General features: G+C 37.8%; 2 long non-coding RNA genes across 2 annotated transcripts; both read right to left on the bottom strand.

Annotated features, from left to right (window-relative positions):
- Positions 1 to 16,390: 16,390 nt before the first annotated feature.
- Positions 16,391 to 24,581, bottom strand: LOC125620011. Its single transcript, XR_007351594.1, has 2 exons — positions 24,436 to 24,581; positions 16,391 to 16,549 (listed from the first exon to the last, which is right to left on the bottom strand). It is a non-coding gene; the product is annotated as an uncharacterized LOC125620011 (long non-coding RNA).
- A 28,551-nt stretch (positions 24,582 to 53,132) lies between these two features.
- On the bottom strand, positions 53,133 to 68,487 carry LOC125619990. Its single transcript, XR_007351568.1, has 3 exons — positions 68,477 to 68,487; positions 62,025 to 62,028; positions 53,133 to 53,356 (listed from the first exon to the last, which is right to left on the bottom strand). It is a non-coding gene; the product is annotated as an uncharacterized LOC125619990 (long non-coding RNA).
- Between the last annotated feature and the right edge of the window lie 3,602 nt (positions 68,488 to 72,089).

Genomic DNA, 72,089 nt, shown 5'->3' with positions numbered 1-72,089 from the left:
TAGTTTGGCTCATTGTCCTGATTGACCATCTTAACACCTGGTTCCTCAATAATCAGGGACAGAAAAATTAATGGTTTTCAGACTAAAATGCAATAAATTTAAGCTCCATATGTAGCTTATAATTACAAATGTTCTGGTAGTGTCAGTGAAGAAATTCCATGTTTTCCTAGTACTAAGCTTCATACAGGAAGACTTTTTCCTGTGAATTTCTGCAAAATGGAAAAAAGGCTAGAAAACTAGTTAGTATGGTTAATCATTGCATTCCTAATAATGAGTACATAATGTCACAATTGTATCAATTAAAAAAAAAAAACCTGATGTCTATTACTTAAAGACACCATGATGGGATGTGTCACTGATATTGAAACTATTCTTTGAGGAGCATTTAATAATTTTATATTATTTACAGCATTGAATTCTGTGTGTTAACAATAGCAGACACAGTACTCATATGTGATTTTCAATTAAATTAAACATTGAAACTGGCATATTACTTTGTTTTAAATTTGTTCTCTCTCATTCATACATCATTTACTGTTTCATGCATTTTATTATGTCTCTGCAGCATATCACCCCCTTTACTAAGCTATGAAATAAAAAAAAGAAAAAGAATGGAAATACACACTTTCTTACTTCAGTGAAATGTTAAGTGTATACCATACCAGAAGTCCCCCAAAAGAACATGATTCAGTGTTGATAAGAATACTTTTAATGATACTCTTCTGAAACTTTACAAGGAAAACAAGAGACTTTTAAGCATTAAATACAATGAAGGGAGATGACATTAAATGTACTATTACCGGGTGTGGTGGTGCATTCCTATAATCCCACAGGTTCAGGAAGCAGAGGGAGGAGGATCACGAATTCAAAGCCTGTCTCAGCAAAAGTGAGGTGCTAAGCAACTCAGTGAGATCCTGTCCCTAAATAAAATAGGGCTGGGGATGTGGCTCAGTGGTTGAGTGCTCCTGGGTTCAATTCCTGGTATCTAAATAAATAAATAAATGTTGTACTGTAGTTCCCTCTTTATTGGTAGGAGTTGAGTTCCAAATGTGCCAATGGGCACCTAAAACCACAAATACATCACATCTAAATACAAAAGTGGCATTTGGCCATGAGAAGATTCATTTAATAATTTAAGAAAATAGTATTGCAAATAGTGTTAGTAAGGATAGAGAACTATTATTGTGCATGAGAAGAAGGTAGACTAGAGAAGAGGTTAATATATTTTACCTATATGTAGTTCTACTATAAAGTTTCATTTATAAATTGGACTCAGTACAAAATTAATAATATCTAAAAATGTAATACTTATAATGTATTGTAATGAAATATATTTTACATTCATGAATTATTTGTTTCTGGAATGTCCCATTTGATATTCTTAGAGCATAGTTGACCACAGGTAACTGAAATTACAGAAAGCAAAACTGAGCATGAGGAGAACTACTGCAAAATAAAGAAAAATAACAATAAAAGGGCCATTCCTTAGTGTTTCCGAGAACATGGCAGGAGAGTAAATATTCTTCTTAGCTCTTATATGTTTGTACAAGATTTTCTCTACTCTTTTGAGTATTTTCCTCCCAGCATTGAAGGCTTGGAATCAAAACATTACCTTTTCTTTAGATATGGTAATCTAAAGAAAATATTCCTTCTTTCCTGTTCTCTCTCTCTCTCTCTCTCTCTCTCTCTCTCTCTCTCTCTCCTTCCTCCCTCTTCCTTTCTTCTCTATCTTTTAAAATTTCATAACTATAAGAATATAGCAGCTACCTAAGGGGACAAGATAAATGTTAAGTTTTCACTCCCACACTACCCATAGGGAAAAAGAAAAAGAAAAACAAGAGAAAGAAATACAGAAAAAGAAAAAAAAAGTTATCAAGAAATTGGTCAGGCAAATACTTGACCTACAAATGCCTTTTTATGTTTGGTGCACTGGTTTAACATTGGGAAAAGTGAACTAAAAATATAAGCTATTCAAATTCACATAGGATGTCCTCTTAGGAGTGCTTAATGATTTGCTTGATTCTAATTTCCGTACAAGGATAAGATGAGTGCCCACATCTCAAATCAAAGGCAAAATTGTCTAGATATTTAAAAAAATGAATTACTCTTTTCTTTTGGTATTTTAGAATGAAACACAAACACGATTCCTTAGGCAAAAGAAAAACTGATTAAAACCTTTGAGATTGCCATTTTTATATGTTTGGTATTTCCTATAGAAAGTAACTACTTAAGAAAAATTCTGTTAAAAAAATTATCTTTTAGCCCAAAGAAAAATCTGCAGTCAAAATGAATGCTAAAGAGGAAATAAACAGGGGCTGGGGTTGTGGCTCAGCAGTAGAGCGCTCGCGTTGTGCAAGGCCCTGGGTTTCATCCTCAGCACCACATAAATAAATAAATAAATAAATAAATAAATAAATAATTAAACAAAGGTGTTGTGTCCAACTACAACTAAAAATAAATATTTTTTTAAAAAAGAAGAAATTGACAATTTGAATTATGCTTTATATTTTCATAATTGGTCAGAATTTCAAGTTGATTTCATGTACAATGTTTTCTTTAAGTCACAAAGCAAACCCATAAGGCAAAGAAGGAAAATATTAACATTTCCATTTGAACAGTTGAGGAAAACTGCTGCTCTAAGAGCCTAAATCAGTTCTGAAAGGTCAATGTCTCTCCTCAGTACCAGTTCCAGGGCTTTCAAAATCTTTTGATCTTCATAGTCAAACTGAAGCATTTTGCGGGGAGTTTGCTTTCACTCATGAGTTAAAAAAAGAGTGAGTGTAGAAATCAAGGTTTCTGAGTTTGATTCTCATTTCTGCCGTTCATTCTCTTCATGGCAAAGACACGAGGTCCTTTTTCTTTCTAATAGAGACCGGAATATCACAATCGGAAAATATTTATGGAGGTCTGATGTGTTTGGTGTTGTGTCCTTTCCCACCCCCTTCCCCTCTCTCTCCCTCTTCCTCTCTCTCCTCCCTCCCCTCCCTCCTTTCCTTCCTTCCTTCCTGCCTGCCTGCCTACCTTCCCCTCCTTCTCTTCACCTTCTCTTTCCTTCCTTCCTTCCTTCCTTCCTTCCTTCCTTCCTTCCTTCCTTCCTTCCTTCCTTCCTTCCTTCCCCCATTTCTTCCCTTTCTTCAGCCATGTTGTAATTCAGAAGCATAATCAGAGCCCAAAATAATACACATCTTTATATACAGCATATACTATCCAAATCTGCCTCATCTCCACTTTCAAAGTGCCCAAAGTATGGTGATTTAGATAGTGACTTTGTAAATGAAAAGGAAGCAAAACCTATAGTTTAAAAATGTACATCACAGTAGTGTCATGGAACAAAACCACAGGCACATTCAGCTCTTGTGTTTGATGAAAAAATGCATTCAAAGCACAGTTTAATATATGTTTAACCCATTTGTTTCTTTTTAAAATTTTGTCTTTTCATATAAATCTCATCTCTATCACTTATGTCCCATCTTTAAAATAGCATGGACTTCCAGGGTGGTGATGATCCTTATCTCTGTATCTCCAGTAGTACATAACAGAACACATGGATTAGAAGTGTAATGACTGGGACAGAAGCATGGCAGAAGCAAAGTAGGTCAAACGATGGTCCTCAAGAGCAAAAGATACAGCTGTCCAGTGTTGACAACCAAGGTCTTTCTGTAGCAATCCACATTTTTTTTTCCATGTTGGTTATAGTTCCTGCACTGTTAATGTTCCTTGAACTTGAACTTCGTACTTTGGAGCTTAGATTTATTCTAAAGGAAAATAGTATCTCTTGTTCTGATTAGAATGAAATCCCAAAATACAATGACAAAACTCATTGTATTAAAGTGTAATAATATTGTTGTGTGCCTCAAGCTCTTAGACTGATGTATCTCCTTTACACAAAATACAAGATATAGGTGAGTATTAAGGAAGAGCTTAAGATATAGAGACATCAAACTCAAATATTCTGTTTGATGATAGTTGAAAGGTTTAGAAGGGAATTGAAAAGAGCTTGTCCATGTCATGATACAGTGTCTCTTAATACCGTCTCCACATACTACCTGAAACCATATCTAAACCATAGCTCACTCTTGGGAAGCACTAACATAGTAATTTTAATTTCTAATCCATGTACACAGTATATAGCAAATGCTTAATACATGTATGTTAAATATATGTGAAATCAAACCTGGGCTGAGTATCTCTTTAGTAACTTTAGCCAAATTACCTTTAGAATCTTAATTGATGGCATGAGACTTCAGCACACATGTGAAGTAAAAAGTAAATACTTACAAATGACTTCTCAATATTTGGATCTGTATGGTAAAACAAGCAAAGCATGCATGTTCACCATCAAACTAAATATTGAGGATCCTATATTTTGCTATGTGAAGTCAAATGATTTATATGCTATTGATATTTTTCATTATGTTACGTAGGAAACCGAACAGCAAAGGTTCACTTAGAACTCAAAGAAAAAACATAACTTCCATATTCAGATTTTTAAAAAATACTTACTTATGGTCACCACAGTTTCAATATTATAGAAGAAGCTAGTTTTTCTTTATTGACTCATCTCCTTGGGAAAGCTGACCTTTTTCTAGCTAGAATTTCTAATTTAAACTTGTCCCTAAAATGATTCTAGCACATGTTCAGTGTCAAATATTCAACTGTTATTCTTGCTGACATTTTTCATATATTCTTTCCTAATGGCATCCAGAAGTATAGGGTTGTGCCATGTTTTAAATGTAGAGAGTTCTGTACAGATATTAAAATAATATTTTACATATTTATTAATATTTTACATATTAATACTGTGTTTCAGAAAACCCAAAGTGTTCAAGGAAACATTTCTCTGAGAATGATAAACATCATTCTAATTCAGAAGCTTTGCAGTGCCATTGAAGACTTAATAAAAAAGAAAGTATGAAACTGTAAATGTGAATGCATTATTCTTACAGAATAACATACAGGGAAAAACACACTGGTTGACCCAAAAGAAAAAGTAGGAGAAAGGGAAGCAACTTTGGAATGATACACACAAGTTAATATTTCCTATTATATTTTGCACATATATATTTCAATTTATATACAAAAGTAAGTTAATATCTTTTTAACAAATGAAGCTACCATGTTATGGGAGGTTATAGGAGGGGGCCTTAGAACAAATCAAGTGTATGTTCCTGTGTACTTCATACTTTTAAATATAAAACTTATGAATTATGGAACTAAGAAGTCATGAAATTGTTATGATGACAATGTTTTATGACTTCATTAGCCCCAAATTATCTAATCACGATTCTGCCTGAATCCAGAAAGATGGACTAAACAATGACCTTTCTGGCCATTTTCAGTCCTATGACTCTATATGGATACAACCATAGTAAAGGAAAAACTGAAATGAAAAAAAGACCAAATGTTAAAATATTAAGGAAACAAATCATGCTCATATTAAAGATAATGGCAAAGTGGTATTTCCACACAAAGGTCACATTAGATTTCCAGCTTATAATTGACTAAGTTGACTCAATCACATTTTGTTACATCTCATTTTATTTTTCTAGAAAAAAGGTGATGAGATAATTTCATGGTGTTATCTCTATAAGGAAACTTTGTCTTCAAATGAGTTCTTATGTTTAAAAAGGTCTCAAAGAATGATCAGAGTACTACGCAGTGAAACATCTTATAGTCATGAAGACTTGACAGAAATGAACATTAGGTGGCATTTTGAAAAGCTCCTCACTTACCATTTTATCATTTGCAGCTCTCCTGGTACAGATATTTACTGGGTACTTCACATATGACAGACATAACTTCAGTGTCTGGAAATTTGTTTGTACCTAACTAAACTATCTTATTGGGCAGAATTCAATTTATTAGAAAGTCCTTCTTTAATTTATTGCTCTTAATTGTGTCTTTGAAGCTAACTAAGCTAAGTCTGCTTCTTCTTTTTAGAAGTATCTTAATCTATTTCTATTGCTATAACAAATTACCTGAGATTCAATACTTTATAAAGAAAAGAGGTTTATTTAGATCAGTTCTGGGCCCCAAGATCATGCTGCCCAATTTCTGTTGGGTTCTGGTTGGAGACTTATGGCAGATAGTATCACAGTAGCGGAAATAGGTCACATGGCAAGATAGGAAGCAAGAGACTCAGAAGGGGTCAGCTTTGCTCTTTTTACAACAACCCCCTCTCTCTCTGTGAAACCAGCATTAATCCCTCTGAAGGTCAGTACTCCCAATGATATAATTACATCCCACAGGTCCCCATCAACTACACATTATCCCTCTGAGGACCAACCTTCCAACACATGAATCTAGCATATTCTAAGACCATAATTCTAGCATATTCATGTATAAATACGATGTAATAAAATCCATTATTCTCTTTCTCGATGTGTGTGTGTGTGTATTTAGTACTTTAAAACACTAATCATAAAGAGGTTACTACTTGATTATGTATAGCATTTCCTAAATTTAATTCATGGATCTATCCCACTTGGAATTGTCTGTCTGGGTTATCTTATGTCTCAATAATCAAAGTACTATAAGTATCTCTCTTCAGACTTCCTGAATGTAATCTGGGGTGATTTTCTTACTGACTACAGGACATTTTACATTAAATGTCTCATAATCATTTTGAACTAAAAATTTCAAATCTCAATATTTCTTAAATGATTTACGTATTTTCTGGCTATCATCGAAAATAAAAAAAATCAGGGATATGAGGAAAAAGATACTCTTACACATTCTTGGTAGGAATGTAAATTAATTTTGTCATTATGGAAATTAGTACAGATTACTCAAAAAAATTAAAAATAAAACTATCATTTGATTTAGCTATACCACTCCTTACTATACACCTGAAGGGATTCAAGTCAGCATACCATAGAGATATCCACATACCATGTTTATAGTGGCACAATTCATAATAGCCAGGTGAAGGAATCAGCCTAGGTGTACACACACACACACACACACACACACACAGAGGAGTATTATTCAGCTATAAAAAAAACAAAACTGTATCATTTGCAGGAAAATGGATGGAATCAGAGACCATAATGTTAAGTGAAATAAACCACAGAGACACAAGTATCACATGTTTTTCCTCATATGCAGAATCCAGGGGCTTGGGGAGACATGAGAGTAGCCAAGAGACTATTGGAGATGTGAAGAGAGGTCAGGAGAGTGGTGAGGGGAGGGTGGCAGAGGGTGATGTGGGTGTGGATATGATCAAAGTGGTTTTTGCTTGTATGCATAGCAACAGTAAAATCCATTATTCTGTATATCTAAGATGCACTTAAGGAAAACAGGTTTACTTTATTCTCTACCCTGATAAATGGAGCCACCATCTACCCAGGGCTGCAGGGCAGACTGCTTGAAGTCTTTCCTGTTTCCAGTTAATTCTACCTCTTCATTATTCCTTATTTCATGACATTATATTATTTTGAACATTTATTATCCCTGATCTGCATAGAAAAACAATTGCTTTTTTTTACTCCTATCCCCCCCCCATAATAACATGTCATGTTATTCGAAGAATGTGCAAATTAGTTATGTCATTCCCCTGCTTAAATTTCTTAGACTACTGTGTCTTATGTAAGCAAATATAGTCACATAGAAGATTTTCCCAATCTTTTCTTTATTTTACAAATTCTATTTCTTTCTTGCTATGTCCTAACTGAAAGTTTCATGTTGATGAAAATTATTAATTCTTATTTATCTCTTTATTAAAATTGGAGCTTCACATGATTCTTTATCTGCACTCCTTACATTGAACAGAAATTTCTGAAAGTATTGGTGATATTTTTACTATCCTGGCCACATGGAATTGTTCTGCATTACTGGGAAATATCATTATGTCCATTTCCTCTCAATCCTATATCCAATATCTTTCAATTTAAATAGTGATTTCATGTGACCTTAGGAACCAAGATTATACTAATGTCAATAGTTCACACACATAGGTACCAAGACAATCTGAAAGTTGAAAACTTTGTAATTTTTCCTGGAGCTGTTCAACCCATCATACTTATTATATGCATCTAAAACCATCCATAGATCCCAATGGGGTTTGGAAAACCTAGGAATTATAAGTAACTATTAAAGCTATTTGCTCAGGATGGTGAGCAAATGGATATTCTTTTCTCTTACTTTGCATATTTTCATTTTAGTGTCATCTTAAATGTTTTGCTATTAAAAGCCTCAAGCATTTTGCAAAACTAGAAGGAAGGATATTCTGCAAATTTTTGTTCACACTGGCAATAACAGTCTATGTATGACCTGTGTTTAGTCATTTAACATTTGCACCCTACCTACTCACCTGGGCGCTCAACCTGAATTCCAACAACCTCCCTAAGAGCTCTTAGAAATGATTTAAAAATTAAAGCTTCTGCTAGAGATGTTAAATACAATTTACATTTAAATACAAATACAATTTAGAATTAATGGGAGAATTGGGGCATGTAAATACAGCAATCAGAGCAAGAGAGCAAGGTGTTGACTGTGTTTTATTGATGAGAACAGGGAACTAGGAATCGGGGTTGCAGAGTTATATTCCCAACTCTGTTACTTTTTTTCTGTTATCAGGAGAAACACATTTTTCCTGTCTCAGTTTACCCATCTGGAAAGAAAAACTGCATTTCTTCTCTGATGTGAGTCTTTACTAGATTACTAAAACTGCTAAACTTTGGCAAAAGAGCTACAATTTAAAAGCAAATATCACATCATTCATAAGGGTATTTTTTAATTAGAATATTGTTTCCCCAGGTGAGATAAATGATATAAAGCTTCCTGTATGGGGTATCAAATAGAGTATTATGTCCTAATGGTCCAAGGACTGGGCAGTATGAATGTCCACAACTAAGGAGGAGAAATAATTTCAGGGTAAATATGATGTGACCAGGATGAGTCTCCTCCATCCCACTAACAAAGACTCTCCTTGACCAAATATTAGGCTCCTCTGAGCCCTTTTGTCAACTGAACCTTATCCATGGACCTTTGACTTGCCTGATCCAGTTTTATCTAGAATCCTGCTAAGTCAGTACCATGATTTGGATATGGATAATATCTCCAAAGATCTAGATTTTAAAGACTTGGTTCTCAGGGTGGGAATATCAGGAAGGGCTCTGAACCTTTAAGAGGGAGCGCTTAGTGAGAGGTCCTTAGGTGATTGTGGGTATGTCTTTTGGGTGATGTAGGACCCAATCTGTCCCGCCTCCTTCTCTCACTCTGTGTGTGTGTGTGTGTGTGTGTGTGTGTGTTTTCCTGGTTCCTGATATGAGCAATTTGCTTCAACACATGCTCACTGATATTGCCATCTGGTGACCTCAGCAGATGTCCAATAGGAACTCCTGGTCTTAGACTGGAGCCTTCAGAAACATGAGCTAAGTAGATATTTTCTCTTTATGTTAATTACCAGAGGTATTTTATTAGAGTCATGAAATCTAACTACTACAGTCAGTTTAGGGAGATTTCCTTAATATTAGGGAGATTTCCTCAATATTTGATAATAGTGCTCATTACTACCCTTGATATCACTAAATCTGTTTGGCAAGAATTCTCCCTACCCTTGATGTCTATCTTAGTGACTTTCCATCCACTCACCCTTTTACCTTGCTCTCTGGCTATATATCTTCAGTGTCTTCTGTATTCAGAGTAGCACTCTCTGTTTGTCTGTCTGTCTCTCTCACTCAAGAGTCTGGGCATACTATAATGCTAACTAAAGTTTTCCTTATTATTATGGTCAGAATAATTTTCTCTTCAGTGTCACCAAGTCACACAGACAGTGATGAGACCCAGAGTCCCAGGGCAATCAAGCTATTTAGAGCTCAAATATTGAATTTAGGAAGATGAATGAAAAGCCAACTAGGCAGTTAGCTACATGGAAAGCAGCTAGTTCTTTCAGGACACTGGCCTCTGTCACCAGTCACAAGGTCACAGTTCCTTGCACCAGAAGTTTTTTAGTCATGTTTGCTCAAAAAGAAGGCCAGAGAAGAGGAGATGTCTAGATGACCCACATCCCTCATTAGTCTCTCTTCTTTCCTGTGAGGCTAAATTGTCTGAATTAGCCGTTATGTACCAGAAATCCCTGTTCTACTGTTACTGGCAGTGTTGATCTGGTATCAGTTAGGCCATGCTGCCGCAGACTTGAACAGGAAACAGAAACCAAGTAGGAGACAGTTCTCCATGGGGTAGAGCTGCTTCTGAACTCAAGACTTTGCCACCACTCAACCTCCTTCCCCTGTTTCATTCTTTCCCTCTCCAAACTCCCCAAGTCATGGAAGACCTCAAGTGGTTTCAGCACCTCTATGCCCTTGGGCTAGGATGGAGTTAGTAATCCATGAACTGCTTCTCTACAATCTCTTCTTACCTGAAGAGCCGCTCTCTGCCTTTCCTCAGATTTTCTCTGGAAGTTGCTTGACCAGTTTGCTCTGAGGATCTCTCCCAGTATCCCCGTACTTTCTTTTAACAAAAGCATAGCCCTCCTCCCTTCCCAAATAACAAAGGAGAGTTTCTTGTTTGTTTGGTTTTAGGTTTGGCTATGGGATGACTGACCACAGAAGGATTGAGAAAGGATCATGGAGATTATCTAGCCCATATCCCCCATCTGGAAACTTCTCATTCCTGTGTACCTGCTTCCAAACTCCACTCACATGAAATTCAGCCCTGTTTGAGCAGCTTTTCCCATAGGGACAAAAAGACATTCTTATGCCAAGGACCCCAAAAAGAAAACCTGGTTTAAATAAGTAACCCAAAAGATCCAGGTTAGGATAAACAGAAAGGCACCTGGGTCCTTAGTTTTTACTCTATAATTCTTAATAATTATTTTTTTTAGAATTTAAAAATGCATCAACTTTCTTGTACCTTAGTTTCTCATATATAAAATGAGACCAATAATGCCTTACTTCCCTCATAGTGTTGTCATGGAAACTTAATGTGATAAGGTATGGTATGTTCTCACTTGAGCCTAAATTGGGTCTGGTGCTAAGGGAACTTGAGCATGCCTTTAGAGTTGATGGGGTGACAGCTCAAAAAATAGGTAGAGGGCACAAGTGTCCAGTAAGGGAGGACAATGGGGCATGGAAATTGGTGAAAATGAAGCATTCTGTCCACTTTCATGAGGAGCACAGCACCCATTGGGCAACTCAAGGGTCGGCATGAACGTCAGCATTGCTACAGTGAATGAAGGCACCAGGAGGCATTTTTATAGTAGTTTGAAGAATAGAAAACATCATCAAAACAAACCAGAATAGATAAGAAAGGAAACAACCACCATATTGTGATAACATGTTGTGAGACAAGATCAAACATTACCCTGGGACTCTCAGAAACTCCAACTGTCAATTTATATGTGAATGGGGGAGGGTGCCACAACAATTATTTTCTTAATATGAATATTACCTGTATATTACCTAAAAACTTGAAATATTTACATGAAAGTGCTTTGTAAACTACAAAGTTCTATGGAAAAAAAAAAACACAACCGAATATTATGCTTTTAAAATGAGTAAAACCTCTGGGCATGCCTTTTCTATTATAGATTCACAATTTTACAAGAGAAAAAAAAATATGCAAAGCTATCCATTTCATCTGACACTCATGGGCCAACTTTTACCAGTATTTTGAAATACAGAGAAAACAGTTTGCTGAATGCTTCTCCTGACCAGGCTTGGGTCTATTTTTAGTCGTGTGCAGGAGTGCTTCTCTTGAAGAGCTAATTAAAGAGCAAAGACAGGAAAGTCAATGTGGGGGAAATTTTTTTATTAACTTATCTAAATTTATTTCCTATGGAATAATTTTCATCATCCTTAAGGTACTCAGTTAGACAATATTCAAGCACCATTTTGGGGAAAGGAGGAAGGAACAGACATAAAAAGTACAGAAGCAGCTTTCCTCCTCTCTTAAGCAAACCTTTTTTTTTTTGTTACCTGTGCTAGTTTTATAATCTTGAATACCACCTGTCTGAAAGATAAATTTCTGTTCAACTCTAGTATGCTGAACTTTGCCCAAAGTTAAAGCAAACATGTTTTATGCATGATCTTGAAGGCTAGACGGATGCAAGGAGCAAAACCGCATGGACAGTGCCTTTCCCACTTCTGCAGACTAATTATAATTAGCTTCAACTGTCTTCCAGAATACCAATTCAGCTCTTAAATTAAATTTGGGATGTCCCTGATGCATGAGCATTTGCTTCCAGAATGGACATGGCACCAAGCCCTGCTCTCTATAAACGTCAGTTATTTTATCAGCATTCTCAGAAGCAAACAAACAAATTGCTCAAGGAAGACTGACACATGGGAAACACCAAGGAAACACTAGTAATTAAGCCATTTAATTTATTCCCCCTAACTCTATGCTAAGTGACAGTAATAAAGTGGTAAAGAAAAGTCCATCCCCTCATGAAAATTGCATGCATAATAAATCCACAAACAATTAAAGATTTTATTTTGAGATACGGTCAAATTCCATTAAAAAATAATGCAGGGTAATGATGGTGGTAAGTATGAGAAGGTACTTTACTCAGTATGAGAAGAATGTGTCATGTTAAAATCTGGGGTAGAGCAGCCTGGGCAGAGAGCAAAGCAGACGTAAAGGTCTTGCAGGGGGAATGTTCTTGGTGGGCTGGAGTCTCAGCAAGACAGGACAGCTGGAGCAAAGAGGGACAGGCAGGCACTTTGGATGGCTTAGTAAGCCCTGATCAAAATGTGAGTTGCATCAGAATGGAAGCATAAGCCACGGGGAAGAAGAATTTTAGAAAGAAAATGATACAAACTCATTTTGTATTTGGAGATGATTCTGATGGCCACCTGGAGAATGGATAGACAGTACCAAGCAAGTCAGAGGTGTTAAATGAACAAACCAAAGTCAGTGTACATTGTGATGGGAGATTTTGTTTTATGTTTTTTTCAGTTTGGGGTATAATTGCAAGGAATATAGTCCTGTGCAACTTTTTTGAGATTCCTTTTTAGAGAAGTCTGTTGCTAAGGAGGTTGCTAAGGAGACTGAGCAAAGTATGGAAGATAAGTGACTTCAGGGTTTTTATGAAGACTAATTTAAATACCAGAGAGGTGGAGCCACGAGTTGAATTCCCCAAAGGAGAAAAACCATGTGAGTTAGAAAAGGTCAGTGAAAAGGCTCGTGGGTCTAACTGTAAATGTGTGCCTGTGTTTATAAGTGTGTGTGTTAAGTGTGCATGCGTGCGTGTTTTACTATTTCTAGCAGAAAGATGGTTAATGAAAGGTCTCAAGGGACTAAGGGAAGAATTTGTTTACAAATCCAATATAACTGTAGGTTTAAGAAAATTATAACTAGCTGAGATCCCATTGGCCAACCCAAAAAAGTAAAAACTGGAAGATTGAACTCATTTGGGGGAAAAGAGCAAAAAGTAGTCTGTGTTTTGATAGATATAGTTTGTAGTGTAATACCACACCTAGAGTTTAAAACTAAACAAAAATTGAGCAGTCACTCAAAAGCCATGAGTCCTTAAAAACATTCCTTGAACCTGTGTGGTGGCATACACCTGTAATCCCAGAGGCTTGGGAGGCTGAGGCAGGAACATCCTGAGTTCAAAACCAGCCTCAGCAAAAGCAAAGTGCTAAACAACTCAGTGAGACCCTGTCTCTAAATAAAATACAAAACTGGGGTGGGGATCTGGCTCAGGGGTAGAATGCCCCTGTGTTCAATCTTCAAGACCCCTCCCTCCCCGCCCAGTAAAACACACACAAAAAAATTTCCTTAAATACTTAAAAGCTTTGATATCCTTAATTGTAAAATGAGGGAACAAAATCCATTCTCTTTCAGTCAATGACTGCCCAATTACAGTCTATATTCCTAGGTCTGTTTAACTCCTTGCCTGCCATACCTCAACCACCTCCATTCTGGTTAGGTCACGTGAGCTCTTTTGGCTAATGGAAGATGTGAATGTCACTTCCTGGGAAGGTTAAAGAAGGAATCCTAGTACTCCACACGTTCTCTTTTCCCTGTTTTAATAAATGTGGAGTATGCTGAGGCCCTAAGAGGTAGAAGAATCACAAGACAGAGGAAGGAAATCCAGCTTCTAGAATCACCACATCGACGAAAACATCACTTGACAGGATCAAAGATTTGACAATTGAGTGTGTGGGAATAAACTTTAACCATGTTAAACTACTAAAAGTTGGAGCTTGTTTTATGGTGATTTATATTACCATAGCCAATACATGTGATTATTGGGAACATTTCAAGTGGTTCATAATCCCTCACCTGACAATGACTGTTTGATGAATTAAACTATAATCAGAATTAATTTTATTACCTGAACAAGTTATTTAACCTCTCTGAGAATCAATTTTCTGTGATGTAAATTATTCTACTTTTAATAATTTCTTCTTCATTTTGAACTTCCCCAAATCTGTCCATTATTTTTCAAGCGGAAGCTTTTTAAAACCTTTCAAAACATCTTCATCTTTTCTAAAAGCTATCAGGTTGGCCAATACTTTTTAAAAATGGGGCTACTACAGTGAGGCCAGAGCCTTGGTTGTTTTGAATATTAGATTTCTGTTGCAGTTAAAGATTACGTGGAAGCTGGGCACAGTGGTCCTTGCCTTTAAGCCCAGCAACTTGGGAGGCTGAAGTAGACGGATCACAAATATGACTCCAGTCTTAGCAATTTAGCAAGACCCTGTCTCAAAAAAAATTTTTTTTAAAGGAATGGGGATGTAGCTCAGGGGTAGAGTCCCCCTGGGTTTAATCTCTAGTACTCCGAGAAAAATTACATGGAAGGAGGTGAAACCAGTGTCGCTCTACTTATAAAATAGGAATGAATTAATGTTTGTGAGTTTTATTTTGTCCTGATGCAATCATATTCTGTGGCCTGAGTTTTACTTTCATTGTATTTGTTTTAATGTGTTGTTTTACAACGGGTATCACTCATCATATTAACTATTTCTCCAACTATTTCCAGATCTGATAAGCATGGAACCTATATCTTTTTCCAAGTCATTATCAAAACCTGAACTAAAAAGGTCATACCCATATTTTCTTCTGCAAGACTTTTAAATATCCTAATGACTATTCAGATTTTTAAGTACATATTTCCAGAGCATCCATCAATCATCTTTATATTCAGGAGAGGAGTTTTAATACATTGGTTAGTTTCTGCTTTTAGATTCCTAGATAATATCCATATCTTATTCATCTATTCAAAACCAACCCAATACTCAGGGACCATTTATATAACAAGCAGATGCATTCAGTGAGCATTTAACATAGAAACAATTGAAGGCACAGTTTCATTTTCAAAGAAGAACTTGAGAGAGAGAGAAAGAGAGAGAGAGTTTATATAAATATATATATATATATATATACATATATGAAGAAAGATATTTATTTTATTACATATAAGTTTCAGTAATGTCATCATGTTAATCAATGATAAAATACTTTTTTGTAAATCTACTAAGATTTGTCACTTTTGGAAAAACATGTCGAAAGTCACAATAATCTCATGTAATTTAAGGTGCCAATATAAAACTTCAGCATTTTTATTATTGCATCCAAACTGAATCTATGCATATGCATTGAGTATATATATATTATCCTATATTTTCATGAACAAAAGCTAAAAAATATTAATAGTATTTAGGAAAATTCTTTTCCTTTTTCTCTTAGGGCTAAATATATTTTTATAAGTAGGTACAAGTACTAAAAATTGATATGCCATCTAGTATACTGGTGCCTGATCCTTTGCATAATGAAACTCATATTATTTATTATAAATTATTTCTCATTTTTCTTTTTATTAAGATTGGAAACAGTTTTGATTTTTCTAAATAAAAAACAGGTAGATAGATATATTAGTCTATTTGGACTGCCATAACAAAATACCATAAACTAGGTGGCTTTACCAAGAGAAATTTATTTTCTCATAATTCTAGAGGCTGAAAGTTGGAGATTAAAGTGCAAGCATTGCTGTGTTCCTCCAAAGGCTCCTTCCTACTTTGTTTCCTGTCTTCACGTGAGGGGTTGAAGGAAACTCCTCTCCTTATGAGACTATTGTCCTACTGAACTAAGGACTTCATTTAACCCTAATTACTTCAAAAAGACCCTGTTACTGCTCCAATGTATGAACTTTAGGGGAACACTATTTATTACATAGCAGGAAGTTATGGTATTTTAATTTTAATATATGAAAATGAATATTTCCAATTATTTTTTATAAAAATAGAGGAGCTTGGCCTGATAATGGCATTGCTTTAATATCTCCTATGTATCAAGAACTTCTGTGACTGATTAGAGCAGATTAAATGAAGAATAAGTAATAACTTCTTCCCTAAAAAATAAGTCTTGACTAGAAATAGACACGATTCACACAATGGTGGTCATATGAATAAAGTATGAAAAAAACATAGAAATAAAGTACCTAATGTAGTCTTGGGAATGTAGCAGGCACTGTTGACTTTATGCCTGTGATTCTATTGTCTATGGACTTTCTCTGATCATAGGAGTATGTTCAGCTCATGCCCAGAGCAGGCTGCAAGTGATACCCAGGAAATGGTCCATCTTCTCCCAAGAGCAGCTCCTAAGAAATGATGAGAGGTAGTTTGTGCATACATTCCCCAATTTCCTCATTCTTCTGGTGGAATCTCTGGGACAGTTTCTATATAATCCCTTAAAGACCCTTAGCTGGACTGAGTCCCAATCATCCACGGTTGTAGCCTTCTCATTAATGCAGCCTGCAATGTCTTCCTTACCTTCCAAGTACCATTTTTCTATGCCTATTCCCTTGCCTTCCAGATTCACCTCCCAAGTAAACAACTTGAAGTTAAGTTCTTGCTTAAGAGTATTTTGGGGTAAGATAAACTTAAGACAAGTGGTGAAATTCATTTCCAGTTTGCATTAAGACCCACATCTCCTCCCCATGTTGCTTTGGATCACAAGGAACTATATATTCCAGGTTCTCTGCTAACTGATATCTAACTAGCTTGAGCAATGGAAGTCACTTGAAAGAATGAAGGGTGAAAAGAAGGGAATAGCTAGCTTATGTTGTGTGATGGCATTTGTTGCAGCTGCTGTGTTCCTTTGACTCAGCTCCCAAGGGATTACCTCTTTCTTTGTGGCTTAAGTCCTATCTTGCAGTCTATACAATGGTTCTAGTTCTTGCAGGACATCCCAACTTCCAAATTATGAAAAACTAACTCTTCTTTATTCACCTCCAGGATGGTAAATGTAGAAGAGAAGACTTGAGAGTTGTTAGAATACTCAGTGTCAGAGGCTGAGTGACAGGAAACAAGGTAGAAAAGTAGAAAACAGTTAGATGAAGGAGAACCTCGGATGCATGTTAAGGAGCATGGAATTTATTCTGTTCAGTAAATTTTTTTTGAATTCAAATACTGTCTCTCCTTTTTTTTTAAAGACAACCCACCATAGTGTTAAGTTATTCAAAACAATTTGAATCTTTATTTCTACATTACAAGACAGTTTTTCCATGTATTTCAGTATGTATTTTAGTAGCATTTCTTTTTGGGGCAACAAAATTATTCTCTACCCTGAGAAATTTAAAGATTTCCTAGGAGATGTGATTCATGCCCATGGAATCTAAGTAGAAAACAGGCAAGGGAATATGCAAGAGAAGACAATGGGGTATAATGAGATGGATATCAGCCTGCATATCAGGAGACAAGAATTCTAGACCTTGTCATCCCACCTTGCATGGTGAGAACAGAAACTAGCAAGTTACAGAATGAGAACAAAAAAACAGTGGTGATTATTTCAATATCCAGGAAAACAGCTACCTTCTAGATGCTTCTTGACTCTCCCTACTTAAGAGAAAAATATAGGCTGAAATTCAGATGTGGGCTCCATCAGACCCATGACCTTAAATAACTTATTGCTTCTTATCTTTCCATGAAAACGAACTCAAGTTTGTGACTGAAAAATCCACAAAGAATAATTACATTAAATCAACTGAGGAAATAATAAGGTAATTGTTTTTTCTCCTGTTTTTTCCCCTACCATGAAAAGTGTTGTTTTTTTTAAAAACAAAAACAACAACAAAAAACCTATACTGATAAACCACAGAACACAAAGACCAGAAGTTAAATCTATCTATCTATCTATCTATCTATCTATATCTATATCTATATCTATCTATCTATATAGATAGATATAGATAGATATCAGCAATTTTATGTATCCCTCCGTTTTCAGAGGTCTGATGAATTTGCCAGAACTGTTAAACTAGTTGAAACTTAATTCAATTTAATCAGGATATATTTAAAGCAAAATGGAAAAAAAATATATCTCTAAAACTACCGTGTTATTTTTATTTTCCAGCCCTATCCACAAGACTAAATCGCGGCAGAAGTCATGATTACTTAGACTGAATTAAAACAACTTTAACAAAAACTGTGTTTGATTGATGTGAACATGGAGGGGGTTAATCACAGCTCCAGCATTTCTATAGCCCATCCAAGTGCTTTCAAGTCTTCACATCCCAGTGCACACTAAACTTCCTTAGTTAAAAAAAATGCTTTCTTTTGTAGGAGATTGGCAATTTCCCTGGCATTGCAGTATGACATTTTCCCAGATAGGCTGTCAGAAACTAGGGCATTGAATTGCATGCTTTGCCAAGTAGTTTCCCTTCTGACTTATAAAAACAAGTGATATTCCATCCTTCTTTACTGGATTCATTCAAATGCAACATAGACTCAAAATCTATATATTTTCATCAAAGTGATACAAAACTTAAGGAACTCTAAGAAAGCCTGTTATTCTGCCTCTACCCTAAATAAACCTATACAAATTAAGTCAATTTTTTTGTTTTAAGGAAGGCCACAAAAATTTATTTTTATTCTGAACTGAGTCTGAAGTGAGCTTAGTTCTATTCATGACCTTAATAAGCTATCAAGTATGTTAGAGTTAGGGGAGGGTGAGAGAAAAGGAGACTGGTTCAAAATCAAGTGTGCAGTAAAGTCAATCCACTAGAGAAATAAGCACAGGCTCAATTCTCAGAGTCAAAAGCCATTTTGCTTGGAGAATTCAACACAGTTAAGTCTCCAAGTTCCTGCTGATTTGAGTCTTACTGTCTGATTGGTCTTCAGGGTATCTCTTCTCTGGAGTCCCTCTGGCTATTACTTTCTAACTTCAGTGTGTGTGAGTATAACCTGGGAAATGTGTTACATATTGATTACTGAGTTCCATAAACAAGAATTCTGATCGAAGCTTGGACCTGGAAAGCAGCACTTACAGCAAGAACACCAAGTATCCCTGGTGTGTGTAATTTAGAGATGATAACTTCAAGAAACACAGGTATGGAGGTTTAAGAGAAGTTGATTTCAGCAGTGTTGACCTTGTGGAAGTGCATTCCCATCTGTTTCCCAAGGTGGTTTATGGTTACCATCTTAGAGCACATGACCCAGACTTTGGTAATTCTGTAATTTGAACTCTTCAGAAGAGTTCAAAGAAAGCTACAGAGCACAAATTCCTTTAATTAACCTTGTATGTTCAGCAGAATTCCCTGCAGAATCTTTAAAGAGTACACGTATCTGGACTTTTTTCTCTGATCCGTAATCTTCTGACCCAGGATGTCAGTGAGCCAAGATCAAAGTTCAAATCTAGGCATGTATGTTTTTAAAAACTTCATTAATTGTTATGATGCACAGTCAAAGACGATGAAGAAATTGAAGGTAATAAAATGTGGAAAACATTATACAATGGCAGAATATCCTCCACTAGGATACAGAGTACACTGGCTGGAGCAAATTAGATGATTAGGGTATTTGTGTAGTGACTATTTAATTCCTATTCTTTTACCAAACTTAACCACAGAAGGAAGGTGAGAATGGAGGATTGAAAGAAAGCTATTCAAGATGCTTTACATATACTACTCAATTATTAGAATAATATCATGAAGGGTCATTATCCCCACATTACAGATAAGAAAAAAAAATGGGGATTCAATGTGGTTAGATAACTTCTCGAGATCACACAATGAGAACAAATAAGACCAGGTAATGACATCCACATCTGTCTGGTGCCTCACTACCTCAAAATGCTTTCCTTTCGCTTGCTGCCCACCATCCACAAATGTGCATTCCCACTCAATAATCAGGCCATAAAGTTTATGCAACACCAGGGAACAAAAAGGATAAATCTTAGTCTAGCAGAAGAGTTCAAAGAAAGCTACAGAGCACAAATTCCTTTAATTAAAAAACAAACGAATTGGAAATCTCCCCAAATCAGGAATGTTCAGATTTGGAGAACGTTTTAGACATGTACATGGAGATTGCTTTTGATAAATAGGAGACTTGTAAACATGTTGTTTAGTGGACTCTGCTCTGGATTGGGGAATTGGGAGACTTAGATTTACAAAAAAGTTGAATTAATTTTGGCAAAACACTTCAAATTTCCAAATGCTTGTCTCTGCAAAATGGAAATCTATCTGAAAGAGATGTTGAAGTGATTAACTCCATCATCTGAAGGAGACTGGTATAATAAAAGCTCTCAATAAATGCCAGCTCCTTTTTTTCCCCACTCTATCAGTAAAGAAAATATGAGAAGAAGCTGCACTGAGGTTGAGGCTCTACAAGGCAGGAGCAGAGCCTAGCTCTTCTCCTATTGTTGCTCCATCTTACTCAAAAGATTGTAAAAGTCCCAGATGCAAAAAGATTTAGTCTTAGAAGCCTCAAGGGTGTATTCCTCTTCTCATTTCATCTATAGCATTTCTGGTGGAGAAAAAATTCAGTTTGATTTTGTGTGTGTGTGTGTGTGTGTGTGTGTGCGCGCGCGCGCACGCACGCTAATGTGTTAATGGTGAAATGAATTCTTTTTTTTTTTAGTTTTTTTTTCCAGTACATAATTATAACACGTGACACTAATGCCATTAACTATTTTCTGCCATATTTAATTGTATAACCTCCTTGTTTCATAGGAAATTACCAGTTTTCAGCCATGAGCAACTGTTGAGTAGCATGATTTTCTGTGCCCCTCAAGCACTCTGTCACTTAGAGATATCCAATATTCTAAAGAGGAAGTATCATTAAAATGTAGGGAGTGAGCTGAGATGTCCAAATGTCTTGTTCTTAAACAGGCTTCCTGATTCTTGAGTGATGGCAACTTGTCACCATATTAAAAACTTTTATTAAATTGCCACCCAACATGGTTTTCAATCAATTTTTTAAAAAATGTATTGATCTCGTCTTTCATGTAGCTCGTGTTTGATAGACTTGCCTATTTATATTGGCTTCAGTTACAATCTTTATAATGTTGAAGAAAGAACTAAATTTCCCTACATCTCAATGGCCTCACACATAGAAATTAGAACACTGGCTTCTTCCTTAAAGTGATTTGTTGAGGACAAAGTTAGATAATATTTTGGAGTCATATCTTAGGTATATTTATTTTTGTTATGTGTATCAAATACATGTACTTGGAAAAAAGAGAGAATTTTGAATAGTGTCTGGGGTCTTCCCTGACATACTCTAAGTGAACAAATGTCCTAGAGCAACTACACAAGAATCTGCGCTATTTCCTGAGATGAACTCAGTTCCCATTTGCCTTACACATTTTGAGCATCTCACTATACAAGGTGTTATTAGAGAGTTTAAAGAAGTATAATATTTTTCAGCTGGGCATGATGGTACATACCTGCAATCCCACTAGGAGGGCTAAGTCAGGAAGATCATAAGATCAAGGCCAGCTTGGCAATTTAAGGAGGCCCTCAGCAATTTAGGAAAACTGTCTCAAAACTAAAATAAAAAGAACTGGGGATGTAGCTCAGTAGTAGAGAAACCCTGGGTTCAATTCACAGTCTTGCAAAAAAAAAAGTATATTTTTCATAATCTGACACATAAGTGAATACCACTTACTTCATGGAAGGCCCAATTCAATAAACAGCAATATGTTTCAATGATAAAGAAAACTAAACTGGTTTTATTGGCCTGACTATGAGAGTCTGTGAGATTTTTTACTATCTCTAAAGATAGATATCTCTGTGAAACTTTTTTTTGTCTTCCCTAGAGAATCAAGTAAGCCCTCACATTGTGAGGAACAGAAAAATGAATTTGAACTGGCCTGAGCAATAATAGAATCATTGGTTCCCAATCTTGGGCTAGGGATGACTTGGGACTCAATGTTCCTGGGACACAGGGCTTTCTCCCCATGTCATAGCTCTGCATTGTCAGTGCTGGATGACTTCTCATGAATATCCTTCCTTCTGTGGCCTTTAAAGGCTCTCGAAACTATGGAAAGAGGAAATTGATTTTTCTTATAGCTCAAACCAAAGCCCATATGTCTTAATTTGGTTTGTTTGGGTCATGTGATGTTGCTGAATCAATAACTGTAGCCAAGGATATAAAATTCACTGACAAATTTAAGATAATCAGGGCCCAACCTAGTGCTGCTATGAGATCAATCCTTCCAAATTCCACATGGTGAGGAAATGAGGGATTATATTAGAGAAGCATCTCCATGCTGGGGAAAGACTAAGGAATAATCATATGTCCTGACTTTAAAATCCGATCCTTATGGAAAATAAGAACCCATAGGAACCCATGCTGAGCACACACATGTTAATGTCTTATCTGCCCCTTGTTTTTGCCACAGTTGGCTTTCTTATCTTACACAAGGTCCATATGAAGATGGAAAGAATTTTTTTTAAAAGCCAAGAAACTAGAATGCCCTCAAGGATTGGTCTTCCTCAAGAAATAGAATAATTTGTGAAAATACAAAATTATGTGCTTAAGTGAGTAGTACAGATATTGAAACATTTTAAATTTCTGGCTTTGTCATACATTATGAATAAAATATTCTATCTCACTGTTTTACTTCCATAGGGATATTTTTAAACGATGGTGACTTTCACAGCACAATTCCAAAATTCAATAGGGAAGGCTACAAAATAGCACCAGAGATAAGTGGACCTGAGGTTGCCTTTACTCATTTAACCTCCTTGAGATTATTATTGTGGAGATTATAAATATCTATTTATGGGACATTGAAAGGATACACTGCCAAGCACAAAACAAATAATAAATAATCATTATTTTTATTACTATAATTTGTGCCTGGCAGTCTGATTTGGCATTCAAACAGTCTCTTCTACAAAGTCAATAAAGATTACATAGATATAATGGTTTGACATTCACAATGATCCATAGTTCCAGTTCATGTGCACGCACATACATACAAACATATACATATTTTGCTTCTCTGCAGAGCTGGCTACAGAAACAAAACCTCAAGGATCAAGATTGGTGATTCTAGCCTACAATACCAATGTCAAGTGGAAGAAGGAAGGGTCCCCATCCCATGGCAATTTGCTTCATCTCTCCTGGGTCACACATACACTTTGCATGAGTAGGTGGTATCAACCCCTCAATCATATGTGACTCATTTCCTCACCAATGTATGAATCAAAAAGAGTAGCACAGGGCTAGCACACCAGGCATTAGCTGGATAATGTCATTTCTTCTAGGAAGTTAGGGAAATACACATTAAACACTCAAGTGGATGATAGGGAAGGAGTACTATTTGATGGAGGCTCTCTGTCATTCTTTCAGAACTTGTCACAGACGCTGCTAATGACCAAAATTCAGGAACTTTTTAACCACTTAAAGCAAAACAAGCCAATCAAAAGGGAAGAACCAAATGTCGCCTATAGGTTCTCTTTTCTTCTAAAGGGTCCTCCTCTAAACTCACTTATTTAAAAAAAAAAAAAATGTGATCCGCTCTCTCAGCAGTATCCTCTTCTAGCTTTTTTGTGCCTGAGTGTGATTTCTGTCTTTGTGAGCAAGCTGGAAATAGCCTCCTCTCTCCAATGTGTGCATGTGCATGTGGGGGTGGAGAGAGAAAGAGGCGGAGGTAAGTGAAAAGCAAATGGAGGCAGATGGGAGAAGATCGCCCCCGCAAGTCCCCAGGCTTGCAAGGGCGCACCAGGCACCCTCCAGCCCGAGATGCCCGTTTTGGTCTACCCACTTCTTCTGGCCACCCCTTTGTGAGTCACAGCCAGAATCTCCACCCCTCTCTGTGGGGCGAGTAGGAGACTGTTTTGGCTAGAGTCAGACACAGTCACTGCTGCAAAGTACAACACCTACTGTAAGTTCTTTTGTGCTGGTTATCTCCAGAACAGCTCTCGATATTTTATCAATTTATTCACAGAGGGAGAAAATGTATCATCAGAAAACACATGGAATCTTGATGAATTTTTTTTTCCTCCACTGCCTGTCAATGCCGAAAGTGCCATCTTTTGAAAACGTTCGCTTTTCTTTCTTTCTTTTTAATATGTGAATATGTTTGTTCCTTCCCCTCGGCCTTTTCCTCCTCATTTTTAAGTTTTATTGTTTCTTTAAGAGCTAAGTATTACTTAGAAAACAACGTTTGCAAAGACGAGTTTCATCCACGTCAATCAAGCGGCTTGAGCATGGATGGGGAGTCTGGAGGTCATCTGGATAGGAGGCATGAACTTACCCCATGGCTTAAGAAAAGATGTTCCTTAAGAAGCAGCGTTTCTCCACCACTGATGTCTGCTGACTTCGAATTAGATTCCACTCAAAATGCTCAACCTTGTGGGTGTGGGGAAAAGGGATTGGGCAGCCAAAGTATTCCAATGATTCATCTACAGCCACCAACTGTGCTAGATGGTTACCAAGCAACTGTCTCAAAAGCTTCCTGGCAGCTCTCTTAAGGATCTCTCTCCCTTTCCAGTCAAGCCTTCTTTGCTCAGGCTGTGCTTTCTGCCAGCAATACCCTTCCCTTTCTGCTCTTTCTCAATTTCTAGCCACTCATTTCCTTTTCCTCTGAATTCTCATAGTCCTTTCCATCACAGATCTTATCACACTACACCCAAGTCATCCATTTACCTGCCTGTCCGTCTCTCTAGAATTAAGAGCAGGATGTACAAGGCACTTATTTACTTATTCACTTGATATAACACCAGGAACTTGTTTAATCTCTGGCACATTCTGCTAAATAAACACTAAGTTTAACTGCCTTTGCAGGTTTTGTTTTATTATTTTGGATATGGCCATATTGTTTGAAGCAAGAGTCTGCAACAAGAAATTCAGTCCTGTTCAATGTACCTTTCACACTATCAATTGAGTCTTTGCTGCCCCCATCCACTTCTACCCACCACCATTAAAACATTTTCTCAGATGGACATGATGGCAAATGTCTGTAGTCCCTGCTGTTTGGAAGGCTAAAGCAAAGGATCACTTGAGCCCAAGACTTTAAGACCAGTCTGGGCAACAAAACACGATTCCCACCTCCCCAACCGCCCATGTCTCATAACAAAAAAGAAAAAAAAAATCCTAGAACTTCCTACCCATCTTCCTTCTAATCAATTATTCTTTTGAAAAATCACCAATAAATGTATCGTCTCTCTTATTTTCCAAATGATAAAATGGTGAGCATATCTCTAAGCAGTACATCGACTTGTGATGGGAAGAATGATTTTTTTTTCTTTTCCTAATGAGCAGAAGTCATAAAACAACTTCAGGGAAGTCCATAAAATATAGTTGGATTCCCTGTACCATTTGTAGGAAGCAACTACTTTTTTTGTTTCCCAGTATCTCAGCATCACAAAAATGGTAATGAAAGTTCTAGATCTGAACAGTAGAAAGAGAAGGACTGACAATTAGTTTTGGAGTAGGAAAGGGGTAAGGGCTAATCACCTTGAGTTAATAAACAGGGACATCTTCAATATCTCCTTATGAATTGATCATGACACTCCAAGTAAGCTTTCTGAAAATCCTGTAGGAACTAAAACAGTATTTGAAATACCCACTTCTTACTACTTAATTATTATTTAGGCACATATAATATGCAGTAATATTTAGAGTAATCATAAAATTGAATTGAGGCAGAAAATCATCTGAAGCATCACTTGGAAGGAAAAACAAAGCAGTAACATGTGTGGCTCTCTCAGGAGCTGTTGCTGGCGATCAGTTAGTCCTCAATATGTAGTTATATTCACTAAGGCTTGTGTCTTTTTCTTTCTAATATTCAGAACAAGACTTGAAGGTATGAGTGTTTCTTTTATTCTCATCCATGCATGGGACGCAGCAAAGACAGAAAAATGTTCAAATGCCTGTCCCACTGACATTGCCTCTGTGCCATCCCAATTGCAGCCAGAGCTCTTTGGTTTGCAAGGGACCGCAGCTCACAAATCCAGCTCAGTGAACCCGGGGCCTGTTGGTGTTACAAGGCTGCCCAGTAGGTTCTCATACAGATCCCAGAATAGGAATTAAGGACAGCTGACCCAATGGGGACTGAACCAGGAAATGTACTCGTCCTCTCTGCCTGTGTAAATCATTGCATTTTCCTGTTTATCAATAGTTTATATGGTCCATATTGCCCTTCTCCATGTCCTAATTCTACTTTACCTTTGAAATTCTGTGTTCATAGCAAACTGGCTGCTCTCTTCTGGGTCCCTTAGTGAAAACTCCACAGTGGAAGCAAGAGCAAGACAGACAGACAGAGGTTTGTTCTCATTGACCTGAATCCCCCTTTGACACACAGCCTGTCCTGTGCTTCAGTTTATGTGTCTAGCATTTCCCCACTTGGCTGGGGCCAAGATGATGCAATCAAAATGGAATAAAATAAGAACATTCAGGGCCATGGGGTCTCCATGAAGGATGAAATATCTCTAGTAGAAAAGACAATAGAAAATCTCTTCCTCCTAACACTCTAAAGACTGTCTTCTCCTAAGGCCAGGCTACCTCCTGATTAATCCATAAAGAAGATGTGTCTGAAATCAAGGTATATGTCCAAAAAAAAGTTTATTAACCAATGAAATGAATAGAAAGCTCAGTCTAACACTACTACCACTTTGAACAGAAAATGTTTCTATTTGGTTTCACTTTGAACCTTTTTCAGAGATGCCAACATACAGTTGCTCATTTTAGTGCACAGGGAATAATCTCTGGAATGCAAAGGCCTAGGTTTCAGCCCCACTTCTGGTATTATTCACTATAAAGCTTTGGCAAAGTTATTTATTCTAAATTTTGCTTATTTATAAAATGATAATGTGAATAATAGTTATTCATTAAACATTATGTACTAAGCTTTCTGCTGTAAGTTTTACATATGCTATCTTATTAATACTCATAAATATGTGAGGTTAGTTCCAGTTTATAGAAAGGGAAAATAATAATAATCACTGCATTTATTCCAAGCATCTATTAAAGGCCCTTTATGCTCAAGGCGGTTACTTCCAGCTTCATTTATCAGACTAGGTGACTGAGGCACTAGGAGGGTAATAATCAACCCAACTTCAAAAATGACATAACCAGATCACAACCCGAATTTCTCCAAAATGTGTGCTCACAACCAGAATGCATCACTATCCTAAAAATACCGGCAGTTGTGCTTCCTCTCATTTGTTGGGAAGGACCAATGAGTCTGAAAATGAAAAGATTTGGATGCAGTAAATCGATAGTTGGCCTGGGAAATATATGGCATTCGTGTCACTAATCCCTCCTTTCTTTACTCATTGGAGGGGTCAACAAGCTGTGTCCTAGCTGTGGTTCAAATTCTGCAACTTGGCTTTATAAAGAAAGTTGGGACACACCATTCATTTATGCATTGCTTTTGTTGGTTTTGGATTAAACAGAACTGAACAGTTGCAACAGGGATCATACAACTTACAAAGCCTAAAATATTTATTATCTGGTCCTATAGAAAAGAAGTTTACCAATCTCTGCAGTGGAGTATAATATCTATTAACCAATACAGAGCTTCAGATTTGTTAGTCCTTGCACCCACTACCAGTTGACTGAAATGTGACAAAGAAATAAACCTATTGAGTATTTCTGTGATCTAAAAATGTCTATTATCATCTGATAGAGAATGGCATCGATGGTGATAGAAATAGCATGCCACACATTGGATTTCCTGTTGCCTGGCTTTCTCCTTAAACTTGGGTGAAAGCACTTTTATTTGACAATAGGAATTATTCAATTAAAGAGTGTTTCTTAACCAGAGGCAGAGAGGGAGCAGAATAGCAAGGACCTGGATAAAACCACATCTTTATCTGATTGTTTCTACAGATCCACAATGTGGCCCTTGCAGGCTTCCATATCACACTGCAACTAACCCTGTCCTGAGATGAACCATGTTTGATTCACCACATGAGGAAAAGCTATCTGAAACCTTCAGGAGAAGCAGGGTAAAGAGAATGAAGCGGAGGAGGTAGGGTGTGTTCCTCATGCTGGTACATTCAGAAATTTTATTTCGAGTCATCCTTAAATCTCATTATCTTCTTCTTAAGTGCCAGGCACAAACTGGACACAGCACAGCTCTCTTAACCTTGGGAGGAACAATTTTGAAAGTGTGTGGACAGAGGGAGCTGAAGGGCCTCCATGTGGCACATGGTGAACAATGGCCAGTAGCTTATCTGAAAGGAATATTGTGCATGCAGATTTCTGAGACACCCACACCCCAGAGATAATGCCAGTGAGTTAATCAAATACTTTTCTGCCTGCACAACTGTGATACCTAAAGCTGCTAGGAACATCATTTTTAGATATCCGTGGGAGGGATTCTTTTTTGTAATTCTACATTTCTTTCACTCCCACCACATGTCTAGGCTTGCCTTCCAGAGACACACATTGCTACCTTTTCAGAGCTTTTTCTTTTTCTGTGGCCATGGATTAAGTAGCCCTCTAGAGCTGATTGCAGTAAATGCTAAAACACCCTGCATGACTTCACTTGAAGGAGATGAGCTGACCCACACTCAGGTCTTGTGAGTTGCACTAGAATGGAGCCTATCACTCCCCTCTACCCAAACTCACTTTGATCCAGATTCCCCACAGCATCAAACTGGAGTCAGTCAACTCTGATATCTTTTGATCAAATGTCTTCTATAAGCCAGAAATTGGAAAATGGTAGTGGACAGGAAAGGGATTCAGAGATCAGGAAGCCAATACTCTGATGATTTAGCCAGGTAGACAAACGAAATATGAAGAGAAAACTATGCACAATGGGAGAGGAAATGAGTCACACGGAGGGGAGCAGATGTCAGGGAAGGATTCCAAGAAGATGCATTTAAGCTGAAGTATGAAAACACAAATGAGACTTAGCCAGAAAATGCTGGGAGAAAACCGTTCCAGCCACAGGAACAGCACGTAAAAGGCCTAGATCAGAGAGAAAGCATTTTGAACTGCAGGAAAACAGATAAGACTAGTTAGGTAGTTTGGTACCTGAACTTGGTGGTAAGAAAGATGTGGCTCCAAAGCTCAATTCTGCAACCTGAGGTAAATTTCTTAAACTTTCAAAGCCTCAGTTCCTCTGTCTATAAAATGAAGGTTATAACAGTACCTTTTGCACAGAGTTATTATGAAGATTAAACAAATATAATCTATTGGCACATTGAAATGCTGAGCTTTTGCTACACTATTATTTTATCACAACATATATTATTATTGCTACCATTATTTTAATACTAAAATGTGACTTTTTATTATTAAGCCCCAACTTTTAAAAAACAGTTTTAACACGAAAATAAAAGGTCTTAATAATATCTATACTACTGAATTTTTATAAAGTTTAAATAAGACAATGCCTGCCTCTGCATTTTAAAAAATGATAGATGATTCTGTTAGGAATGCTTTCAGCTGCAAATAACAGAACTTCTGGTACGGTCAATATAAGACATTTGAAAACAAGGGTATTTTTCTTACATAAAAGAAACCTGGAGCTAGGTGTCTGATAGCATTGTTTTAGAAAGTTGATCCTGTTTGGAATGACATTTTTTCAAATTTCTTGAATTTTTTTTTTTTGTATGTTGCTCTGGGCAAAAATGGAGGCTTTAGTTGCTGACATTAGATCCACATTCAAGGAAGAAAAATGAGGAAGGTATATCGTCAGTCAGGTACATTCTCTTTTAACAGGCAAATGCCAACTTTTCTAGAAACTTCCAGAGGATTTCTACCTACAACAAATTGAACATAGCTGCCCTACATCACTACTACTAAAGGAGGCTGAAAAGTGAACATTTATCTGGGTACACTGTGCATCAACACAGCTGGAATTTTGTCAGTAAAGAAGTAGAGAATTTCTGCTACATTATTATTTACTGACTGTTACATGTGTCAGAAACTTCATTGGGTGCCACATGTAAATTATTTTACTCTTCATATTTAATATGATAACATTTGTTATTGGTGAAAGTGTTTGTTTGTTTTTAATCAATAAGGATACAGAGGAACACAAAGATAATTTTGACAACATAACTGAGCCAATAAGTAATGAAGGTGAATTTCAAAGCCAAACAGCTTCACTTCAGGGCACTGAGGGAAAAAATTATATAAATAGATAGATAGATGAAGATAGATACATAGATATTGTAGATATTTGTTCATAGGATGTCTGAAAAATGTACTCATAACTCTGAGCTATTACTGTGGTTGGAATACAGTGTGAAAATGCATGCTATCCCCTTTCACTGACCCCCCACTCCATAACTCTAGCTCACTTTTTGCAAGCACCTGTGTTAGACACTATACCAACCTTACACATTCCCACTCTACCATCACTTCTTCCCTCAACTGTGCTGCTTGTGTGAAGTATCATAGCTCAAACATCTTTAAGTCCACCTTTCCTTCAATATTTTGCTCTTAGTAAACCAAAGAGTGTTGATAACCAAGTAAAAGCAACCTGAAGTTGTTTTTATTTTTATTTTTTTTAAATACCAAAGCCCTTCAGTTTTGCTTTTACAGGCATTGGACTGTCTCTTAGCAGTCTCAAAGGGGGGTACCAGAGGGAAAAGAGGGCATAGATTGAGGATTTATAGCTGAAGATCAACTTCACAAATGCCATCTGTTCTAAGGTAGTGTAATATTTTTAACTCCTCTCTCTTGCCTCATCTCCTTATGCCCCTTTCATTGTTGATTTAAGGGTTTAAAAACAGCAATTCTGTATTTCCTATTAGGAATAGCATAATAGGAATATATGATATCAATGTCAATGACCTAAGACCCATGAGCCTGGGAATATGCATCTTCATTAAATATCAGCAATTCAAGATCTATTATAGTATTCCATACTCTAATAGTGAAGCAGTGAATCCATCTCAGAAACAAGCAGACAGTGAGTCACACATGATATCTCTATGCCTGTTCTTCATTGAACATTTTGCTTAGGAATAATTGGAGCTCAGTCAGTGTCAAGATGTTGATGGTACTTATTTGCCCAAGCTCTTGATTTCAACCCCATATCCGAAGAGGTCCACCACTGTTGAAACCTGTGGTCAGGCAATTAGAACCAGTGCCCCCAGTAGATGTCCTAATGATGCACTAGTCTAGAAAACTTCTTTAGTGAGAAAGCTCCAGGCTGAATCCTGCCCTGGGATAATAACAAAACTAAGAATTTTTAGGAAAGAATGGTAAGGAGTAGAGAGGAAATTAGGCAACTGAGTTTTGCCATTAAAAACACAGGAATGGCTACTTATGGGTTTGAATTCTCTTATGTAAGTATTAACTGTATGAATTGGAGCAAGTTACTTAATCTCCTCTGCCTCGTTTTATTTGTCTTAAAATAAGACAGACATAATACTAATATCTAACAGAATAGATTTTACATCAACATAGGTGGTGCCTGGTACACACACAGTTAGGCATTTACAAGAGCAACACAAGGCAGAAGCAACCACAGGGAAGAAGCTATCACAAGGCATGGGTTTAGCACATAAATCTGATCCTGAGGAACCATGAGACCTGAGAAAAGTCTCTTACAGATCATTTTCTCTAGGCTCACTTGATCTTCTGTGTTGTTCTATCTACTCTGCTAGAGTGGCTATTCTGAAATATCCATGTGCTGGCTCCCCACTGTCCTATCTACAGCTATCTCTCAGAACCTATATACCTACTGACCTGGGCAACTCTTGGTTACAAAGTATAAGTTATGACAGCTCCACCCGCAGGGTCTTTGCACTGTTAGCGAGATTGATCAGAGGGATTAGCTGGGCATCTCTCCCACTGTGACTAATCAGACTAGTACATTGCTGATGGTCAGAGCGCTCAAGGTCTGCTTTTAAGAAAGTACGGTGTGTTCCACCATCATCTGCGAATCCTTCGTGATGAATGACCTTACCTGTTAGCAACATGAGCCAAATGGATTAACAACTGGGTGGGGCTAGAGCCCCTAAGCCTTGTGCAATGGGTTTCAATAGGACAAACTGACTCTGTCTGATGAGATGAGCTGAGATTTTTCAAGGGATGGATAAGTAACTCAAATTTTACTGCCAAGCAGAATGCTTTTCAGCCTAATAGTATTTATTTTAAACAATCAGACTTGGCCATTTGAAATGGACTGCATGTTTTCTTGGTGGTGATCTCAGCCCACACCAATCCCCATACAATTGCTATGGTTTGCCTCTGTGTTCTTCGTTGAGACTATGGCTGCGTGCCAACTTCCTTTACCAACTAGGTGTTGTGTGAGCCAAGTGTGTGAGATCTGTCCATGTAGCCCATTAGGATTAAAAACCCACAACTGAGATTAGGTAAAGATATTTTAAATCCAAAGTATTTAACTTGGGTAGGGAAATCATGAACTGAAATTGATTTCCATGCATGTTTGAGTTTATCAGAATGAACCCAATTACCATAACTATAGCAATTGTATCTATAAACTATAACTATAGTAATTCTAAGTATAACACTCTGAATAAATAACCTTTACATAGCAAAAAAATAAAAACAAAAACAACAAAGAATTCAGCTCAGTCACATTTACCTGACAATTGCATCTTGGAGAAGAGGGGAGGATAGAAAGGAGGCAGATTTCCCATTTATGTAGAACTGTACGTTACACGTGCATATAGGAAGCTGTCACCCTGCCTGATACTGTAGGACAATGGATATTAGAAAACATCTTTGAAAGGAAAACAAGTTTTATATGTGTTGCACAATAGATTCAAAGAAGCTTCCGAAACAGGAAAATTGGTTGATCAATCCAGACATCACTCTGAAACTTTTGAGAGTCTGAATATCCAGCCGGGATGCTGCAGTATCTTATGTGCTTTCCAAACAATGTTCCAATGCGTTGATTTTCTTCCATTTTAAAAGAAGATCAAATAAACTAAAGTTTTTATTTTTTTTTACAGGAAGTGGGAAGTATTTTTTTCCTTCAGAATAATAGGACAGCTTTAAATACTTGCCTTTAAATAAAAAATATAAAATTAAAAAACACCGGCTTTCTTTTCCTGAATTGTAAGGAAACTGGGGTTTTCTTCACAATTGGGCAGCACTCCAAAGAGGGGGAAAAAACCTCTCCACTGAGATTAAAGATTGTTCCAGACATCTAATTTCTCAGGACATAGATTTCCTGCAGTCAAGAATTCGATGAACTCCTGGATCAGGAAGAAAGCTTGCCAAAGCCCCAGTCTGTAGTTGAGGTGACTTGCCCAGCATGACATATTTGGATGATCTGATCATTTTAAAATAACAAATGCTCTCTTAAAGAGAAGGTAACCCCTAATATCATTAGAGACCCCGGTGTTGCTCTGGTTGTTATAGGCTTTTCTTTTATTCTTATCTGTAATCTGATAACCAGTGGGAAGCCAGGAGAACAAAGACATCTCAGACACTGTATATCATGCAAGAAATCAGCTGTACCACTGTGACAACTCAGCCAGAGGTTTTGAAAGTTTATGCCATGAGCCAGCATAAAATGTAATCATCTCAGGAGTGGAGGCATATTATGGAATAGAAATCCTTGCTTTAGAGCTTTAGGGGATCAGCAGGAAAATATTTTATCGATTTGAAGCCTAGTAGCATAGATAAAAATATTCAACTATGTTAAAAATATTTCTAATAAACAATTTAGGAAAAAATGATCATCTTACGTAGCATTTCCATAGGGGAGAGGAACATCATCTTGAAGGGTAGTTTGGTGAAATCTGAACAAAGAACAACAGGAGCTTGCATATCCTTTCTAGACTAAAACCTGACCAGCCTCACAGAGCTGTGGAACATCTCTACAAAAGGAATTCTTTCTCTTAAGAGGCCCAAAAGGATTGTTTTTTTCAAGTATGCATATATTTTTTTCTATCATTAACAATCCACCAAGATTGTTTCTGATATTGGGCTTACCTCAGTAAAAGAGGATTGTGGCATTCTAAAGATCCAGAACTAGGCTTGTCAGAGTTCATTGAGTTTATCGTTGATCTCCCGACATTAGCTGGCCAAGTGATGAGAGCAAAGCATGCTCAAGTGAACTAGGTCCAAAGTACACAGGAAGAGAGTTGGTTCCATTTGTTACACTTGGAAGCCCATTCTCCCTTCAGTTAAGCAAGAAGGTCCAATATAGCAGAACACGCATGCTGTTGATATAACAGAACGGAGAAATACTTTTGCTAAAATCACTGACTCTGAGGCCTATGGATGCCAATGGGTAACTGAAAGCAGGATAAGCTGTGGCACGTCTGCTTTGTTTTATATCTGTCTCTTTTATTAACTTAAACTTTGTGATCTGCTCTGCTCTGCACACAGGCACTTAGTCTTTCCAGTGATATTCATCTAAAAACTAGTAATAAAAGGTTTATTAACCCTAAATTTACCTAACCTATCTCATCTCCCTTCAAGACCAATGGCAGATTTGTAGGGAGATTTGCAACATCCTGTTTCAGACCCCTGATGTGGTGCCTGGAAGTCTGGCATTGTCCTAGGCCTTTTAGGAAATCTCCTGTGATGAGACGTCCCCCCTTCCCTAAGCAGGAGAATTCTCTCATAAAAACTAAATGAACTAAAGTGCCCCTTCCAGGATCATGGGCCTAAGTGATAAGCATCCTGCATCCTGCAAAGGACCTTCAAATGATAAAGGCTTCTCTGGATCAACCTCACAGAACCAGACCTGAGAGAACGGTCAAACAGATCACAATTTGATTGTAATTGCTTAGTTATGCATTCCTCTCAGTGCCTGTCCCCGTTCTTCGCTATTTAAGTCTAAAACTCCTGTTAATACCCCAGAGTCAGAGCTGAGATGCTGGATCTCACTTTTCCTTCTCAGGATAGCCATGGTGATTCAAGTTTGCTTTCCTGATTTCTACCATTACCTCTTCTGTTTGTTTTTTGAGGACAGGGGCCAGTCCTGTTTGTTAGGTCCCCCAGAGCCAGGTCTTTGGCAATACCAGTGAGGCTGTGATATTCTCTTTTTTTCTTTCAGTACAATCTAGGGACCGAGATGTATTTATATTTTCCTGAATTTGCATCTCGTCTGTTCACTTGTTGAAGCAAAAATCTTACTTTCTAAAATCTTCCTTCCAGGCCCTTTACAATTATGGCTATTGTTAACATCAAGGCCATCACTAACCTTGCAAATACTGACAATATGGCAGGCGCTATGCTAAATACTTTCTATACATAATTTCATTTCATCTTCTCAACTACCTTGTGAAGAAGGTAGCATTATGTAAAATAGAATTTAGGCCCTAAGAGGTTAACTAACTTCACCAGCCAGCAAGTCACAGAGCTAGAGCTTGAACCTCATTGGCCTGAATTCAAAGTCCATCTCTTATGTTTTATATGACATCATTTACCAAGGCTAGTAGCTCTGTAGAAATAAAAAAAAAAGTACCTCTTATAAAAAAATACACTGGAAACCTCATCACTAAACCACTTGCTATTCTAACTGGGCCCTGACTTACATTTGCTTGTATATTTGATTATAATTCCCTTAAAAATTTCAAAATGTCCAGTCCTTTCCTCATACTAATACATAATATGCATTTTCAAAAACATATTTATTGTCAGTATTGCTAAGAAGATTTGTTTCCTCCAAACCCCTCTGCAAAATGTAGAATTCCTGCATGTATTAACAACTTGTGTTTGGGTTTTCTTGTCTGTGTGCTTAAAGCTGAAGCCTGTTCCCTTAGGACACTTCAAGCTCTGTGGTCCATAGCCTTGTAAACAGACCCCTTTGCTTCCTCCTGCAAACAGAAGGGAATGCAGCATAGAAAAAATTCTTTAAAGTCCTTTTTATAGTAGAAGCTACACCTTTCCCTTTCTAAATTGAATAAAAATATAGACCCTATCATAATTCCTATGTAATATGTCCTGGTTATTTAACTATGGTATAGTGAACATCCAAGAAAGGATTTTTGTTCCAAAAAGGATTTTATTGACTCATAGATCTTAAATTTGGAGACAATGCCAGATTGTCTTTCTTCGTTTTTACACAATATTACAAAAGACACTTTGGATATTATGTGAATCCTTGAAAAAGGAAAAATGAGGTGCTGGCACTCCTCCATCTAGAAAGGCTAGTTAACCCTTGGATCTCTGAAGTCTTCTTACTCCTGTGTAGCTAGTTAGAGTGCTTTTTCTATGTTACTGAGGGGTTTCCTATAATTACAGAACTATTCTGTAGAAATTCTGCTCATATTAAGGATGCAAGATTACACCAAGTGTTTGCAGGGTGAGAGGCACTGTGTAAAGAACCTTTTAGACATTATACCACACTCCTAGGGAGAAAAATAATAATTAGGTTTTTTTTTAATATTTGTGACAACAAGCATATGAAGGTTAAAGGAAGTACCCACTTTATTGTGCCCAGAGAAGATCTTGAGCTCCTAAACTAGCCCAGAACCTACCAAAATGTTACTAAAATAAACCTCCTATGCCTCTAAACAGAGTCTAGGGCAGGAGTTCATTAGAAAAGGAATAGGGAGGAAAGGAGGACTTTATAACAGACAAGAAACCATTTCTCTAAGAGCATTTTATGGATTTTATCCAATTTATTTATTCAAAAGCATTTATCAAACTTATTAGTGTATTAGTTCATTTTTTACTGCTATAATGAAATGACTTAGGCAGGCTAACTTTATAAAGAGGTTTTTTTAGCTCACAGTTCTATAGACTCTAGGACATCATGCTGGAATCAGTTTAGTCTGATTAGGGTCCTCTTTGTTGCATTATATCATAGAGGGAGCACATGTAGGGGAGAGATTATATCCTGAAACAGGAAGCCAGACAGACACTGGGATTCACAATATGTTCTGAAGGTACATCCCTAACTGACCCAAGGATCTCATACTAGGCCCATCTCTTGAAGCTTCCACCTCCAAAAATCCACCATATGGAGGATCAACTTGCAACCCATGAACCTTTGGGGATAAACCATGCCCCAGACATGGCAATTAGCATGTGTCCTACATTGTTCTAGATGCTGGTGACAGGTGATGGATAAAACAGGCCCAAATTCCTCACATCACTGTGAGAGGAATGAAACAATAATAGTAAATCTGCAAAGTAGATGTTAGATAATAACAGTGTGTTGGAGTTGGGAGTGAGGGAAGAGAAGAAGGCAAATAAGAAGCCTCAGGTGAGTGAGAAAGGTTGTTCAAGAGATCAGGTAGATGAGGAAAAACCAGAAGGAAGACTGAGATAGCATAGTCAGAAAAGTAGAAGAAAAACCAGAGGAGTCTGAGATCCTAGAAGCCAAGTGAAAATTTGTTTTTGAAGAGGACAGAGAAATCAAATGTATCAAATTCTGTGGTGTCCTTGAGATGTGCCATTTTGAAGAGAGGAAAGGGTAAAAACTTGAATGGAATAAGTTCAAGAGAAAATGGGAGAGACCAATTGGAAGCAACTTGTTTGCTAAAACAAGGTACCAAAGACTGGATGGCTTGAACAATAGAAATGTGTTTTCAAATAGTTCTACAGGGTCCAAGGTCCAGGAATGGAAAGGTTTGATCTCTCCTGAAGCTTTTCTCCTTGGCTTGCAGAGAGTGGACATCTCTGTGTGTCCTCACAGAGTCTTGCCTCTCTGCCTGCTCCCTTGGTGTCTATCCAATATCAACGTTTCTCCTTCTTTTAACAGCACCTATCAAGTTGGATTGAGGGCCCATCCTAAGTGCTTACTTAATCACCTCTTTAAATACACTCACATTCTACATGGCTACTAGTATTGCCGAAGATAGCGGGGAAACAGTTGTATTTGGCTGCAGCCAGATTCAGAGGGCACAGCTTTTGCTGTAATCAATCAATCCCCTGAACCCCGAGTTCAGGGAGTTTCAGAGTTTTATACCCAGCATGCAAGGGGAGGGGCTCAGAAGTTCACAGTCTGAAGAAGTTCACATAAAAGCAGCTTTTTCTTTCACTGTTTTGGGCAAGTTAACCCTTCAAGGATAACACCTGAGAAGGGGGGAGCTTCTTCTCCCCTTTCTTTCCTCCCCCCTGCCAGCTGTTACCATGGAGCCCAACTGGTAACTTATCTTAGAAATGTAGTCATCTCTGTGAAGCCCAGCTCAAGGCCAGATGACTTGTTTGCACATTTCTACAAACTACTATACTGGATACATTTGTGAAAAACTAGTAAGGGGGTGTCCAGCACCTGGATTGCTTGTATCTTCTCGGTCAGTGGCCAAGTAAAACAGGGTGACATGAAAATAGGAAATTTATCTACATTGAACTCTTTTGCAGAGACTCTTTTGCTGACAGTCCTAAAATCAGCCATGGTGAAGATTTCTGGAGAAGCCCAGTTAAGACTTTTCTGTGGAGAAAGGGGGTGCTGCTACATTAGGGTTCAGGGCTTTAGTGCATGAATTTGAAGGACACACAACTGTGAATATCACAGTACATATGGACAATTTTTTTGAGGCAATTAAGTAAAGTCAGAAAAGAGGTTTCTATTGTCTTTTTCTCTTTCTTCCTTTCTTCTTCTTCTCTTCTTCTTTTTCTCCCCCTCCTCTTTCTTTTCCTTCTCCTCCATCTCCTCCTCTTACTCCTTTTCTCCTTCTTCTGTTAAATGGCAGAAATTATCCCATCACATCATATGCTGCTGAAGTTGATCTGGGATCTGACAGGGAGAAACAATTACTTTGTGTCACAAAAATAGGAAGTTAGACATAACACAACTCTATGTTATGTATACTTTGATTTATGTATTCCTGCATAAGTTAAACCTTTAGAAACTTTACTCAGGATAGATTCTTTCAATTATACTTTCAAAGTGTGTCAATGGATGTTTAAGAATAAGGTTATGAGTTCCCAAAATATAAAAATGATTTAAAAAGTGAGAAAATTTTTTACTGAAGGTCTTAACTTCAATAAGCAAATGTGTCGCTGAGTTTTGAAGAGGAAAACAGATCAAGCAGCATTGGCCATGTATACATGATAGAGATATGCATTTTTATAAATAATTTAATACTTCTGGTATTCCATTTGGGAAGTGCTTTTCCATGTTACCAATAACAGCAAACACACACATATGACCTACTGTGGGTAAAGCCTCCGGTGGACAATCAGTGTTGTCTAGTTGGTGGCTGTGACATTGTTGTTGCTACTGTGTTGTTTTAAAAACTTCTGATGTATTGAATAAAACTCTCAAAATGAAGAGGCGATTCTAATGAGAAGAGTTGAGAGCTATTATGTTAAGTACTTCACAAGCATTGTTCTAATTAATAGTGTCCATTACTGCAAAGTAATGATACTTTTGTCATATATCATTATGATAGAAATACAAATGTCTGGCAATAGTGTTATCAGAGTCCTAGTCCAGAGGTCCAACTCTGAGTATCCCCAAAAATCAGGTCCAGCCACTCACACCAAACACCAAAATGGGAAAAAAGAATGGTGAAAAGCAGAAGTACTTTAATCAGTCTAGCTACACTAGGAGGACAGGGGATCAGTGTTTTTTAACCCTGTCTTCAGGGGTATTGACATGAGCTCACAGATTGTATAGAAGAGGGAGTGACTCAGTAATTAAGCAGCCCTGGGTTCAATACCTGATACCCAAAATTTTTTAGATAAAATAATGCTTATGAAGTACTTATTACTGTAATAGCTCTCAACTCTGTTCATTCAGAAGTGTTTAAAACAACACAGTGCAACCACAATGCCACAGCCACCAACTAGACAACACTGATTTCCACTGGAGGCTTTACCCACAGTAGGTAATATGTGTGTGTTTGCTGTTATTGGTACCATAACATGGAAAAGCACTTTCCAAATGGTCTACAAAGACTATCAGAAGTATTAAATAACTTATAAAAATGCAAATCTCTATTATGCATACATGGCCAATGCTGCTTGATTTGTTTTCCTCTTCAAAACTCAGTGACACGTTTGCCCAGTCAAGCGGTCTTGGTCAAACTGTATTCTGGTTGATCCTTATCCCTGGATTGGTCAGGCTGGGACTTGTCAGGGATAAGAAAGCCATTGTTGCTGAAGGACAGAGAGGTTAATTTCAGCTCATTAGGAGATGGTTAACAATCAGTCCTGTTGTACCTGGAGTACAAGGTAACTCAGAAAAAAAAGGCAGATGCAAAATGGAGTCAGAGATGCCAAGTTTTTATCCTGCTTTTAGTTACCCACTGGATATTGGCAGGCCAGAGTGAAGAATCAGTGTTTTTGGCAAAAGAAGCCTTTAAGTCCTTGTGTTTTAGTTGTTTGTTTGTTTGTTTGTTTGTTTTTGCTATAACCAAGATGCCTGACAAGAACAACTCAGAGCAGGAACAATTTATTTTGGCTCCTGGAGATGACATTGGTGTTGAGAATCAGGTTTGAGTCCCATTCCCCTGATGTTGAAGATTGAACATCCAAGACAAAAGGATTGAACATCCGAGACAAAAGCGAAAAGTTTTATTCAAAGGTTAAAGGAACAAAGACTCCTCCACAGAGGCAAAGGAGGGAGTCCAAGTTGGTGCCCAAAGGTTTGGGGGTGTCCTGCCTCTTATAGATTTCAGATTTTCTTTGTTCTCTTGCCCTCTCCTCCCAGCCTGCCTACATAACCCAAAAGGTGCAGAGATCCAAGGCCTCTCCTCCCATCCTGCCTATGTGACCCAAAAGGTGGAGTGTAAGGGCAGGAGAAAGCCACCCAGGGGCTACTCATTAACTCCTTGCAGGGAGGCATAATTCCCTGGAGTCAGGTAACTTTGGCAACTGGTGGAGGATGGAGGTATTACCATTGTATTTCTTTTGAATCTGCCCTCACCTTCCTGACTCAATCATTCATTACTTACACTGACTGCCCTCCCCCCCACAAAATGAATGCCCTCTCTGATAATAGAACCCTTACTGCTGTAAGGGGCAATGGGGGAAGATCACTCTGTTTGCTTCAAGCTGAGAGGGGGCAGCATGGGGCAAGTAGTCTGGGTTTCATTTTTAGGAATGTTTGGAGTCAGTCAAGGGGTCTGTGGCAAAAGACAGACTTGGAAGCAACAGGTTGTAAAGTCATAGGAGAAGTGGGTGCTTCTTATGAGAAAAACAGAAAGACATGAGTACTGGAGTGAGATTAATACAAAATAAATGTTACAGAATCTGGAACATGTCAATGAATATCATGATGATGATAGAAATCAGTAATCTCTCACCAAGAACTAAAAGAGCTAAGAAGTTGATTCCATAACAAGGCCAGTAAGAACATGACCTCTATTTTTGAATCTAAATCTATAAGAATATTAGTTATATTGCCAGAGTTAACGAATATAAACACAACACTTAGTTTTTATAATGTCACAGATGCCCCCATAAGATGTAGTTAAGATATCTAGTATTATCTAATTTTTGTAAAATAACCTTTTATTTTCATAATCTCTGTGTTTAGAAGAGATCTCTTTATTTCTGTTACTTAGGATTAGATGATCATGCTAGCAAACATAGATCAAGTCTGCCTATGTAGGAGGTCAGGAAGATTTGTAGGTCTTAAATTGACTATTTAAAAAAAAAGAAAGAAAGAAAAGGAAAAAACCCTCTGGCTCTCATAGCCTCTTTTGTTAGTTATCAGGCACTCCTGTCTAAGAATCCCTCTTTTGTACTCTCCAGTCTTACTCTTGGTAGGGCTAACACAAGTGTACACGTTAAGTTACATTAAGAGGACTATTGTCTTTCCTTTTAAATGCCCAGGTATGGCTGTATTTTGGTTATAACTTGTTTGCTAGGTGTTTAAGACCAAACTGGTCACATTGACTTTGTTCCTATCTATTGTTAGGAGCCAGCTGAGTTCCCTCAGAAGGTTGCTCTTGGGAATTTGAGAAGCAGCCTCTTAGCTCTCTAGTGCCATCTGCCAGGATGGGTCAGGGGCACCTTAACCACATGGAAACAGCAGAGATATCTCCCTCATTATGACCCTCCTCTTTGTAGTATGTGCTCTGGTCAGCTTTCTCTTCTCCAGGGTCCCATTAATCTCCCTGCTTGAGAGATCATGTGGCCCAGAGTCAAAAAGCCCTTAGAAATGTCCCCTTGTTCCCTCTATTTGAACTAAACTTAGAGGGCAAGAGCCAAATACTGGCTATTTTGTTGTTGTTGCTGTTGTTCCTTTTAATTTAATTTGTCCTTTTTAATTTTAGTTTCCAATTTTGGTCTTAAACATCCAGCAAGCCAATTTCACCAGTCTTCAAGCAAGAATACTGGGTTTTAACTTTAATGGCTATAACTTTACAGTCATTTTAGCTCGTCTGTTTAAATATTAATAGTGTTGAAGTTAGCCTTACATCCTGTCTGTTCAATAGGTGATGGCCTATTATCTAAAATTAAATCTGGTTGTTATATTAGAAGTTATAGTTCTGTAAGGCACTAACAGATAACAGTTATAAAGTTTACAAGGAAAACAAAAAATGAAATTAACTAGAGTAAAAACATATTGAGTTTGTATAATAGCTATGAACCAAGAAACATAATTGCTTATAATCCCAAGTCTTTACTTAAACTTTAGTTTAAAGAACACCAGCATGGTAAAATATTCTTCTAAACCTTATATTTTAAAGATCTATATACTTGGAAGGTATGACAAAGAAGCTAGTAACACTACCATGATTACATTGATGTTCTTATATTAACCAAGTTTGTTTTAAAAAAAAACTTTAGATTCAGTAATATAGTATAATACTCTAAAATAACAGTTGTAGTTTAACCAGAGTTGTATAAACACAAATTCCTTTAAGACAAGTTTTTTTAAAGAATAAAACATGAGACAAGAAATTATCTTGATAGATAAGAGTAAATTAATGTTTAAGAAACCTTCGTTACTTCAACCCATAAATGATTAAATTTTGATTTATACCAGTACATTTGACCTTAGGGAAAATATTGAATAGCTTTAACTAATTATATTAATTATATATAACCAATTTAGTTACACATAGACTTTTTGAAATTTACCCTCCATGAACCTTCTGCAACTTAATTAGACATTCTACAACTTTTTACTTTACTATGCACTATACAAAGACTTTCTCATCCAGAAACATTTCTTTTTCCTTTTACTTTCCATATTAATGTATATTATTAAACCTAGAACCTTCTTCTATCTCTTTTCTAGCTGTTCACCCCTTTTTAAAATTTACATTCTAAAACAACCTTTATATAATTTTTGAATTAAGACAAACTACTCCATTTAAGTAAGATGACATACTTGTATGTTTTTAAGTACTTTAATTGAAATCCAAATGAGAACTATTATACTCTTTGTATGAATTACAATGGATAGAATCTTAACTCTTAATAGCTTTGTTTTTAGTGAAGACACAGAAAAAAAGCAATCTTAAACTTTTTTCTATTTACAAATTTATGAAAACACATTTAATGTTTAAATATATTATCTTATGAAATTTGAGAATACTTAATTTTATATTTAGTAGTTGATATTTTAGTACTTGTTCATTCTAAATTAATCAGATGTCTCTTTAATAAACACATTTATGATTAATTCCATTGATGTTAAATCTTATTTATTCATTTATAACTGTAAAAAACAAGATATCAGAGAAGTGTACTGAACAGTGCTCGCCATCTCTTCCTTGTAGAAGAAAAATCCTGGAAGCAATGGATACTACATTCCAGACATTTTATAGAGGTTAGTACCCTATTAATTGTCTGTTCACCTAGTAAAACTTATGAGTCAGTAATTTTAAAGACATCTTTTGTCTCATCTGTTTTTAAATTGAACCCCTTTTTTAAGTGACGTGAACTAAAAGATATTTAGATTCATTTATTATTTAAATTTTGATTTCTGAGTGCTCATCAATCTATGTCAATTTTGATACCATGTACATGATATATGAACACAAGTACATATGTAGACACAACAATACAGCACACAGGTGTGCACACATACATAAGATAGACAGGATATGAGATATATGTTTGTAGGTAGATCTCCACAATTAGGAGGCAATGTTACAGATGTTTATTAAAGCCTTTATTAAATTTAAACTGTTAGAAATTGAAATAGAGCTTATCAAACTTTCAAATTATGACCTAAATATAGGGCAGGCCTGTACATTTGTAAATGCTAGGTGTAAAGTCTGACAGCCATGGCGGACACCAAAATCAAAGATTCAGGTGGCCACTTGTCCTTGATGGCTATTAGATTTATTTCCAACCATGTCTATGTCCTACTTAAGATTTTGTAAAAGGAAATTTTACCAATTTATTTGACAGCTAATCATTTAAAAATTGGCATCTGAACAAAGACAGTGTGTAAAAACTTTTATAGTTAGATAACATAAAATGATCAGAAAAATATATTAATTTAGGCATGCAGAATCAAATGTGAATTTACCATAAAACCATGAGCTCAAAAAAGGAGAATTTTTAAAAACGAGAGTACTAAAAAAATCCTTAGGTAAAGATTCTTAAGTTAAAGAACACTTGTATATATGAGTTCATTCAATTTTTCCTCCCTGTGCTATAGTTTTTAGGGAGGAAATTATTAATAAGGCAGGGTGGTAGATGCAAGAGGAGATATGATAGCCAAGTATTTAGGTGCCACAAGCAGCTTGAATTTAAAAGTGACCCCTTTTTTTCCTATTGTCTCATCCAGTTCTCTGTAAGTCCTGCAGGTCTCCAAAATTTACATTTCAAATGCAAGACTTGGAAAGATAGACATCTGAAATAAGATAAGTAAGGGAAGCTGTAGTTTTAAGCAAAATCTCATGCATAGGGCATTTTCACCATTTTCCCCCCAGTTGGTAATCAGGCCAGGTTTGGATGCAGAAAATAATGAGACATCATGTCCCACTGCTTTTAAAGATGAGGCTCCCCTCTGAACAACAACATGAAAACAAATACTATGATTCAAACAAAAGAGCTCAGCATCCATAGATATTTACGCCCAGGGACTGTCTTTTTGCCCAGGGGACATCTCCCTGATATTGGAACCTCTAGCTGTCAGCAGTTTCCATGAATGACCTCTGAATTTACCAGCTGCCCTACCCGTCTATTCATTACCCATGTGCTTTTTTCATGGGTGACTGTGAAAAAATGCACACCCCCAGATTATCCACCCTTACCATGTGACTTGTAATCCCTAGGAGAACATGGGACCCCCTTTTTGAAATGAATATTTGATTTATCTGTGCTGAGCCTCCCATTAGTTAATGAACTTTTTTTTGGGGGGGGGAGGAGGGGGATTGGGCTTCTCTTAGAATGGAGCATCATAACTGAGTCTAATTTACATTTTGGCAAGATTTATTTTTTTAAACAAGGTCTGAGAAATCCTTAGGCCTGCATATAGGAACTTTGGACTATTTCCTTCCTTTTTATAGAACAGGCTGAACTGTAGAATGGTACTAAAATTTATACTTTCTTCTGATGGCCCTGATTCTCTATTAGACAGAAAGTTGGTATTGAGAACATGTTTGGCAGCAGAAGAACACTAGAGATAAAGGCTGGAATAAAGAGTTTATGTTTCCTGTGGGCCAAAGGAATCTTTAGAGGGCTGTGAGTACAAATTTTCCTTTTTATAGTTAAAAAAGCTCGTGGAGCTCACAGGAGCATAGAAACAATAATGGGAATCCCTATAGGCTTATAAAGGTTTAATATGCAAGCAAAGGGAACCCAGGCATTTCCTTACAAACCACTCCATAACCCTCTATCAATCTTAGAGTCTGAAGAGTTAGAGTCTGATTGGCAAGAGGTGGGGAGTGGTCATGAGGGGCAAGCTCAGGAGAGTTTGAATGGCTCATTCAGAGGCATGTGTTATTGAGACTTTGGCCAGTGCCACTTGATTGATCAGTCACTACAAGAAATCCCATAGAGGTGGTCAGTAGAGGAGTTGAGGAAGAAATCTTTGAAGTTCACCAGGGAGTAGCCCTGGCCAGGACCTTCCAGTTGTTCCAACATTTTGTTCATTTCCATGCATCCAAAGAAATGCAAATTAAAACTACTCTAAGATTTGGTCTCACTCCGATCAGAATGGCAGCTATTATGAATACAAACAACAATAAGTGCTGGTGAGGATGTGGGAAGAAAGACAAACTCATACACTGCTGGTGGAACTGCAAATTGGTGCAGCCAATATAGAAAGCAGTATAGAAAAATCCTTAGAAAACTGGTAATGGAACTACCATTTAACCAGCTATCCCACTCCTTGGTCTATACCCATAGGACGTAAACACAGCATACTACAGGGACATAGCCACATCAATTTTTATAGCAGCACAATTCACAATAGCTAAATTGTAGAACCAATCTAGATGCCCTTCAATAGATGAATGGATAAAAAAAATGTGGAATTTTACACAATGGAATATTACTCAGCAATAAAAGAGAATAAAATCATGGCATTGGCAGATAAATGGATGGAGTTAGAGGAGATAATGCTAAGTGAAGTTAACCAATCCAAAAACACCAAATGCTGAATGTTTTCTCTGATATAAGGAGGCTGATTCATAGTGGGGGAGGGGGAACATGGTCTTGGGTGCAGAGTAGGCTGAACTGTGTTGTCTGCAGGGCAGGCTGAACAGATGTTGGCTGCAAGATAGCCCACATACTCAAACCCCCCTCTATCTGGTCCTTTATCACCTGTTTGCCTCAAGTCTGAACATTCAACCCTGCTCAAGGCTGAACACTTAACCCCCCCTTGGGGCAACAAGGCAGCTTGCAGACCCAGAGGCCCCATTAGATTTGGGCTATAAAAACTCCTTCCTGCCAGGCCCCCCTCTCTCTTGCTCTCTCTCTCTCTCTTGCTATCTCTGTCTCTCTCCTGCGTGCGCTTCCCCCCACCCCCTCTCTCTCCTTCTTTCTTTTCTCTTTGTTGCACTGCTGCAATAAAGATCTCTTGGTTGCTCCGAGTGTTGTGGTCACTTTCCTTTCACATGGGAGAAATAGACAAACTCTAGATAGGGCAGAGGGGTAGGAGGGGAAGGGAAGGGGCATGGGGTTAGAAATGATGGTGAAATGTGATGGTCATCAAATTCAAAGTACATGTATGAAAACACGAATTGGTGTGAATATACTTTGTATACTACCAGAGATATGAAAAATTGTGTCTATATATGTAATACGAATTATAATGCATTCTGCTGTCATATATAAATTTTTAAAAATTAATTTAAAAAATTAACATCAAATGTGTTTAAGATAATGAGAAACAGCTTTGGCAGAATTCAAACTGCCTGACCCATAGGAAAGGTAAAGAGCCATATAGGTCATGAATCCTGTCAGTCTTGTAGAATGGCAGCTTTCTCTAACTGCATTTAAGTAGCCAACAGGTACCCATTATTGTTGAGAGCCACAGCCCAGTCAGAATGATACCTGGCATTTGCCAGAGGGAATGGTTGAAAGGTGACACCAGCAAACCATTGAGATGATGATTTGAGTTAAGCTATATATAATTGCTGTGATGCTGGATTGATTGTATTGTATATTTGACCTTTACTGTCAGGCAATAGGGCGGGTCTTGCTGCCTGGGGCACCCATTACTTTGGAGATCCGTGAGTTCTCGCAGGGGTTCAGGGAGATTGGACGGAGCCCCGGTGGAGGGAGTGTGTTTCCGTGTGGTGTGTGCAGTGCCTGTGAGAGTTGGGGAATAAAGATTTGCTGTTTGAATCTACAAGACTTTGTGGCAGCTCGGTTATTTGTGCCCATCCAGACTGCGGCACATTATTGTCCTCCAGATAGGAAGAAAGAGACAAAAAGACACACTTCAGAAAAATGTGTGGTGCGTTTGAATGAGCTTACCTTGGTGACAGTCTCAGTGGGACCTCCAGAGAAGATGCTAGTGTTGAGAATCAGGTTTGAGTGCCATTCCCCTGATGTTGAAGATTGAACACCTGAGAAACACTGAGGCAGGAGAAAAGAGTTTCATTTAAAGGATAGAACACAGACAGAGAGGGACAGAGTTTCCTTCACAGATGCAGAGGAGGGGGTCCAAGTTGGTGCCTGAGGGAGTGCAGGTATCCTGCCCCTTTTAGAGATTTCAGATTTCAATTTTTCTTATGCTGTCTCCTCCCTTCTTCCTAGGTGACCCAAAAAGTGGATTAATCCAAGGTCAGAAACTGTAAGGGTCCTGCGAATGTCGGAGGAAGAGACCACCAAGAGACCGGCTCATGCAACCGCAAAGGGGGGTTTATTGAAGAATCCAGCGCGCTGGGGCTCCAGGCTCACTCAACAAGGGAGAGCGGCCCAGAGCCCCGAGCAGAGGTTAAGCAGTGCTTAAATACACCTTTTGGGGACGGCAGGGGCTTTGCATACATCAGAACAAATCATCATGAGGCACGGGAAAATCAAACAACAACTCTCAAACTTGATTAGCACATTCATTGGCGGGAACAGGTCGGGCGGGAAGTGGGGGTACATTCAAACTGATTGGTTTAGGCCCTGAGATGCCTATGTGCCAAGCTGCACAGGGTCCTAGGTTATTAAACAACTAGATGGTCAGGGGGAATATTTACTGGGCAGTCCCGGGAATTGTTTTAACAGCTACAGGAATTTCAGGTTTTGGGGGTGTAGCATAGGGACTTAACAATACCTGGTCCTTTACATTTTAACTCAGGCTTTGCAGCTTAGAAACTTTACAATACCCGTTTTTTTTTACACTTTAACTTCAATTTCTTTTACTCTTACATTCCCTACTCCTTTTTCTGACTACTTTTAATCTTAAAAGTAATGAATCATAATTATTTAAGGGTTTCACATTTCATGAGTTGTTTTGTGTTCCCTGGAATCATTTTCTGCATGGCCTCCATTTTAGATTTCACTCGGTATTAGACCCCGATTTATCTAACTACACTGACTACCTAACTTTAAATCTGGCTTCATTACCCCCTCTAATTTGGGAACTCCTCACTGCTGTAAGGAAGGGGGGGCAAAGAGGATCTTTCTCGCTTCTTCAGGCTGAAAAGGGACGGTGTGGGGCAAGCAGTTTGGAGTCCCCCTTTAAAATCGGGTCTATCGAGTGGTCCATGATAAAAGTCCGATTGAGAAGTAATAGGCTGGAGGGCCATTTGAGTGATGGGTAGTCTATAAGAGAAACAAGAATTCATTAGTTTTGGAACCAGATTGATGCAGCAATAAATCCCATGGCACAGGACTATGCCAATGAGTATAATGGCAAAGACAAAGACTAACAATGTTTTCCACCAGGAAGTACCAAGAACCAGGAGCTAAGATATTGTTTCCATGACAAAGTTGCTGAGTACATGGCTTCTATCTGAGCATGTAAATCTTTAAGGATATTTGTCACCTTGCCAGAAATGTCAGGGATGTAAACACAACAATTAACATTTAGGTTTACAGATGTCCTTTCCCTTAAGATACAGTTTAATAATTTAATGTCATCTGATCTTGTAAAATCCTTTTACTAGTATGACCTGTGTCTAATAGAGAAACCTTTAATTCTGTTACTTAGGGCTGGATAACCATACTAGCAAACACCAAGTCTACCTGTGTAGGTTAGGAATATCTGTGGGCCTTAAACTAAAAACTACTCTGGCAGTTCCTTTTGATAGTTATCAGGCATTTCTGTCTGAGAATCTCTTTTGTAGCCTCTAGTTTACTTATTTATGGAAGTTACATTTAACTATTACTGTCATTTAAAATGCCCAGGAACAGCTGTGCTTTGGCTTTGACTGTCTTTGCTAAGTGTTTAAGATGAAGCAAGTCAAACTGACTTTTGTTTCTATCTTATTGTTAACAGTCAGCTGAGTTTCCCTGGGAGTCCTCGGGGAACTTCACAGCAGCTTTTCAGTTCCACTAGTGCCATTTGCGCTGCTAGTGCCATTTGCGCTGCTAGTGCCACTTGCGCTAGGATGGGTCCAGGCCTTGCTTGACCATGTGGCTTCCCTTGGAAGCATCAGGGATGTCTCCCTTTTCTGATGACCCTCCTCTTCACAGCAAATGCACTGATTGGCTTTCTGTCCTCCACTGGTCTCATTAATCTCCCTGATCGGGAGGTTATGTGGCCTAGAGTTTCAAAGCTCTTTGGAGAAATCCCCTATTCCCTGACTCAGACTGACTCTGAGGGCAAGAGTCAAATATTGGTTTTCTTGGCCCTTTTAATTTAACTTTAATTTTAAAACTTAATCTTAAACATCCAGCAAATAAGCTAACAGCCTTATATTAAGAGCACTGGGCTTTAATGTCTATCTCTCTATCCTGTAGGTGATAACTCCTTATCTTAAGTTGACCCAGGTTGTGAGTTCTTAAAGCAGTACCTCTTTAAAACATTAACAGGCAATCCTTAGACCATATATAAGCAAACTACAAACTAAAATTAACTAGGGTAAAAACATATTTAGTTTACATAACAGCTACCTTGAATTTTGGCAGAGTTATACATTATAATCCCCTGTTTGAGATCCTGGTAATCGTGACAAAAACCAACTTTTGGACACAACTTTAAATGTACTGGAATCTGGCTTACTTCTTTCATAGTCTCTTTCACATGAGGTGGGACATAGAGCTTTATCTCAAGTAAAGTGGGGCTCTTCATAAATCTTAAATACTATAGTTCTGAAGCTGATCTTTGCTTTTTAGACATCATTTTACAAAGCCTATATAAATTGTTGCTCAAGTTTACATGAATATTAACTAACACAACATAATATCACATCTAAAACATGAATTAAAGGCTGAAAACTTTTAACCTTTTATAGAAAAGTAGCAAAGTACTTTTGTGTTTTACAATAAAACCTTCACACAGATTAGGCTCTCATTAATTTAAAAATACATTTAAATTGTATCTCAGGGTAAAAAGTAACATAGAACTTTATATAGCTTATTGATAACAAGTCCAATTATAGAACACAAATGATATAAATAAATCTCCAACGTGTGTTTCTTTTAAGCCTAAAATTACCATATAACTTTAGAACACCAGCTTGATACAATGCTCTTTTGAAGCTTTTACCTTACAGACTTGTATACCTGGAAAATATGAACATATATTAATGGCACCATAATTAACCTTGAAAAAAGCAGTGTGCTTATATAGAACTAAGGGGGAGATGGTAGGGCTTAGATAAATGGCAGGCAACCCGTTTATTGGTAAGTTCTTCCAGATATCAGCTCCGGAGCCCAGGAATTAGTTCTCATTGGGGCTAAGGTTCTCCGCCAGCAGGATTTGAGATTGGCGCCGGCGGGAGAGTTCACACGGGCAGGAACTTTTCACGCCACTGCAGAGAAGAAGAAGGTAGGAAGAAGAAGTCCTTAGGCACCATGTTGGCGTCACCAGCACCTGAAGAAAATCAGAGCGAATAAAAACAGAATAAAGATAAAAATTAAAGCAAAGGTCAATTTTTGGCAGAAGTTCCATGTTGGGGGACTGACAGGAAAGAGGCCAAGGGCCATGAGGAGGCTTAGAAGGACATAAAGACTCATGAATCCAGGATGATAGATTAAGAGGTTCTCCGAACTCGTTGTCTCCCGCTGTCTGATGTCCGTTGTATTCCATCGTGCCTGGTAGTGAGCTTCAGCACTGAGTGAACTGTTTTCTTGAAGATGTTGGGGGTTCATCGGTCATCAGAGGCTGGTAGTGCCTAAGCAGAAGCTGGTTGAAAGTTTGATTAGAAACTTTCTGCAATTGGGTTTGAAAGAACTTCATTATGCAGAGCAAGAGAGCACAAGAAAGGTATTGAAAAATAACAGTTGTTGTTTAACCATAGTTGTATAATTTTTAATCTTTTTAAGATTACTTGCTCAAAAACTTATACATATAGCCAACTTACACAGACCTTTTTTTAATCACTTACTTAAACCCTCTTAATTACTTAATCACATAGACTCTCTTATCCAGAAACACATTTTCCCTCTATTAAATCCACACCTAGAACCTTCTAGTTTTTCTTTTTCATCTGTTAATCTCTTTCTGTTCACATTTTGAAACAATACTTGTAAATTTTTGAATTTAGGCAGATTATTTCATAGACATCAACATTTTATTAGGGTCTTTTTGAACATCTAGAAAAACTTATAAGCTTAATTTTAAAGTCATCTTTACTTTTATCTGTTTACCCAATTTAAATTGAACCATTTGAATCATGTGAATCAAAGATATTTGGGTCCATTTTTTAAAAAATTTTTCATGAGCGCTCTTCATCTGTCAATTGTCATATCACTGCATGATATATGGACATACACATACAGACATACAGACATACAACACATAACACAAGTTGCTTAAAAACTCCACAGTTGATCAAAAATAGAACTGATCAGAAAACACCAACCCGTCTGCAGGATCAAAATCATGAGCTCAAAAAAAAAATACAGAATCTAAGAAAAAGCAAGAGTCCTAAAAAAGATGACTGGCCAGTAATTAGTAAATACCATACAATTTATTTTTTTGGTTTGGTCTAGTTTGAGTTCAGGTAAAAAGACACTTTTACTCTTTTTTTTTTTGTTGTTGTTGTTGTTTTGAATCTCAGATCTGTCTTCTATTGAGCCCCAGGCTTCTTCTATTTGCATATCAACTTAAGTCCTGGCTGAGGTCTGGAAGGAACTGGGAAAACTGGAATTCTGAGCAGAAACCTCATGTCTAAGGCATTTTAACTATAAGTCACAATTTTCAGGTTTGGATGTTGAAAATTATGATACAAGTTTAAGATGCAATTCTCAAAATCATCTTTATATTTTTTTACACTAGAAAAACTTGCTCACACAAAACTGAAAATAGGATCTCTCTTGATAATATAAAAGTTACCATCAGAAGAAATTCCTTCAGGATCATTAAGCTGCTTCCTTTGTTCTGAAGTTCCTAAAATAGTATTAAGTTACATTAAATTACCTGAAAAATTTTAAAAAGAACCATACATTACCATGTGTATCCGAAATTAAGCTTTGAAAATTCCCAAGACTGTTGCTAATTAATGTCATTTTAATAAACCGGGCCAACGTCCCAGTCCAACACTTTTTTTTTCCTGAATCTTACACACTGAGGGGAACAGATATCATATCATAATTTATTATCCTTGCCCAAGTTAATGCACTGGAATACCTAGTGAAATTTTCTCAGGCTACCCAGTTCAAAATTGAAACTCTTTAATTTTTTTTTATCCTAAGTATTTAAGTTTTCTAGCATGAACTATCTGAAATCAAACTAAACAATTGCTTAAACCCAACTTTTAACTGAAAGATAGTGCAATGCTTTAGAAACCCATTCAGATACCAGATTGTTACAATAAATAATCATCTTCTAGATACACATTCAGTCAAGATCATCCCCAAGAAACAATCTATAATATCAACACATTACTGCATTCATTGTCCCTTTTGTTAAGTAAACAGAGGTGGAGTAATCCTTAAAGTGCAGTAAGGAATGAGGGAGTTCCCCAAAGCTAAATGGCTCTGGCAGCTGCTGGGAGTCCCTTAGTCCCACCTTTTGCTTACAGGATTAGTTCCTCTGGTTTGGTTTGACCCCAGGCACCAGGCATTTTTCACATCTCCTAACTTTTCAGTAGTCAGCTCCCAAAAAGTTCATCCTCTGCTTGCAGTTGTTTCGAGTGCTAGGCTTCCCCAAGAAGGCAGAGTGGGGACTCCTCTAAAGTCCCCTCTGGGGTGCCAAAATTTATGACTGAAAGTTTGGTTCCCATCCCCAAAGCCAATTAATGCCAATTTAATAATGAGGACAGGGTTTTGAGAAAAGTTAAAGCGAGATATCAAAGTTCTTAGATCCCCAGCAGGCATTTCCCTCTGCAGTGGGTGCGCTCAAGCCAACTACAGGAAGAAAAGAAAACACTGCTTCCCTAATCTTGCTTAACAAAGGGGGGTAAAGTTTATCAAAGTTCTTTAAAACACAGCTAAAAGGGGTGTAAAAGGTGAGAACAGAAAAGCTGGCGGTTTTATTGACTTTTGATCCCTTACAGGAGAAGCATACTAGGAACAATTTAGGCTAAAATTTAGCTAAAGTTATTTCCACACATTTAAGGCAAATTGGAATTTGGGACTCTGCATCGGTCCAAAGTAAAACAATGCCATCACACTTAACAGAGTCACAGACAAAAAGACACACAAAGACCATCATGCAGCTCCCATTTGTTCACAACCCAAGATCTACAATCTTGTGACTCAGGGAGAATGGAGGGAAGAGGGGGAGGAGCAAAAGGTTTGAGTGATAGGATCGTGGGGGAAGGGGTTGGAGTGGGGGCTGGGACAAGGAAAGGCTTCACCCATGTGGGAGGAAATTCACAGAGGTCCTGCCAGGATAAGATATATGGCTGTTGATCTGGATGGCCATGCGGCCCCGGCTGAAAGACAATATCTCTGACTTTGTGGATTAGAGGGAGGTGGAAGGTCCCTCCTGGGGGCCATTCAACTCTGAGGGTGGGCCATTCTGAAGTGCAGAGTGTCTGCCAGGTCCAGAGTTTCACTGAAAAAGAAAGATTCTGGGCCCTTGAGCGGGATCAAGGGTCAGGGATAGAGGCGAGGAATGGCTTTGTCCCATACTGGGAGTTACTCAAACGGAGACAGGGACAATACGTTTAACACGAGTTACTCAAACAGGGATGACACAAATGCCACAAACACGACACAGACACAAGGACAAACAGTAAACGTTTAACACGAGTCCAAAAACAAAGATTAGAACTGAGTAGCTGGCAAAAGAAAACCTGATGGGTCAAACCATAAAGACAGACAGTAAACTCAACCTGAGAAAAAAAGTAGCCGGCAAGACCTGACGGGTTGGCAGCAGAGTCACCTGATGAGGGCACCTCTGTCCCTCCGCATGATGAGGGCACATCCGTCCCTCCCCAAGTCCTCCAAGGCGTCCCTTGGGGGACGTGGCCTGTGGCTTCAGGACACGTCTGTCCACCACCACCAGGGGGAACTTATGCTCTCCGCTGGCAGCCACTCTGCCAACCCAAACCGAAAACCGAACCTGAATGAAAAGCTCTGAGCGATCGCAAGAAAAAAAAGGAAAGAGGCGCCTTACTTACCCCCAGAGGAATCCGTTGGGGTCTCCTTGTCCGGCGCTGCGGGATTCCCAGCCAACACACCAAATGTAAGGGTCCAGCGAACGTCGGAGGAAGAGACCACCAAGAGACCGGCTCATGAAACCGCAAAAGGGGGTTTATTGAAGAATCCAGCGCGCTGGGGCTCCAGGCTCACTCAACAAGGGAGAGCGGCCCAGAGCCCCGAGCAGAGGTTAAGCAGTGCTTAAGTACACCTTTTGGGGAGGGTGGGGGCTTTGCATACATCAGAACAAATCATCATGAGGCAGGGGAAAATCAAACAACAACTTTCAAACTTGATTAGCACATTCATTGGCGGGAACAGGTCGGGCGGGAAGTGGGGGTACATTCAAACTGATTGGTTAGGCCCTGAGATGCCTACGTGCCAAGCTGCACAGGGTCCTAGGTTATTAAACAACTAGATGATCAGGGGGAATATTTACTGGGCAGTCCCGGGAATTGTTTTAACAGCTACAGGAATTTCAGGTTTTGGGGGTGTAGCATAGGGACTTAACAATACCTGGTCCTTTACATTTTAACTCAGGCTTTGCAGCTTAGAAACTTTACAATACCCAGTTTTTTTACACTTTAACTTCAATTTCTTTTACTCTTACAGAACTAGCCATGCAGGGGCTACACATTAACAACTCCTTGTAGGGAAGAACAATTCCCTGGATGCAGGTAACTTTGGCAACTGGTGGAGGAAGGGGAATTATCCTGATGGTATTAATAATTTATTTCCTTTTGAATCTTCCTGACCCAGACATTTATTATCTACAGTGAATGTCATTTTGCTCCCTGGCCTCAGTTAAAGAGGTTTCAGTTCATGATTGGTCATGTCCTTTGTTCTAGGCCTGAGAGAGTCAGAACCTCTGGGTGGAAGGGTATGATACAGAAAGAATGCTCTGCTGGGTAGCAGAAGGAGAGGAGAGAAGATAACCTTTCCAGGGCATGCCCCCCAGTGACCTACTTCCTAGGTTCACTTCCCAATAGTTTATCCCACCATCAACTGATTAATCCATTAATGAGGTCAAAGTCCCCATGATCCAATCATCTCCCAGAAGCCCTACCTCTGGGAGCCCTACTTCCCAGAACATATGAAACTTTGGGGGACATTCCATATCCAAACCATACCACCATTTTGCACTAGGACCACCATTCCCATGTTTCATTTAGGGAAGATATTCCCAAAGGATGTCCTGTTATTTCCTATTATGTCTTCTGGCTTATAAACTTTCTCATCATCCAAAATCTGAGGCAGCCAGTATCAATCTGAGTTCACCTAATAAGATGAATTAATTTACTCTTGCTATTATTATATATAAATAGCTCTATTGGGGAGACCTTATATTACCAATGAAGTCAAGATTCTACTTCTCAGAATGGGCAAAGCTATTAAGCAACTATCATATTAACACATTGTTGCTTTAATAAGATTTTTTTTTCTCTCACAAGTGTATTTTTCTGAAATAGTTCAGTAAAGTGGAATTATTTACTCCCAATACCTAGCTAAAATCAACTTACAATTAAAAAAAAATTAAGGGTGTGAAGAAGAAGGGGGCATAAGAGGCATGAAGTGACCAGTTGAGAATTGATCAGTTAAATTATGGGTAAAACTAAAGGAGCTTCACAGTGAAAAAAAAAAGGAAACAAAAATAAATTCTCAAAATTTGAAAACTTGCTGAGGATTCAAATAACAAATCCTACAAATTGGATTTGGACTACTTTTAAAATGTTCTTTAAAACATTACGTCTGTAGGAGATCATACTATGCTACCCCAAAATATGACTGTAAGAGACCAGAATATGCCTGCCCAACTATGCTTCTTTTGGAGAATGATTATTTTGAGAGGATTATTTTGAGAAACAGCACATACAAGAAAAGCTCCAAATCCCGAGTGGAAGTCACCTTCTTATAAGGAAAAGTTACATTTATACAGGAAATATCCATTTGTTCCAGGAAAAGAAGGACAAAGTATTGTTATCAACGGAGAAGTCACTACATTATATCTGCATAATGAATCTTTCCTTTGTTTACCATATTCCTCATCATCTCCCCATAAGTGGACTCCTTCACATCTTTCTGATTTTGATTTAGCTGAACATAGTATTTAAATATGAACTCCAAGGCACCTCTTTGAGCTACTGTTTCCCTGTCTTCTATGTATATATGAAATATGTGTATTAATAAACTTTTCTTTTTTTAACTTTTGTTAATTTGTCTTTTATCACAGGGACCCCAGCAAAGGACTTAAGAGAGTACAGAGTAAACTATTCTTTCCTCCTCCATGCTAGTTATATGTTAATAAGATGTTAGTGTTTATGATTAGCCAAATATAGGTTCAATTCCTTCTATCATCCACACTAAGTTTCCTGTCTGGAAAATGCTTTAAAAATCATTACTTATTTTCTCTGTATGCAATTTATTCTGAAGCCAAACTTCTAATGTTCTGCTTCTATTTATTTATTTATTTAGTATTGGACTTTGAACCTAGGGGCACTTGGCCACCAATTAATATCCCCAGTTCTTTTTATTTTGAAAAAAGGGGCCTTGCTAGGTTATTGATGGTCTCATTAAATCGCTGAAACTGGTTTTGAACTTGTGATCCTTTTGTATTAATTTCCCAAATCACGGGGAATATGGGTGTGTGTCACCATGCCCAGATGCTCTTCTTTTTACAAAACAAGTTGCAAGAATCTTTAGAAGCCAGTTGATGAGTTTGTCAAGCCTGTCTACTTTCACAAAATTTCTAACATTGAGTTGAAGCTTGAATCTCCTTAATGAACATTAAATACTCCAAAGAACTCGAGTCTCTTCTCTTTTCTAAACTTCTCACTTTAATGACATTTTTTTTTTGCTTGAAAACCCCCATAGGGAAAAGGGAACTTTCCTTCTATTCTCTGAACATCTGATAATTTGAGAACATTTGACAATGGAGAAAGTCACAGGGAAAAAAGGAAAGATAGGCTTTATTACAAGCATAAACACAGAAGTCTCACAAGGTCTGAGAGTCAAGGAATAGCCTGATGATTACAGCTTAAACAGCACTTTGAATAGCAAAAAGAAAGAGGGATTTGGGGCTCCTGGTGGTGACACAAACCATGGGAGAGTGAGAGGAGGAAATGTATGTTGAGCAAAGGTCACATTGCATACAAATAAAAACTGTCAGGTAGACGTTCTCAGAAGAATGGGTGGGATGGAGGGAACCTTTACTATGAATTAATCTTCTCTGCTTGAAGAGATTTTAGGGAGGACATTCATGAAAATTGCATTTCTTCTGGAGACACTACCCTCAGGCAGATAAAAGGACTTCAGAGAAAGCCTCTCCCGGCTCTTCAGGAGGTAAATAAATTAAATGTGAAAGAAATGGGAGTGGGAGAAGGTCCCAGAGACATTTGGTTCAATGTACTCAGCCTAAAGAGGTGCCATATTTTGGGATATTGTTTTTTGAACTCAAACATCTCAAATAACCAGTTAAAACAAATTGTCTATTGTTGGGTCTCAAAAAGTGACTCTCTACAGTACAGCCCTTTGGCATGCTGACAACTTTCTCCTAAATGAGTTTGGGAGGCCTCAGAAGTAGCCTGAGAAGCAATGCCTTTCTCTGACCACCTCCATTCCTCCCATCTCCCACCCACCTTTTTCTCCACTAAGTGATTCATAGAAACCTAAATTCCACTTCCACATGGTGGGTCATAGAATGTAAAAATATTTCTCCAAGTTTTCCCTACTTTTCTGTGTCAGAGGTGGCCATAAAGAAATTCTCTGGCCTGGGCTGTTTGATAGTAGGTTATACCTTCATTCCCAAAAGGAGCTGATCTCTGCTACTCAGAGAGGCCAAGAAGCACCTAAACAGACAGGCCTTGCTGGCTTCCCCCAGTGGGTACCATTAGATCCTATCCTTTTGTCTAATAACAGTTCTATGTGGCTATTCATTCGGCTATTCATTCCGTGTGTTTTCCCTGGGTCAGCAGGTCTTCATTTCTAAAGGCTCCCTGTCATACAAAACTTTGATTAAATACATTTGCTATTTTTTTTCTCTTGTTAACTAGCTTTTTGTTATGCAAGTTTATAGTCTATGACCCTTATAATGGAGATCAAAGGTATCACACCTTTCTTTCTCTATAAGAGAGTTTTACCTTTGATCAAAAAGTAGAAGAACCAAGCTCTAAAACTAGAATGGGCCCAAGGAGAAAGCAACTGTTTCAATTCAGATAGGAGATGTCCCCCCAAAAGCTCTTATATTAAACAATGCAAGAATTTTCAGAAATCAAATGATTATAAGGGCTGTAACCTTATCAGTGGATTAATGCATTGGATGGGTTAATAATTCGAATGGAACACTGACTGGTCACTACAAGTAGGTAGGTCACTGAGGGTGTGGCTTGTACTATATCTGTCCCTGGTCCCTTTCTGTCTTTCTTCTTCCCTGATGCCATGACCTGAGCATTTTTCCTCCACCACATTTTTCTGCATTACTTTAGGCGCAGAGCAATAGAGTCTTCCAACATGGACTAAACCTCTGAAACCGAGAACAAAAAATAAACTCTTCCTCCTCTAAGTTGTTCTCATCAGGTATTTCCATTGGCAATGAAAAGCTGACTAATACAGCAAGCATTCAGGATCAGATTACATTGTGACACTATAAGAAGTTATTGAGAATTCTCAAAAGATATAAAAATGACTGTCCCTAGCAGACCAAGGACAATAAGAAACCTAAGCTTGTGGCAAAATTCCTTATTGTACTTAATGCTCTATTTAAGCAATATGTGGAGGAGAGAATTTTGCCACACATTCTTCAGTGCTAGAGTGATTAAAGAAATTTATCAGGTAATAGGAAAAACAAAGGCAATATTTTAGCTCACACTGTAAAAATCAAAACCTAATGAAAAGTATTCTAAAAAAAGAAAGAAAGAAAGAAAGAAAGAAAACCCACCTGTTGAAGGAATGAACTGTGTGGGCCCCTTTCTCCTTCATTTTAACTTATCTTATTTTTTTGATATAACAGCAGAATGGGAAAATAATCTTAGTGAACAAATGAAGCTCATCTCTAGAAACAAAAATTTCCTCTTCTTTCCAGGATAAAATTAAAAAAAAAAAAAAAAAACCTAAAGTATTTGTTACTCAGTTGAATTTCTGGCTTAATGGAGATAATCAATATTTTCAATAATCATGTCTGTTATCTGATCAGGATAGGAAAAAACATATATATGCACGGGTGGGCTATATTCGGCCTGAAAGGCTTGGGTCTTGCATTGGGCAATTTTTTCAAGTTGCATAGCTGTGTGTGTGTACACTGCTGGCAGAGCACAAATCATGATAAATCTCTCTCTATTAAACACACTTAGAGTTTGGGGACTTGGAGTTTTCCCACCTGGAAACAGACTTCCTGATTTCCGCTCTTCCCTCCCTCCTCTCTCCATCTTTAAAATAACTTCTTGCCACCCTCGCATTTAACACTTTTTCTGAAAGATGAATTATATCAGTATCTCCCTCAGTCAGCAAAAATTCTCAGGTACACAGGTTGTGGAAGTAGAGAAAGGCACAACTTTTACCAAGACCTGTCACCATATTTAGCACAAAGAGGGGACAGTTTTCTTAACAATACTTCTACATTTCGTATCTTCTAACATACGGACATTAGGTGGGAGACGCTTGCAGCTAGAGAGGGTTAATTATCATTCTTGGTGATCATTTGCATTTATATAGCACCTTTTATAGAAGCAAATCAAATCATTAAAGCTATTATCCTAATGAATGCAAGTCCGCAAGTGTCATTACCTCAGTGTATGTGGTGAGGCAGGGAGGGTCTCAGTGGAGTCAAAAGGGGAGCCAATTAAGTTCGGGTCGCCTCTGCACCTCTGAATCTGAAATGGTTCCCCTGAAGCTTATGGGCCTTGAGAGAATTCCTTTCAACACTTTGATGAGGTAATTTCTGAGCCTAATATGATGAAAAATTCTTTTTCATAATCCTGTGGAGTTCCTCATCTATGTTGGTCTCAGACAAAGCCTGTGTTCCAGCTTGTATCTGGAGCAGGCCTTTCTATAAATGCTTGCCTTCAATACACCCCCAAATTTTGTCAGAGAGGTGCTGCTCCCGAGACTAGGAGGAATTTGGCATTTGCTCCATCATGCCCATTAAATTGCAAATCTTTGAAAGGTTTTAAAATCATAGATTCTCAAGATTAAAAATGATATTGAGGCCATCTGCTCTAAATCTTCCTGAATGACCTCAGTGGAAGTCAACCAAACATCCACTAGCTCATATGTCATTCCAGATATACAGCCCAATGATCATGATGAAAGAAACCTCTGAACAAGGGGACCTGGTCTCTCATTTGTTTCATCAGCATTCAATAGGTATGTTTAATGTTTTTACAAAGTGCTTTCTCAGTGCCACACCCTGTAGACAAAGTGAAAAACAAAAGGAACACAGTTCCGGTCCTCAAACATCTTTGCTTCACCACTTCCTGAAAGGTGAGTGACTCACTGGAGATGGAGATTCAAACAAGAGATTTTATTGTGGGGCTGCCCTAAGGGGAAGAAAAGAAGAGGCAGAGAGTAGAGAGAGGAGAGAAGGAGGGGTGAGAGGGTGAGAGAGAGAGAGAGAGAGAGAGAGAGAGAGAGAGAGAGAGCTGAGAGAAATCAACCTAACAAAAGAGGTGAAATATTTATACAATGAAAACTACAGAACCCCAAAAAGAGAAATAGAAGAAGATCTTAGAAGATGGAAAAATATACCCTGTTCATGGATAGGCAGAACTAACATCATCAAAATGGCGATATTACCAAAAGTTCTCTATAGGTTTAATGCAATGCCAATCAAAATCCCAACAGCATTTCTTGTAGAAATAGATAAAGCAATCATGAAATTCATATGGAAAAAAGAAAGACCCAGAATAGCAAAAGCAATTCTAAGCAGGAAGTGTGAATCAGGCGGTATAGCGATACCAGACTTCAAACTGTACTACAGAGCAATAGTAACAAAAACAGCATGGTACTGGTACCAAAACAGGAGGGTGGACCAATGGTACAGAATAGAGGACACAGAGACTAATCCACAAAGCTACAACTATCTTATATTTGATAAAGGAGCTAAAAGCATGCAATGGAGGGAGGATAGCATCTTCAACAAATGGTGCTGGGAAAACTGGAAATCCATATGCAACAAAATGAAACTGAATCCCCTCCTCTCGCCATGCACAAAAGTTAACTCAAAGTGGATCAAGGAGCTAGATATCAAATCAGAGACTCTGCGTCTGATAGAAGAAAAAGTTGGCTCCGATCTACATATTGTAGGGTCGGGCTCCAAATTCCTTAATAGGACACCCATAGCACAAAAGTTGATAACAAAAATCAACAAATGGGACTTACTTAAACTGAAAAGTTTTCTCTCAGCAAGAGAAACAATAAAAGAGGTAAATAGGGAGCCTACATCATGGGAACAAATTTTTACTCCTCACACTTCAGATAGAGCCCTAATATCCAGAGTATACAAAGAACTCAAAAAATTAAACAATAAGAAAACAAATAACCCAATCAACAAATGGGCCAAGGACCTGAACAGACACTTCTCAGAGGAGGACATACAATCAATCAACAAGTACATGAAAAAATGCTCACCATCTCTAGCAGTCAGAGAAATGCAAATCAAAACCACCCTAAGATACCATCTCACTCCAGTAAGATTGGCAGCCATTATGAAGTCAAACAACAACAAGTGCTGGAGAGGATGTGGGGAAAAGGGTACTCTTGTACATTGCTGGTGGGACTGCAAACTGGTGCGGCCAATCTGGAAAGCAGTATGGAGATTCCTGGGAAAGCTGGGAATGGAACCACCATTTGACCCAGCTATTGCCCTTCTTGGACTTTTCCCTGAAGACCTTAAAAGAGCGTACTACAGGGATACTGCTACATCGATGTTCATAGCAGCACAATTCACAATTGCTAGACTGTGGAACCAACCCAGATGCCCTTCAATAGATGAATGGATAAAAAAAATGTGGCATTTATACACCATGGAGTATTACGCAGCACTAAAAAATGACAAAATCATAGAATTTGCAGGGAAATGGATGGCACTAGAGCAGATTATGCTTAGTGAAGCTAGCCAATCCCTAAAAAACAAATACCAAATGTCTTCTTTGATATAATGAGAGCAACTAAGAACAGAGCAGGGAGGAAGAGCAGGAAGAAAAGATTAACATTAAACAGATACATGAGGTGGGATGGAAAGGGAGAGAAAAGGGAAATTGCATGGTAATGGAGGGAGACCCTCATTGTTATACAAAATTACATATAAGAGGTTGTGAGGGGAATGGGAAAATAAACAAGGAGAGAAATGAATTACAGTGGATGGGGTAGAGAGAGAAGATGGGAGGGGAGGGAGGGGGGATAGTAGAGGATAGGAAAGGTAGCAGAATACAACAGTTACTAATAGGGCATTATGTAAAAATGTGGATGTGTAACCGATGTGATGCTGCAATCTGTATTTGGGGTAATATTGGGAGTTCATAACCAACTTGAATCTAATGTATGAAATATGATATGTCAAGAGCTTTGTAATGTTTTGAACAACCAATAAAAAAGTAAATTAATTAATTAAAAAAAAGAGAGCTGAGAGAAAGAGAAAGAGTAGAGAAAGAAAAGGAAGAGGGCAGAGAGGAAGAGGGCAGAGAGAGAGCGAGCTTGTAAGTTTGGGCTTCAGAAGGGTTGTGTAGGTGATGTGGCGGGTGCTGATTAGCAAGGTGACTCAGGAAAGGCAAGTAGACACTGCGTCCCTTGGGGATCGGTCAAGAAAACCTTTGAATTTGGCACCCTTCGGAGAGGAGGGGGAGGGGCAAAGGATTCAGTGATGTTCTTGTGAGAAGTGGGGAGTCTCCCACACACTCAACACTTCCTATCAGGCTGTTAGGATTCTGAAGCAGGTTGAGGAAGGACAATGTCATCCTTCCCTGGGCACCACCTATGAGATGCTGTTAAACCACCCTATTTTTCTGGTAAACATATTCTAAACATTTCAACAAAATGTTCTCTTGAAATGGCAGTTTTCTCTATAACTTAAACTTCTAAACTCTAAGATTCCCTGCTCAACCTTGTGTTTACCTACTATAAATTGTCTTTGTATTCATTAATCATTCCCTGAAGTGTTTGTAATGCTACATAAAACAGTGCTTCTCCCCTACCACGTGCACAGGAATAATTCTGGGTTAATTCTTCTTTCCATTGCCTCAACCATGGTACTACAGTCATACAGACACATAAATACAGTTTCTGAAGATCTTGTAGTGTTCCTAAATCAATCCTTCATGAGATAAAATTTCATGTGCCTTCACCATGTTTCTGCTTAAAGACAAGCCCTAAAATTTTAAAAAATGGGCAGTTAATAAGTACCTTGACATGGTTGTGAATATATGATTTGTTCATTTGAACAATGAGAAAATGGTTTCTCAAAGTCAAAGGCCTGTTAGTAGATAAATGTCTAATTGAAGTTTTGAAGTCATTAACAGCAAAGAAACATAAAAACTTTTACACTCCTAGGCTATTGATTTTGTTTCTTTTATTTCTTGCCTTTTCTTTTTTTTTGTCAGAATATTGTGTCTCCAACTAGATTTGGGAATTGAAATCAGGTAATGCACATCCCCATGCCAATGTTTTTTATCATATCTTCCCCTAGGCATTGCTTTGAGGCTCAGTGGTATCTCCCAAGTAATCAAGAACAATTAAATGATTATTGTTCTGGTCCTGAGCTACTTTCTACCTGTCACATTAAGATGATGGGCGCTTTCTTATTTATCCCAGGGCAGTTTCTTCCAAAACAACTATATAGAATTGTCAGAAAGATAAGATGGAGAGGCCTTAAAGATAAAGGGAGAGGCTGGCTAGTCTGGTAGGGCCTGATGAGTCTTCAGGATTCAAGATTTGGTCTTCTTAGGCCTCAAAACACAATGCTTCAAAATATGGCATTTGCACACATATTTTCAGCTGAAGGAAGCTGAGGAAAACACTGAAGCAAGAAGGTTACTCTCTGCCCTTCTCCTGCCTTTCCACCTGGAAGCAGACCCTAAGTGAATTCTCTGACATACCTCCTATGAAAGATCTCTTGACCCTCCCTCCAGAGGGTGCTGCCCTTTACTCACTGGCCAAGAAGAATTTGAACAGGCCTTGCTGAGTTCCCAGGTTTATCATCATTAGGTCATATACCCATTTGTCCTTCACTCCTTGGAGGCATGACAGTCCATAAAAACACAGCTTTCCATAGGCCTTCAGTCTTCATTTTTGAGAGCCGCAGTCTGGCTGGGCAAAATAACCCAGGGGGCGGGGAGGAGGGGGGGAGCAGGGGGCCGGGGTGACAAGCAACTGGTGAAGGTTGACACAGCGGGAGCCGCAGCCGCTTTATTACGGGACAGAGAAGTATATATACCCAACTAATTACACACAGCTTAACTTAATTAACATAAACTAGATACAGCAGTCAACCAATAAGGAATCTTCATCATCTTAATGATTACACACAACTTAACTTAATTGACATAATCTAGACACAGCAGTCAGTCATTAAGGAATCTCCATCATCTTAATGGCTCGCTGGCGTTACTTCTCAAACCACTCCTCTTGGCAAAGTGCCAGGCGCCATCTTGACTTGTCTGTGGTCCTCAACATCATGTCATGTAAAACATATATTAAATAACTAAGTAGGCCTTTATCTTTTTCATCTTGTTGTTGTTGTTATAAGGGTATCAGTTTGGAGAGCAGGCACTGGTGTATGGAACAGCAGTGTTCAGGTTGTGCTTAAACCTTTGTGACTTCATTTTATAAAGCAGTAGTTTGCCATAAGCTACTCCATTTTGGATTTAAGTGCTGAGGTGGAGTGACTCCACACCTTGTTTATACAAATAAACAACCACCATCTGCCTGGCACAATCATAGGCATAAACTGATAAGTAAATTAATCATGCTAATAAGAATTACCACCTGTAAACTCATCAGATTAATCAGAAGCATATGGATGACGGGTGTATCAAACTCATATTGGAAAAACCATGCCCACAAGTTTTATCAAACACACCATACTACCAAATGATGCAATCCGCTTACTGAGATCCATAAAAGGAGGAGCCCCCCCCACACACACACACACACAAGACTGAACCAGTGGTATCCTGACCCTATCACCTCATCACTCCTCTGGGAGCCTTGTCCAGGAAAAAATCACCATGGCAATGAATCTCTAAATCTCTGTCCTCAGGCTTTAGAAAGCGCAGTTTCTTCTGTCTATGACAACCAGAAGGACCCACTCCAAGCTAATATCTCAAGCTGACACTGTGAAACTGTCATCCATCTGGACATTGGCCTAGAATAAGTTTCCATACTTTGACAGCTCTGCACCTTGAACAAGTTCTTCCCTGGTTCCTGATCTTATCTGACCACCTACAGTGACTCTCTACAGCCTTATGCTTTCTGCCTTTGTGCCCAGTTCAGCCTTCAAACCCTGTGGCTGTCTTAACCCTTTCTTAGCCTTTCTGATTTATATATATGACACAAACGTGTTGTGTATGTTAATAATACAGCACCCTTGTGACAATCAGCTATGAATCTTGTGATGAGTGAAGAAAGGGTACGATTTTCTTTCCTCTACAGTCCACAATTTTATATTTGCAGTGCTTTTCAGAGTCTTCAATTTTTTTAGAGTCTTCTACTTTAAATGACTTTTATTTCTTTATTTTTGCATGACCAGAGTTGATGGGAGTCTTGGATATTCATAAGACATTGACATATTGATTACATTTTCAATTATTAGTTTGATAGAAATAAACAAAAGTGAAATGGAAGTTGGGATGTGAAAGCAGCAAGGTAGCTTTTGGTAACTAGAATAGTGATGTCTGCGAACCTACTTCCTAGCCTCACTGTGCATAGGAAGTTAAGTGGTTTGTCATATACTTTGTGAACACTTAGAGCATAGTAGGAATAAAATAGGAAAGAGATAATGGACAGAGCTTTGTTCCTCCACGGGTTTATCTGCAAAAATCATCCGTAAGAATGACTTTGAACCTAATTCATATGTTGTGAGAAATGAATGATCATTTCAGAGATCAACAGAGCTCTGAATAAACGCTCAATGTGAGATATTTTTCAGAAACCAGAATTAAAAGGTTTGCATAGTCTGAAAGCATATTTCATCCAGGTTTCCTGAAGGATGACAAATTCTCTGAGATGACATTAGAATTTGCCATTCTGATGCCAGATAACCACATTTCACCAGATCCATCATTCTCCTTCTGGACAGCTTTAGTTAACTTTTCCCAGATTCTTCACTTTTCTCACCAACCCCCTGGCAAACATTTCAGTACTCCAAGCCTCAACTTTTCTTTCAATCCTCCTCTTGGTGAGTCTACCCTTGTATTCATCACAACAGCATTTTTGCAAACAACATCATTTCACAGGAAAACAATTACATCTATGTGAGTTTACATCTATGCAAATGTTGTGCAGCCCTTTTAAACTGGCCGTATCCATTTCCAATTCTTTCAAGGAGCACCTGCTGCTTTCACATCCCAACTTCCATTTCACTTTTGTTTATTTACATCAGAAAAATTGCCCTCATTTTCTTTGGAAAATCACTCTTGTTCACATTCTTGGTCTTTACTCTCCGGGTTTGTCCTGCCCTTTAGATGCAGAAGGCATGTGATCCAAAGCTGGCTCCTTTGTGTTCTTCCACTCCAGCTTCAATAACTGGTTCAGGAGTGGGGGATTGATTGAAGTAGCCAATGGAAGCTCATCTTGGGACTTTCAAAAACCTGGATGCAAAAGTGAGAGGATCCCATATAAGTCTCTTGATATTTGCAGCCAAGTTGCCTCTTCAGTGACCAAACAGATGAAGCCTGTGACCTCACAGAGTCAATAGACAAAGGTAACTTGAGTGTGCATAGGGAACAAACAGAGATAAATGGAAAGTGGACAAGGTGGAAGCAGCCTGCTTTTTCTAAAATTGTCCAAGTAGGCTTATTAAAGCAGATGGCATTGGAGCTGAGATCCAAATGAAAAGGAGACTGGTGCATAAAGATCATGTACGTAATTCCTAGATGAAATGGCCTAGGAATGTGTTTTAGTTATCTTTTTTGCTGCTAGGACCAAAAAGACCTGACAAGATCAGAGAGGAGAAAAAGTTTATTTTGGAGCTTATGATTTCAGAAGTCTCAGCCCATAGAAGGCTGGCTACATTCCTCAGGGATGTGAGGTGAGGCAGAACATCATGGCAGAAAAGTATAGTGGAGAAAAGTAGCTAGGAACAGATGCCAGAAAGCAGAAAGAAAGATTCTGCTTGTCAGATACAAAATATATACCCCAAAGCTACATCCACAATGCCCACCTCCCCTAGCCACATCCTACCTACCTTCAGTTACCAACCAGTTAATCCCTGTCAGGGGGATTAATTCACTGATTTGGTTAAGGCACTCATAATCAATCATTTCATCTCTAAACCTTCTTGCATTATCCCACACATGAGCTTTTGGGGGATTACATCATATCTAAACTGTAACAGGATGTCTGCCTATTAAAAGAAAAATCTACTGGGGCCAGATAGCCAGACAAGAATATTAAAAGTAGATGTTATAGCTATAGGCTGCATCCTGATTACTTAAATTCTCGTAGACCTGGACAACATTTGAAATTTATCCAATTTACAGTGCAGTGCCACTGGAGATTTTAAGCAGATGGGTGATGTTCACAAAGGTCAGAGAAAACCATTATGACTTTGGCTCTTATGATAGGTTTTACATAGTTAAGTATCTTAAGCAAGTTTTTATAAAGGTATTTTCATAATATCATTCAAATAAGCTTATTTATTAAATTTCTAGCATGTCATAATTCCCACCATTAATTTTTAATGCCCAAGGTTTGTATTAATGGCTAAGTGCACTTTTGCATAAGCCACAGACACAGTGTTACTGGAGCTTAGTTCTCATTCAAACTGAACAGTCCTGGAGACAGGGACAACAGAAACAAGAGGAGTTGGGAATATTCTCAAAAGGTCAGTGAGTGATGCAGAGAAGGAAAACTAAGACAACCATGCAAATCAGTAAAGCCCCAAAGGCTCTGTTTCTGAAAATAAACAAGCCAGGTCCAAAAGCAAAACTGGCAAACAAGGTAAAGGATTGAATGTCTCTTCACATTTGATAATGATTTGTTTGCTCCTGGATTTAGCTAATATGCCATTCATGAGGCACATCTGTAGGAAACCAACAAAACATACTTTTAAAAAAAATTTATCTGAGCATCATTTGCTTTTACTAATGGCTAAAGAAAATTGGTTTACCAAACCAATCCATTTTAGGCTTAGGTAACAAATATCAAAAAAAAAAATGTGTTAAAATCTCAGGGATCTTTGTGAAAAAATGTTACTTTTAAGCAAGTAATTTAGTCTCACATATCTAATTTTTAGTACTTCCCATGATCTAATTGTATTTTTTAAAGCCTTATTCAATATATAGTGCCCCATCACTAGTCTGTAGACCATGACCACCTCCAAACTTATTCAAAAACTTCTTCTGTCTTTCAATCATAGGCAAAATGTGACTAGATGGAAGTGCTAAACATGTCTCTGATTGTGCATATTTTTGTGACATTTAAAATTTTATTTAATAAATATATAGAGAGCAAGTGTTATGTTCATACAAAGAGCTACTTATAAAGAATATAATAATAAACAAAACACAGGATCTCTGTTTAAGAAGCTTGAAGCAGCATTATAGGATAGTGGGATAAGTGATACATGAACATAAATCAGAGATGTTGCAGAAAAAATAGGAAGGTTAGGTGGGGTGCTTCCTGGAGATGATGATCGTGGAGCTGATCCTTGAAGGATACATCAGAGAGAACCACAGATGCAAGGATCAGAGGGCGAGGAAAGAGAAAACACGCATTGCCAGAGAAAATATCAGTAATCTGATTGTGTAATTTCAAACATTTGTCAATAAAGGTAAAGAGAAATTAATAAATTTGTGGTTTCTTTGATTCCCTGCAATCAGTGAATGAAGTCTACAGGTAATAGACTGCCTCTGAAAACATAAGACATGAGTAGAAACAATCATCATCACAAGTTTGGAGAGTTTAATAAACTATCCAAATAAAACACAACCCCACACTCTATTTCTAGTGTGTTCCAACATTTAGTTTTAACTATTTAGTTCACCAGTTTAAAAATATTATAACCTGCTTAATTCCAATACTATTTTGAAGAAGTTATATACACACATACACACCCACACACATATTATAGTTTATGTATACACATGTGGGTGAGTATACACACACACACACACACACGTGTGTGTGTATATATAGATATAGATATAGATATAGATATAGATATAGATATAGATAACAATAAGAAGTGAGGGGTTGGGAGATTGGTCACTGGTAATATTTATATAGTAAATTAATGGTATGAGGTCTGTGGTGTCATGTGTTACAAGATACCCCTTCAAGAGTACAGAGAATATGAGGAGAGTAGCTGGCAAAACTCTACCAGTTGCCATATCTTTGGATCCACTGAAGTGTTTCCCCGAAGGCCATGCTCACTCTAAGTTGCTCAAAGCCAGTGATGGAGATTGGTGGGTGGCCACTCTACAGTTTCTGCTGACACAGGGATCCTTTAATAGGTAGTCTGTTGTTTGGCAGTTCCCCTTTGTCTGGGCTGACTTACACAGAGGCTCACTGCAGTCTGAAGTTTTAACTAAACAATCATTTTCCCTTCTCTCTCCCCTTTTTCAGGAAACAGACCTGTATCATAGCCTGAAGAATCCCTGCATAGTTTTTCTCCATCTTACATTTATCTTTATAGGCATTGCACCAAATAAATTGGCATGGCTAATTCTATTTAGATATCTGCTTCTTGAAAGAATCAAACTGAAACAAAATCCTTATATTATCCCAAAAAGTTGAGCAAAGCAGGTTCAAAAAAAATCTGCAGGCATTAAAAAGTGATGAGACAACAAAATTGGGCGGGAGGTAGGATTTGGTATCTCAGTGGTTTTTATTTGAATTTCTCTAATTAGCAGAGTTGAATATTATTTCACATATCTTTGGGGTATTTACATGTCTTCCTTTAAGAAATGTTGATTCTGATCTTTAGCCTATTTTTAATTGGTTGATTTGTTCTTTTGTTTTTGAATTGTTTGAGTTACTTATATAGTCTGATGCATAGTTTTCAAACATTTTTTTTTTTCATTCTGTAAGTTATCTCTTTGCTCTGCTGATTGTTTCCTTTGCTGTACGGAAGCTTCTTAGTTCTATGTTGTCCTATTTATCAATTTTGTTTTTGTTGCCTAGGCATTTGGGGTCACAGCCAACAAAAATTCATCACCTAGGCCAATATCCTGAAATGTTTCCCCTATGTTTTCTTTTGATAGTTTCATAGTTTTCATCTTATATTTGACATAACTGGTGAGATATTGGTGATATTAGTAACTGGTGAGAGATAGTTGCAGGAAACAAAATAAGTACAAAAAAATCAGTAACATTTTATATATTGATAGTGAGCTATCTGAAAAAAGAAATCAAGAAAACAGTCCCATTTGCAATAGCCACAAAAAAATACTTAGGAATAATTTTAACCAAAGAGTTAAAAACCTCTCTAGAATGAAAACCCCAAAACACTGATGAAAGTAATCAGAGGATACAAATAAACAGAGAGATAGCTATCTCAAGTTCAAAAACTGGAAGAATTAATACTGTGAAAATGTTCATCTTAGATTTTTATAGAACCTCAAAATTATCTCTTCCTTTAACAGAAAATAGTCTTTATATAACAACAATTCAAAAATTATTTTTTAAATTATTTTGTTATTTTCAAGTTTGAAAAGCTGTTTAATTAGCAGTCACCAATAGTTTCTCATAAGTGCAATTTTCATGGAATAACTGAAACTGATATAAAAAAAGATACATTATTTGACTAATCTGAATGATAAGTTGGTTTAATTTTTAGATTATATATTAAGCAGTAAATACATTATC

The sequence above is a fragment of the Marmota marmota genome, unplaced genomic scaffold, assembly GCF_001458135.2.
Source record: "Marmota marmota marmota unplaced genomic scaffold, marMar, whole genome shotgun sequence".
NCBI lineage: Eukaryota > Metazoa > Chordata > Mammalia > Rodentia > Sciuridae > Marmota > Marmota marmota.
Note: the sequence above shows the minus strand (reverse complement) of the source record. Positions and strands in the feature narration are given on the sequence as shown.